General features: G+C 47.1%; 1 protein-coding gene and 1 non-coding gene across 5 annotated transcripts; one reads left to right on the top strand and one right to left on the bottom strand.

Moving 5' to 3' along the window:
- Positions 1–3,367: 3,367 nt before the first annotated feature.
- Positions 3,368–3,494, top strand: LOC136307257 (small nucleolar RNA SNORA54). Its single transcript, XR_010725915.1, has one exon. It is a non-coding gene; the product is annotated as a small nucleolar RNA SNORA54 (small nucleolar RNA).
- Positions 3,495–24,052: 20,558 nt separating this feature from the next.
- Positions 24,053–53,711, bottom strand: PFKFB3 (6-phosphofructo-2-kinase/fructose-2,6-biphosphatase 3). 4 transcript variants are annotated; one of them, XM_066278797.1, is made up of 16 exons: positions 52,356–53,711; positions 42,864–42,989; positions 41,844–41,940; positions 41,123–41,189; positions 40,589–40,663; positions 40,195–40,251; positions 37,429–37,553; positions 36,748–36,955; positions 36,332–36,478; positions 36,040–36,144; positions 34,513–34,642; positions 33,773–33,835; positions 33,587–33,651; positions 31,747–31,920; positions 29,945–29,967; positions 24,053–26,440 (listed from the first exon to the last, which is right to left on the bottom strand). In XM_066278797.1, the coding sequence occupies exons 1-16, from the start codon at positions 52,429–52,431 to the stop codon at positions 26,434–26,436; spliced, it is 1,545 nt and encodes a 514-aa protein (XP_066134894.1). In that variant the 5' UTR covers positions 52,432–53,711; the 3' UTR covers positions 24,053–26,433. The 4 variants fall into 4 exon arrangements, with proteins under 4 accessions (XP_066134894.1, XP_066134893.1, XP_066134895.1 ...); XM_066278796.1 differs by lacking the exon at positions 29,945–29,967 and having other exon boundaries at positions 52,356–53,709; XM_066278798.1 differs by lacking the exons at positions 29,945–29,967; positions 52,356–53,711 and adding an exon at positions 45,461–45,478.
- Between the last annotated feature and the right edge of the window lie 17,750 nt (positions 53,712–71,461).

Below are 71,461 nucleotides of genomic sequence, written 5' to 3'. Positions count from 1 at the left end.
AGATGTGACACTAGACACATCAGGAACTAACTGGGTTAGGAGGGGAGGGGTTCACAGCAAGTTCGAAGGCCTTACAAGGGAAAAGAGCATGACGAGGACAAGGGAACTACAGAAAGTCAATGTGACTGGAGGAGTGTGGTCTCAGGTGAAGCCAGGGAGCTGAGTAAGGATCCAGCACCCAGTGCATGGTGAGCTGTGATAGCAGGGTTTGTCCCAAGAACAATAGGAAACCACTGAAGGGATTTAATCACAGGGATGATGCAATCAAACAGTTACCTCAAACACACTGCTCTAGTTCATGGTAAAATAATGAGTAATATCAGCTATACTGCACTTTTCATATGAAATGGGAAAAAGAATGACTTATTATCTCCTCTAGAAATGACGATATTGACACATAGAGAAGGAGAGCAACTTGTCCAAGCTATAGCATACTAGAGTCTAAAACACAGGACTCTGTCCCATATTCCCAAGTCTCTCAACATCCATTTTCCAAAAAGTAGATTAAAAATTTGTCAGTAATCATTTTAGGTGCCCCTCTTCACTTATGCATTGGACATACTGACTTCTGAAATTGTCTGGGTATAAATGACTCAGTCAGTGACCAGGAAAACTAACCACCTAATGTCTGCGCCTAAGAATGGCTAAGCCTCACTGCCTCTTCCCCCCATGCACAAAACCTATTTCTCCCCCTGTTTCTCCACAATAAGTCACACTCAGCCCCTTAACTACATTGTTTTATCTCTGGCAAAGGCTGTGCCCTGCACTTTCAGCATGACCTCATCACCACAGATGAAACAGACAGTAGAGTCTTGAAAAACAATTTAAAAATGACCCCTGGCTGATTAGCTCGGTTGGTTAGAGGGTTGTCCCGATACACCAAGTTTACGGGTTCAATCCCCAGTCAGGACACAAACAAATATCAACTAATCGATGCACAAATAAATGGAAAAGCAAATTGATGTTTCTTTCTCTCTCACACACACTCTCTCTCTCTTTCCCTCTTCTTTCTTCTCTCTTTAAAATAAATAAATAAATAAATAAATAAATAAATAAATAACTTAAGATGGAAAACACAACAGAGTATACATAGGAATGTCTAGTATATGTGCATATGAAATTCTAGGAGAAACAAATGAGGGGAAATGCAATATTTAAGGAAATAATCTCTGAAAAACTTTCCAAAATGATGAACATCAATTCTCAAACTAAACAAACAAACAAAACCTAAGAACTCTAGCAGGATAAACAAAAAGAAACCCACCCCATGTACAGCATAAAAAACCTCTTAAAGTTAAAGACAAGAGGATCTCGAATATAGAAACAAGGGGAAAAAAGCTTATTACCTTAAAAAGACCTAAAATAAAATGACAGCTGACTTCTCAACAGGAGACAATAGAATAGTGTCCTTAAGGAAAGTACATGTATACAGTGTCAGGAATAAGACAGGAAACAATAGTGCAAATTATACATATATTAAAAATATACTAAGACTATATTATCAACAATATTATGAAAATTTGAATATATAATCATATTACCAGAGAAATAAAAGTTACCAAAGCTGGCATGATAAAGTAGAAAATATGAATAGTGATTTAAATCTGTAATTTGAAACTACAACCCCCCCCCCAAAAAAAAAGCACCTGGTCTGGATAGATGTACTGGGAATTCTACCTAACACTCGAAGAAATAATGCTACTCTTATACAAACTCTTTCCAAGAGGAGAGAAAAGCAATCTCCAACTTTTGGATCATGTTTGAAGCCAGCCTAACTGGAAAGTTTCAGACCCATCTTACTCACTCACACACACACACACACACACAGAGAGAGAAAGAGAGAGAGAGAGAGAGAGAGAGAGAGAGAGAGAGAGAAAGCAAACAAACTAAAGCAAGCATAAACAAAATCCAACAATATATAAAGAATGCCATGCATCCCAGCCAAGTAAGGCTCATTTCAGGAATGCCACGTTGGCCTAACATTCAAAACTCAATCAGTCAGAATTGCATGCAATAAAGACATGTGATAAAGTTCAGCACATATTCATCATTAATATTTTTTAATGTATAGAAGATTAGGAATAGAAGAAAATTCCCTGGGGTTTTTTTTTAAACATCTACAAAAATCATGTTATCGGTAAAAAGTTAAAATCTTTCCTTCTGAGATGAAGAATGAGGCAGGATTGTCTACCATCACTTCTCCTATTTAACATTGTACTGGAGGGCTTAACAACAATAAAACAAGAAAGGTGAATAAAGATACGAGTTGGAAACAAAGAAATAAAACTGTCATAATTCTCTGACCATATAGTTGATTTAAGTAAAAAGAAAAAAGTCCCACCAATAAACTATTGTAGCTAGTTCAATGAATTCAACAAGATCCCAAGGTAAAAAAATAATTTTTTCAAAAGCAATTATTCCTACATAACAGCAATAAATAATTAAAATTTTTAAAAAATTAACCTTTCTGTCAATAACTATTAGATTATGGATGGATGGACAGATAAATTGAAACAAAAGCTAGTCTGATGCAAATCTTTTAGCTCCAAGAGTGTAGATAGAGACATTCTCCATGCAGATCTCTTTGTCCAGAGCTTAACACAACACCATATACAATAAGGCTCAGGTTTTGTGATAACAGGAAAGGTCATTTTTACAGAACTCATCATGGTCCTTCCTGGCTGTACACAGGCCAGGAAAAGGATTACTTTGTCAACCTGGATCTAGAATATCTACCAAAGTGGGTAACTTAATTTACCTACAAATTAAGTGTTTTGCCAGGGCTACCAATCTAGGCTAAAGGCAGAGAGTAGGTTCTCCACCCAGACAGTCTCCTATAGGGAACAGAACTAAGCTAAATGCACATCCAACGGACAGGGATCCAAGCATGAAGAGGAAGCACTTGGCTAACTAAAATCATGTTTTCCAAAGTCAGCCTAAAATGACAACCAGGCATCCGGAATGGAAACCACTGAAGCCACAATTTCTTGTCCAGTATTGAACGTAATTGTAGACTTCAAAGTTTTGTTCATTGCCGGGAAATGTCACAAATCCACCAAGTAGCCACCACACTCCTTTATTTAGCATGGCCCATCTGGTTCTCAGAACTGCAGACCAAGAAGCCCATGGACTACAGAGGCATATGCTCTAGTCACATGGAAGAGGCCTTGTACACTGTTATTTTTTTAATTTCTATAATAAAGTATTATATGCTTGCTCATAAACTCTGAACACGTCTACCTACCCCTCCCCTCCCTTCCTCAATCCCAGTCCCACCTATGGTAACACAATTACCAGTTGGGTCTATTTCCTTCCAGACATTTTCTTTATATGCACACGTGTACTTTTACTTAAAAAAATGGTAACAGAGCACTGTTCGTGACCTGTTCACCTGGCTGTGGCTGATGGGTTCCATTCCAGTGCTACAGCACTTCCATTGACACATGACTGACTGACTGACTGGTGGCTCTCAGTTTCAGGTCTTGGAGACAAGCCCCTGCGGGCCATGGGTGGGAGGGAATGGTATCAAACTATATGTGTATAGTACAATAAGCAATACAATTGCCTTTGTCTTGGTTCCTGACATAAAGTTCCTAAAACCCTTGGAAATTCCTGAGTAGTAGGAGTATCTTATTGTATTCATAAGGAGCCATTTTTGGTCACCCCTGAGTTTATGCTAATGAGGTAACACAGGTGGGGCACCTAGATAGCCTCAGGATGGGGCTGGTCATCAGAAAGAACAAGTGACTAGAGGGTTGAAACTTTCAGCTCCATTCACAAACCTGGGGTGGGGGGTAGAGGTTAAACTCTATAAAAACTCTTGGACAAGGGGATTTGATAAGCTTCTAAGAGGTCAGTAAACATATGGAGGTGTTGGGAGGGTAGTGCACCCAGAGAGGGCGAGGAAGCTCTGTACCCCATCCTCCTTGCCCTATGCATCACTTATATTTGGCTGTTCCTGAGTTATATCCTTTATAATAAACCTGTAAATATAAGTAAAATGCCTTCCCAAGTTCTGTGAGCCATTCTCAAAAATTTTCAAACCTGAAGAAGAGGTCTTGAGAACCCTTGATTTGTAGCCAGCCTCCTAGAGTACAAGTGGCAACCTACGGCTTGTGACTGGCATCTGAAGTGGGGGCAGTGTGATGGGACTGCCCTTTAACTTCTGGGACCTGATGCTAATTTTAGATAGCTAGTGTCAGAATTGAGTTGAATCACTGGATACCCAGCTGGTGTTGAAGAAATGATTGGTAATGGGAAATACCCTAGAAAATACTACTCGGTAACTTGAGGTTTTTTGTTTGTTTGTTTGTTTTTTGATTTTTCTGAAGTTGGAAATGGGGAGGCAGTCAGACAGACTCCCACATGTGCCCGACCGGGATCCATCCAGCATGCCCACCAGGGGGCGATGCTCTGCCCATTTGGGGCGTTGCTCCGTTGCGACCAGGACCATTCTAGCGCCTGAGGCAGAGGCCATGGAGTCATCCTCAGCGCCCGGTCCAATTTTGCTCCAATGGAGCCTTGGCTGTGGGAGGGGAAGAGAGAGACAGTGAGGAAGGAGGAGGGGGGGTGGAGAAGCAGATGGGCACTTCTCCTGTGTGCCCTGGCTGGGAATCGAACCCGGGACTCCTGCACACCAGGCCGACGCTCCTCTACCACTGAGCCAACCGGCCAGGGCTGGTAACTTGAGTTTTTTAAGCTCAATGTTTATCATAAACAATTTCCAAAGGGAAGACATTGCACTCCACTTCACTGATTTTCAACTGGTGAACAGCAAAAATTTTTTAAATGTGCGATATCTAGTTATTTAGTCAGGGGCACTGACCTCTTTTCCCTTAGTTGTCAAATTAAAAAATGACAACAGCCAACACAACAATAGCCATCCAGTGTGAATTAATCAAAATTATACCTTTTTTGTCAAAAACTAGCAAAAAAAATGTATTTCTTGGTGTGCCACAGAATTTTAGTAATTAGTTTATGTGAGCCATGAGGTGAAAGAAATTGAAAATTGTTGCTCTACATCATTCTTTCTCATAGTTGCATAGCAAAGCAGACACTCCAACCACAACCTCTTCAATCCCTTCACCACGCCATTGTGTCATCCCCTACTGACGTGTGCTTCTCTTTAGCTACGGCACCGGCACCTGCACCTGCCCCTCTCTTCTGAGGCCAGAAGTTGGGCTTCTGGAGCCATTGCATGAAAGCACTGAGAACTAGAAGGATCTGCCGGATTATGAAAGCCCAGCTCCTGGCCCCTAGTTGTATAATTTATATTCCAGAGTCTCAAAGGCACCAGGCGAGTGCTGAACTGTTTCTGAAAACCCACCCTGACTTGATTTTCTTCTCTTCTCCACACTTCCTACCCCTCCTTTCTCAGATTCTCCTAGGCGCGCTTCCATAATAAATCACATGCTGGTGATCCCTCGTTGCAGGTGTCGGGGGAAGATGACTTATGACACATATCCTGCGGTATATCATATGCCTTAATCTACCTAACCAGTCTCCTACTAATGGATTTTTATGTTATTTCTGACTTTTCCCATCCCAGACCATGCTGGACACATACTTACACTCTAGTCCTACAACAGAGTCCTTAATCACGCCTCCCAGATATTCTGATGAGTTGCTTTGGTGGTCAAATCTGTTGTTCCCCCCCTCTGGTCATTATAGTTTAAAAATAAGAATATGAACATGACTGCAAGGTTCTCACTACCTTTATTAGTGACCATGAAGATAGAAGGCTGGGTATGCTTGTTTGTTTTTTCTGGAGTTACGATCAAAAAGCTCAGCCCACACAACTTCCAAACTGCCTGCTGTCAGATTCCTAAGTAATCAATGGTTATTATCAAACACCCTTCTTGGAGGCTGGGTCCAGCAGAAGTATTTCATATCAATGACTCAGAAAGAATCCTTTGTCTGAGAAATTACAAGGTCTTACATCTCACTGTCTGACCTCTTCCCAACACCTTGGATGGTCCCTAATTAAAAAGAAAAAAAAGAAGCTGAAATCTTGAGGATTGAGAGACTTCATTTATTGTGAAGTTTTATAGAAATTTCTGAAATGAAAGGGCTTCAGATGGGTTGAATATTTCTTTCAGAAATGAGCAGCTAGGTCCTGGCCTGGTGGCTCAGTGGATAGAGCATCCTCCCTGCGTGCAGAGGTAGTGGGTTCCATCACCGGTCAGGCACATACAAGAAACAATCAATGAGTACACAACTAAATGGAACAAATAACAAGTTGATGCTTCTCTATCTCTCCCCCTCTCCCTTCCTTCCTCCCTCTCCCTTTCTCTCTCATCAATGAAAAAAATTTAAAAAAAAGAAAAAGATCAGCTAGGACATATGGAAATCTATTTGGGACCTTTTTGTTTAGAAAACTCTAAAAATAAGTTAAACTATCATACTCTCTGAGGAATCACTAGAGTAGAGACCACACGATCTCTGCACAAAACCTAATACAGCAATAATTTGGTTTCTTCGTTTTTCCCTCCTCTTGAGTGAGTTTGATTTACCGATGTTTGAAAGACCTCTCTCATCTCTGACTACAAATTTTCACTCACTGAGTGGTTCCAAATGAAATGTCAGGATAACAAATTTCCATCACATTAACTATGTCTGGTAGGAGCTCTACCTCGTTGCTGCAGCTTCTCAGGGCTAGTAGTCAGCCCTCTTACAACTTGCAGGCATCATGTGAAAAACAAAACAGGTAGTAATTAAAATCTCTGAATTGCATGACAGTTTGTCTGAGAAATGGAATAGCAGAAAACACTGCAGACACAATTGCATTATCTCAACCCTCGGACCAGGTAGGAACAGACAAAGCCTTCTCCCTGTGTTATCCAACCTTATCTCTTTTTAAAAACAGGTGGACTCACTTGCTTCTCTCACAATCTCCTACTACCCCATCTCTTACTGTACTGAAAAAACCTTCATTTCATGTCCTCTTATTTGAGGAATACTGGATCAAACCATCCAGAAAGAGAGTGAAATCTTCTCCAGGAAATCATCTCACATCTGATGCTGAGAACAAAAGACAGTATATTCTGAGAGCATAGGCCCTAAAATCTTAGTGATGGAAGTGAACCCAGAGGTTGACAACGATGCAGCAGACAGAATAGCAATTTTTCAGAGTTTAAGTGGCTTATCCCAAATCAGCTCATTAATGGCAAGTCAGACTGCAGCCTGTTAATTCCTGGCCTGGAGCTCTTTCCACTAACATACATTGCTAATGTTATAAGAAACACAAAGGGCACAGATGAGAACAGAAGGAAATTTCAAGGCCTCAAAGATCATCTGCTAACAATTTCTATTATTATTATTATTATTACAGAACATTGTTGTCATATTTTTCCACACAAGTGAAGCCAAAGAGAAGCAGCAGCACTATTTTTATTACAGCAGCATCATGCCTACCCAAGACACCTTTCTGGGCCTAGAACTTGGAGCACTGCCAGCCAGACTGATGTCATTCCACCCCTTTTGCTCGCTTCACAATCTAAAGCACAGTATTCCTGCACAAGGAAATTAAGCACATTACACAAATTACAACAACATGACAAATCATACAATTTCAACAATTTCAAAGGTACATTTCACCAGTCTCTGAGCACTTTGCCAAAAGCGCAAAACGTCCTCGGCCTTCTTTTTAGCCGTTTGAAAGGCTTCCTGGGGAAGGGGGAGGGCCTCCAGCAAAGCCGCCCCCACCCCCATCAGGGTATTTCAAATTGTCCAAAATCCATAAGTCCATCCAACAAAGGAGCCAGTGCCCACTCCGGTCGTAATCCAGACATCAGTCCATGCACATGGGGCGTCAGCCACCCCCTTCATCCCTGCCATCCTGGCAGGTCTTACACTATCCCAAAGATGAGCACGTGGCAATGGCAGTCAGCATTTCCATCTTGGCTCTGGAGAGCTTGATGGCATTCACCCCTATGTCCCAAAATCGCAAACCTACCAGGAGCATAGCAGGTACTCCTTCCAGCTGGGCTCTCACCTTCTGGAGACTGCGGATTGCAACTCCAGCCCGATTCTCCTCATCCTCCAAAGAGGAACTAGAAACATCAGCTGCCGCCACCCTCTGCTCTGCGGGCCTTGCAACCCCAGCCCCAGCCTTAGCCCTGGCCTCCTGCCGCTGCTGACTCTCCACAACATCCTGGGCAAGCTGCAACTCACGAACCCATGATTCCTTCTCCAGCGGCTGGTCCATTTCCAGGTGAATATCACAAACCTGGTCGGCCTCCTCTTGTGCTGGCTTCAGCTCCAGGGCCGGCATCTCTTTCTCCCACATTTCCTCCAGCTCCTTCCACTGCTCGGTTTGCAAGTCCCAGGCAGCCTCTTCCACAGAGCTCTCAGTTTCCTCACACATGGCTGTAAAAGTCAGCCAGCCTATGGTCCCCAAAAGGACAGCCATGGGGAACCATAACAGCAGCCAGTCCTCTACTCCACCACTCAAAGGTGGTTATGGCTCCATACCGAAAGGTATCAAATCCTGTCACAGACTATGCCAGTTGTAAGGGTAGGAGTCGCCATCGTGGCCATTCACATGCTGGTTCCCATTGGATTCAGGCAGATGGTAAAGAAATGGTGGAGTCAGAGGATGGTGGGCCATTCTGTTTATTGGTGTCTCACCAAGACAGGCAAGCCAGAAGAGAAGGGCAAGGGATCAGGGAGGCCCCTGCCATGGTAATAGCAGGAACCGAGAGAGAGCAAGCTCCCGGTCTGCCCCACTTTATAGTGTAGAAATCAAAACCTTTAATCTAATATACAAACAAGGAAGTCTCTGACACAAAGTCACTTATCTGAGGCATAATGGGATTCCTCATGAGAGTGCACCACCCTACATCATGCAATCAGTCAAGGGTGTGGGGAAAAGATCAGTCTTAAAACTAAGCCTTAGGCTATAACACCCTGCCTGCTTACAGCCTGTCCCCCACACCCAATGCAAACTATAAGTGAGCAAACATATAGATCATATTTACAAACTTATTTGACCAACAGTGCAGAAGCAGTGCAGGACCCTCTCCAGGGTCCAGAAGGCTGGAGGGGAGTGCCAGCTGCGTCCAGGCATCAGTCGCCTCTCCAGGTCACCACCTACTGCCCCACCTCGGTGGCCCAGGGTGCCTTTCAGTAATTCCATTTTTTTACTTCTAAGTAGGAAAGAGAACATTTAGATTGATTGGCTTGACTGGATAATAAAAAGGGGATAAAGAAGAAAAACTAACCATCTGAAAGTATATGAATTTAAAAAGCCACTTTTCTTGTCCCAAGTGAAATGTGCTCTTTCTCTTGTCTCGGTGGAGCACCAGCTACCCCTCCGCTTCACCTCCCGCCCTCGAGTCCGGCTGCCGCACCACCTTCCTTCCTCCCCTACGCCAGCGACCCAGCTCACTGGACCCGAGGACAAGGGAGCTCGAACGAGACAACAATTCCCATCACAGAACACACCTCGCCCACCTGGCCGATGGATACTGACACGGTCACTCTTGCCTGGAGCAAATGCAGCTTCTTAGGGGACTGCACCCTGCCACCCACAGCCATTGACCTCAACACAACTTATTTGCAACCTCACCTGGTTGCCAGTTCACCTCAAAGCAATTGCCCAGTGTTGGGCAGATAAAATGTATTATGCTCACTTTGTTAAAGTGGCGCTGCCCACGTGGAGACTTCCCTATTTTGTATATTGGATTAAAGGTTGTGAAGCTACACTATAAAATGGGGCCAGAACGGGAGCTTGCTCTTGGTTCCTGAGATTATCATTAGAGCAGAGGGAGCAGAGCAGAGAGCAGAAAGAGGCCATGTGGCCAGGAGAAGCAGCCAAGATGGCGGAGTGCTGAGTGAGATGCCAGTTTGTGCAGAGTTTGACGCTGGAGAAGGAAGGAGATGGGGAACAGAGGTGAATAAGTCTGGTGAGCTAGAAACCTTTGATTCTAGGAAACTCGGATAAGTCAGTGGCTTTGTGAGCACTGAATGTGAGTGGGTTTTGGAGCCCACTGTGTATTTTTACTTGCCCGCTGGGTGCAAGCTAGGATTAAAGACTATGGCCCACCAGTTTTTGGCTCCATTGTTTCTTTACCGACTGTCCGAATCCAATGTGAACCTGCATGGGCTGGGTGGCTGTGATGGCAGTCGTGGCCACTGTCTTTACACCCAGTTAAATTTCATACCACTTCAGATTTTTTTTCTTTTTTTTTTTTTTTACAGAGACAGAGAGTCAGAGAGAGGGATAAACAGGGACAGACAGGAACGCAGAGAGATGAGAAGCATCAATCATCAGTTTTTCATTGTGACACCTTAGTTGTTCATTGATTGCTTTCTCATATGTGCCTTGACTGTGGGCCTTCAGCAGACCGAGTAACCCCTTGCTTGAGCCAGAGACCTTGGGTCCAAGCTGGTGAGCTTTGCTCAAACCAGATGAGCCTGCGCTCAAGCTGGCGACCTCGGGGTCTGGAACTTGGGTCCTCCGCATCCCAGTCCGACGCTCTATCCACTGCGCTACCGCCTGGTCAGGCCCACTTCAGATTTCTGAAGAGAGAGTAATTTTCTTTTGTCTTTCAGTAGGCAGCCAAGCTTTAATAGAAGATGCATAGAAAGAAACTGAAAACCAACATGTTTTTAATAGAGCAGTTAAGATTTTATTATTTTTAATTATAAGTGTAATAGATGTATTTTTATTGTAAAAGATCTAAATGTAGAAATTTACAGATTAAAACATAAAGGTCCTGCTTTATCATCCTGCCACTTCCCCTCCAAAACCAACTTAACTCTATTAACAGTCCTTCTAGACTTGTAAAGGCCTATAATATGTAGAAATGGCATGTATACATATAAACAGAGACATCTCCTGCTATACAATACAGCCCTGTGCCCGCATAGAGATGTTTGCGTCAATGGCAGACCACATATACGCATGAGATTATAACAGGTAAAAAATTCCTATCACCTGGTGATGTCATAATGTGGTAGCCAGTATAAACTGCAGCACAAGGCATTACTGGCTGTGTTCGGCTCAGTCTAACTATAAGCATGCTATTTGCTAGAAGTGTTTGGGTACTCACCTGGTTCCCAGGGAGTTTCCCATAGACTTCTCCCCTTTTTAAATCAAGGTTACAACTGGGCCCACCCTTGTGGTTCTTATTACATTCCAAAATGCCCTTCAGCAATAGCCATTAAGGAATCTGAAAAAAAAAAAAACCCAAAAAACAGTTTATTACTTACAGGCCCTGTGGCCTATAAGGCAGGCCAGGGGTTATACAACCAGGTTCTGGGCAGGGAGAGAGAGTGTCCATGGACCTGAGGTTCTGCTTTTATTGGGGTCAAGTGGAAGCAGGCTTATTGGATTAATGGGCTCACTCTTTAGTGGTAAATCTAAAACATAAGAGCAGAACCCTGGCCAGTAGCTCAGTTGGTTAGAGCATTGTCCTGATACAACAAGGTTGCAGGTTGAATCCTGGTCAGGCACACACAATAATAAACCAATGAGTGCATAAATAAACGGAACAACAAATCTATGTTTCTCTCTTTCTCTCTAAAATCATTAAAAAACATTCTAAAGTTTTTCTATACTCTTTGTCTCTCTTTTCCTGTTTCATTTAAAAAAAGAAAAATATAAGAGCAGAAACTTAAAGCATCAACATAAAATTTTCTATGCAGTAGATATAAGTTAATGTTCTTGAGGTGATTGATTAAACACATTCACTTGAGGATTAGTTTTTCACGAGTCATGTCTATGATCCCATTCTCAAGCCGGTAACCCCATGCTCAGGCCAGATGAGCCAGCACTCAAGCCAGTGACTTCAGGGTTTTGAACCTGGATCCTCAGCCTCCCAGGCTGACACTCTATCTACTGCGCCTGGTCAGGCACAAAATGTAAATTTAAAACTACAAATTTAATACTTCAAATAAAAGAGAGAGAGAATGGCATTTCCAAGCCAGATAAATTCGTACCTTCTACTTTGACATTGGCCCAGGAAAATGGAAGTGAATATATTTCCAGGGAAATCATATCAATGAAAAAATGAAAGAGAAGGTTGATTTTCCTATCTCAAAAAATTATTCCCACAGGGTTTTTACTCTTTCTGAAGAGTCACTGACTTTTCTCTAATCAAGTGGGACCCAGCAAAACAGCAAAGATAGACGCTTCCTGGCCACCTGGTAACAATGGTTACCTGGTTTAATTTCCCCTCCTCTACTCAGGACAATCTGTGTGATGTAGGGAAAATTATTTGACCTCTCAAGTTATTACCTTTGAGCTAGAGTATTCTCATCTATATTGCTAAAAGATAAACTGAGACATTACAATTTTTAAGACTTTAGGCCCTGGCCTGTTGGCTCAGTGGTAGAGCATCAGCCCAGAGTGTGGATATACCTGATTTGATTCCTGGTCAAGGCACACAGAAGTAACCATCTGCTTCTTCACATCTCTTCCTCCCCCTTCTTTCTCTCTTCCCCTCTCACATCCATGGCTCAATTGGTTCAAGCAAGTTTGCCCAGGTGCTGAGGATGGCTCCTTGGAGCCTCTGCCTCAGGTGCTAAAAATAGCTCGGTTACTGAGCAACATTCCCAGATGGGCAGAGCATCCCTTGGTAGTGGGCTTGCCAGGTGGGGTCAGCCACATGAGGGAGTCTGTCTCTGTCTCCCCTCCTCCTCTCACTTAAAAAAGAAATTAAGACTTTAGGCAAAAAGCAATTCAAATTGGTCAGTAGCATCCAATTTAGCAGATAGAATGGAGTTCCAAGGGGTTGTACAAAATAAAAACCTTTATAGGCAGAAGGAAGTGGGAATAAGGAAGTAATATTGGCAAAAAAGCAGTTGGTTATTGCAGTCACTTTCCTTTAGAAGATGGGTGTGCTCTGTCAGGCAGAAGACCTAACTAGTACTGATCAGGTGATTCATGATTGATAGATGTAAGGTTCTATTTCTGGGAGAGCCACAATCATGACCGAGTCTTGAGTTGGTGACGTGGACTTAAATTAACATTAGTGACTTCACTTTGGGAATGCTGTTTTGTTTCAAAGAATATAAATGGAAAAACATATAACTACCTCACAAAGTTGTGGGGGAAATTCAATGTGTGTTCTAAAAGTAAACACCTAGCCATAGTGGGCATTCAAAAATTACGTACTTTTGTTTATTCTATGGGACTGTTTCTTCATATGTGTCCTGATAAGCAAATCAACTTAAGTTCTTGCTTCTAGTCCTGATTCCCAAAACCCTTTTAACACCCTTGTCCACTGAAGAGGTACAACATTCTGCCATCAAAACTAGAAAGAGTTGAATTAAAAGGGGTCTGGAAGATGAAACATCACAGTAGTGGAATGCGAATAGAAGTCTGGATGGTCAGGGGACAGAAAGATAGATTTTTCTCTTCATAAAGGGAGAGCTGAACTCTTGAACCAACTGGATGTCTTCCTTTGTTTTGCCTTCCCATGGGCTCGCCAAAACCAGCTGGTGGATAGATGTCATTGCCAACTTCCTCCCAATTGTTTTTAAAGACCTACATTTTGAGAGGGCTAATTGTTGCAGTTTTCTTCTTTCTTCCCCAAAAGAAGAGAGCTTTGTTCAGCAATTAAATCAGGCTGTCTGAGACACAAAGCCTTTCCATTTCAAATCAAGGCTTGGCTCCCAAAATAAAAGAACTATTGCCTCTTTTTTTTTTAGCTGACAATATTTTCCTCCTTCAGAGACTGAACTGGTGTTTTCCATATGACGGAAATACTGACTCAACCATGATGCAAGCAGAGCATGAAGATAATTATTTAGATATCTTGGCTCTACTGGAAGTGAATGAATACAAGCAAAGTTTGCCTTTGGTTTATCTATATAATAGCCTAGGCCTCTTTCTTTTTTTCTTTTTTACAGAGACAGAGAGAGAGTCAGAGAGAGGGATAGACAGGGACAGACAGACAGGAACAGAGAGATGAGAAGCGCCAATCATTAGTTTTTCGTTTGCGCGTTGCGACTCTTTAGTTGTTCATTGATTGCTTTCTACATTTGATCTTAGCCAAAAGGCCGAAAAGCGATTGATTGCTTTCTCATATGTGCCTTGACCGTGGGCCTTCAGCAGACAGAGTAACCCCTTGCTTGAGCCAGCGACCTTGGGTCCAAGCTGGTGAGCTTTTGCTCAAACCAGATAAGCCCGTGCTCAAGCTGGCAACCTCGGGGTCTCGAACCTGGGTCCTTCCACATCCCAGTCCAACGCTCTATTTACTGCGCCACCGTCTGGTCAGGCTAGGCCTCTTTCTTCCTTTGGGATTTACGATTTCAGACTCATAAAGAAAGGTAACCCCACCAGCCTCTGGGCGACATGTACTCATCGTTGCCACTCAGGTGTCTTTGGCATTCAGTTTTGCAAAACTGACATACCTTTGTCTGATGTTCTAGAGCAGCGGTCCACAACCTTTTTTGGGCCACCGACCGGTTTAATGTCAGAAAATATTTTCACAGACCGGCCTTTAGGGTGGGACGGATAAATGTATCACGTGACCAAGACAAGCGTCAAGAGTGAGTCTTAGATAGTGTAACAGAGGGAATCTGGTCATTTTTTAAAAATAAAACATCGTTCAGACTTAAATATAAATAAAACAGAAATAATGTAAGTTATTTATTCTTTCTCTGCGGACCAGTACCAAATGGCCCATGGATCAATACCGGTCCGCGGCCCGGGGGTTGGGGACCACTGTTCTAGAGAGCTCCTGAGAACTCTCCTTGTCACTGTCTGCTCTGAGATTAAAAAGATTGTGTTCCATGGTTTATCTGCATGTAAGCTACTTCAGTCCTGTCTTTGGAAAATATTGCCCACCTTTCCTGGTGCAACTCACTTGACAAAGTCACCCTCTAAACAGGAGACTTTACGGACTGTGGATCTAGCAGCGTAGACAGCCAGCACCAAAAGCAACCCCAGAGGACACTGGGCCTGCAGGAAAAGGTAGGAGGCTGAGGGATCCTGTGGTGACTTTGAGAAGGGAAGCCAGGGGTCAGAGTTCAGGAGGGAAAGGAAACGCCTTCTTCGCAGTTAGTAGTAGTGACTGCATCTGGCAGCTTAAAGCCTTTTTCTTTTCATTTTTTTTTTTAGGTTTTATTTATTTATTTTTAGACAGAGAGCAGAGAGAGAGAGAAAGGGAAAGAGAAGGGGAGGAGCAGGAAGCATCAACTCCCAAATGTGCCTTGACCAGGCAAGCCCAGGGTTTCAAACCGGCGACCTCAGCATTCCAGGTCGACGCTTTATCCACTGCGCCACCACAGGTCAGGCCTTAAAGCCTTTTTCTTAATGTCACACAGAGCTTCGGAGCATCCTTGGCACTGTAATTCTCACTGAACAAAACAAATCAAAAAACTAGATCAGGAGTCAAGTCAGTTTAGTCCCAGCCACTGTTGTGCCTGAAATCTCCTCTGTGAGCCCCAGTTTTATCTGTAAAGCTATACAGTTGAACGAGGGGACCTGGAAGATAGCAGCTACAGCAGTCTTGGCTTCGAAGACTGAGAATTTCATCTTATGGTTTATTTATGCTTCCCTTCGATAGGAATTAATGTTTTTCTCATCACCTGTAAAATTTCTCCTAGCATTTAGTGCAATCTTGTAGCATAATAGGAACTTCATTATTCCTGAATGAATGAATGAATAAATGAACAAATGAACAAAAGAACGGAAGAACCTGATCTAACCCAGCTCATTTATGTCCCCATAGCACCATCTTGGTGTGTGGTAAGGGCCCCAGTATGTTCTTGTCCTAAACTGCCCTTTTCAGCTTCTCAACCCACCTTAATCTTTTGTGAGCTGTGTATTTAAAAGACAAATAAATCCTTATCCAGGTATGATCTTGCCACAGAACAGGATTTTTGTAGAAGAATGCCCAGATGCTTGACTGGGCTGAGGCGTGTTCTAGGGTCCAACTGACCCAAAGCATCTGCTGAGTGCAGCTTTTCCTGGGCACGGTGCCCAGGCTCTCTGGCCTGACCAGGATTGGATTGTAATTAGTGTCTCTCTAAAAGAGTGAGCAAGCCAGTCACTCTAGAAAGACCATAGTCTCTCCAGAAGTTCCCTTCCACCTGAACCAAACTCCTCTTCCTAGGGTTGGTTCAGCTAAGTTGGAGGACTTCAAGCCTGATCCTCATTAAATGGCTTCACTCAGTCTTCCTCTGTGTAGTGCTTTCTTATCCTCCAAGTGATATGGCGTGGTGCTCTTTATTTGTTATCTGAGGCCCAGAAAGGCCCAGTGAGCTGAGCCAGGGCCATGTTGCCCCCTCCACGGGCTGATGAAACAAAGAGCTAACATGTTTGATTCAAAAGCCCTGAAGTTATAAAATGATGAATAACAACTTCTAACACCTTCTCCCCACTCCAGCTGAGGAATTGCAAAGTGAATTAGAAAGAGAACAAGCCACAGGATGAAATTGTTCCAGCTCCCAGAGGGAGCAGCCCAGGAAAACGGCTGCCTTCAGCTGATGGCTCGGATGTGCAAATGAAGTATCAGTGGCAGCACCCACAGGCCAGCCCGTCCAGGGTGGCCAGGCCTGGCTACCTTTCAGAGGGAGGGACGGTTTCTCTGAAGCTGTCCCCATGGGTGTACTTCCCCTTCCTTTTCCTCTTTCTCTACTCATCATTCTTTACTAACTTCATCCACTGATGCAGTTTGAGATTTAAAAACACAGAAAAAGCCTCACTGGAATAATTGAAATGAACCCCTCTAGGATGGGCAGGAACTGAGCTTTTTAAACAAACAAATACACAAAAACCAGTTTCAGGGCATTAGTGAGAGTACTTTCATCCTGAAGACATCACCCAAACACCCAAGACAAATCTTCCATAATTATGTTTTCACTGTGTCTATTTTTGTCAGAAACACTGACTAGAGTGCTTTTTTTCTAATCCTTGTTAGAGATACTGATGTAAAGTGAGCAAGGAAAAAATGGCCAATTCTGTAGACACTTTTTGAATATATTTTTTATAATAAAAGCTGTTTGAATATTTAAACCTGCTCTACTCAGTCTTTCTATTTAAATATCAATCCCACACAGAAAAGCCCAGAATAATATTTAACTTAATATCGGGACACCTTCAGGCCCAATCAAGATAACACATAATTCATCATCCCAAGAATGAAGGACAGTCCAAAAGATTGACACCAAAATTGAGTCTTAAAAGGTTAGTAGGACTTGGTTGAATATGCAGGGAAAGATTTGTGTCCAGGCAGGGAGAGGAGAATGTGGAGAGGTTCAAGAATAAAGGCACACTCATAAAGCCAGAGGTTCAGAGTCCTGGGCTTGGGGGCTTTGTCTGACATGCTAATGCCTTGCCCCCACCCCTTTCTGAAATGAATAACCATTGAAAGAACTTACGCATGAGACTTATCAGATTTCCATTTTTAAAAAAAAGGTGTTAAGGCCCTGACTGGTTAGTTCAGTGGTTAGAGCTCCTGAAACACCTGGTAAGGGTACATACTGGAAGCGACTGATGAGCTTGCAGCTAAGTGGAAAACAAATGAATATCTCTCTCTCATTCTCTTCTCCTCTTTGTCTCTCTGAACTTTCTAAAATAATTTTTTTTTAAAAAGCCTTTAAATTATAAAAGCAATACCTATAGAAAGTTTCTTTTAAAAAAAGAACGATTAGCCTGACCTGTGGTGGTGCAGTGGATAAAGCGTCGACCTGGCTTGCCTGGTCAAGGCATGTATGGGAGTTGATGCTTCCCAATCCTCCCCTTTTTCTCTTTCTCTCTCTCACCTTTCTAAAATGAATTTTAAAAAATCTTCAAAAAAATATAACAACAAGTGAACCTATCATTTTAAGGAAAATAACTAAAGTATTACTTGGTAATTTCAAGTTTCCATTTAAAAATTAGGATTGCAGAAAACTTGTAGTTGCCACTATAAGACTGATAGCTCTTATTGGAAAACACTTTTAAGTTTTTTCTGATGAGATCCAGGAGAGTATTAATCAATATGATTTTTGTGTGTGTGTGTGTGTGTGTGTGTGTGTGTGTGTGTGTGTGTGTTTTTCTGAAGCTGGAAATGGGGAGAGACAGACTCCCACATGTGTCCGACCGGGATCCACCCGGCACGCCCACCAGGGGGCGATGCTCTGCCCCTCTGGGGCGTCGCTCTGTCGCGACCAGAGCCACTCTAGCGCCTGGGGCAGAGGCCAAGGAGCCACCCCCAGCGCCGGGGCCATCTTTGTTCCAATGGAGCCTCGCTGCGGGAGGGGGGAGAGAGAGACAGAGAGGAAGGAGAGGGGGAAGGATGGAGAAGCAGATGGGCGCTTCTCCTGTGTGCCCTGGCCAGGAATCGAACCCGGGACTTCTGCACACCAGGCCGATGCTCTACCACTGAGCCAACCGGCCAGGGCTCAATATGATTTTTAAATACCATGTTTGAAATGTGTCATAATTGAAAGATCTTCATAACTCAATGAACTAATATTTTCCAAACAACCTATGTTGGATGTTACAAAATGATGCCTGGGTAAAAAATCAATTCGAAGAGTAAGATCGACCAAATGGATTTTAATGTAACAAAGTACAGAAAGTTCATTGATATAGTTTCAGATTTGACACCACAACTAATCTTTAAGAAACTGTAATTTGCCTGACCAGGCAGTTGTGCAGTGGATAGAGCATTGGACTGGGATGCGGAGGACCCAAGTTCCAGACCCCGAGGTCGCCAGCTTGAGCGCGGGCTCATCCGGTTTGAGCAAAGCTCACCAGCTTGGACCCAAGGTCTCTGGCTCAAGCAAGGGGTTACTCGGTCTGCTGAAGGCCCACGGTCAAGGCACATATGAGAAAGCAATCGATGAGCAACTAAGGTGTCGCAACGAAAAACTAATGATTGATGCTTCTCATCTCTCTCCGTTCCTGTCTGTCCCTATCGCTCTCTCTGACTCTCTCTCTGTCTGTAAAAACAAATAAGTAAATAAATAAAAAAATAAAATAAAATGTCCATGTTTAAAAAAAAAGAACCTAATGTTTTCGGTTCTTATTTGGTTTGGGTCGGGGGAGAGAAGTGAAGAAGTTTTGAGATAAAAAATTTGGAAAACTGCTGCACATATTTATATTGCTTCAATTGTTTTAAATTCAAAACAGTCCAACCTTTAACAAAAAGATAAGAGAAATCCCTGGCGTCATTGTGCCTGGGTTAATCATTAAAGGAGCTTTGTTGGGTACCCTGGAGGTGTTTCCACCCTGGGGGTATTGCTGCACTAACTTACATTGCTTCAACTGTAGTAAATGCTTTGGGGGTGGGTGAGGGGGTGGCCTTCCATTAGCAAACCAGAGAGACAATTTATATATTATGCTCATAAGGAAACTTCCCAAGCTGTTTTAGAAAGGGTGAGAGTAGAAGCTGAGGATCTAGAAACCTATTCCTCTAAAACTATCTTTGTGGGTGTATGCAAGGGAAAGTCTTCGTGTACTCCAGGAATAGGGTCTCCCAGAAGATGCTGGCCCCCGGCCTCTTTTGGAAGAAGTAGGAAGAGGAAAACACAAAACCCTAGAGACCGGACATCTGGTGAACAAAGCCTGTTATTCATTTGGATGAAGAGAAATCTCTCCATAGCCTCAGGAACAGAAAAACCTATTTGCTAATAAACATGTGACTCAGTCCTGTTCCTGTGGTTGATGATGCATCCAGCAGGGCCTTGCTTGGCTGTAAGGCTCTCACACTGTGTGACTGGCAGTCTGACAGACCTGGGGCTTTCTCCCAGTTGTGGCTGAGCAGAATCAAGCAGAATTCCTAAGTTTTTCTAGACTCCACATCTGCAAAGTAGAGATCACAGTATCCACCTGGCATTTAAAGCACCTGGCAGACATTATTAGATCAGTAACTATCATTTTGGTGCATCCAGGAACAGTCAAGCATTTATAAGGGTTAGTCCTCATGAAAAGCCTGAAAAGTAATTATGGTATTTCTTTGCTTCTAAGCAGAACTTTTGTCTACATTTAATACATCCAAATTGGATTTCATTTTTTAATTTTAGTGAGAGGAGGGGAGCCAGAGACAGACTTCCTCATGCGCCCCGGCCAGGATCCACCCGGCAAGCCCACTAGGGGTCGATGCTCTGCCCATCTGGGGCCCTTGCCCCATTGCAACTGGAGCCATTTTTTAGTGCCTGATGCGGAGGCCATGGAGCCATCCTCAGTGCCCGGGGCCAACTTGCTCCAATCAAGCTATGGCTACAGGAGGAGAGGAGAGAGAGAGAGAGAGAGGAAGCAAGAGGGGGAGGGGTGGAGAAGATCATAGTTTCTCCTGTGTACCCTGACCAGAAATTGAACCCAGACATCCACACACTGGGCCGACGCTCTATCACTGAATCAACTGGCCAGGGTTTCAAGTTGAATTTTCTAATAAAATATACAGCATGGGTTTCGCCATTTTATGAATGGGGCACAAGTTAAAAAATATAAAGTAACTTGTGTAAGTCCACATATTTGGGATGTGGGGAGATCACACACCAAGGTGGTGCCTACCCTCTTCTCAGCCTCTGGATACTACTACACAGTCAGGACCTTTGGTAAAGAACCTAGTCCTACCCAGGCCATGAGTGCCTCCTCTGCCCCTCTGTTCAGCAAACATTGTCAGAATATCCAGTGAGACTACTTTGGTTCAGTTAAACTGAGTTATCCGAGGCAGAGTTCCTCTGATGTCTACAGCTTAAGTTTAGGCCTCAAAGAACAAAATGGACAACTTGTATTGAGCATTTATGGTCAATGCAATGTTGTAAAATATTTTATACATGGAAGACACTTCTCCACTGTGCCCACCTCCATCCCCACCACCACTAAGTTTCTTTCTAACAGTCCGCCAGCCCAGCTTGACCCTAATCTTCACTTTATCTTATGCATGAATCTCATGTGGCTAATAATCCCTGTGTGTGAAAAGGAAATGAAGTTTCTGCCACTGCCACCCACACTATTAAGTATATTCCGACTCCTCTGAGTGAGTGAGCAAAGGGTCCTCTTTAGTCCTAAGTAGCCAAAGTACCATGTTTGAGGTGCTTTTGTTGTCTTTACAGGGTTCTTTCAGTATTGTTTTAGAAGTATGTCAGAACCTGTAGGTTGAAACCAATGTCTTTAGACTACCTAGACCATCAGTACACTGACTGGGAAGACCTGCTCACACAGGAAAACTAGATCCTAACCCACTCAAGTTGTGTTGAAAAAGGGAGCTCAAAATGAAGTTTATAAAACAAACACTAGAACTTAACGCCAACAAACTTCAGTTGTTTCGTCTTTATTCTTTAAAACATGGAAAAAGTTTGTGGTAAGGATTAAATAAGAGACTTTGTCCAGGTATCTAGAAGAATCTCCATGTTTTTTCTTCCTGCTTTGGATGTGTTTCCAATGCATGTTTTAGGATAATATGGGGGGGGGGGTCAAATTTGTTGCAAATATTTCTTAGCATGTTTTTTCCTTTTGCTTATGGTTTATGATGACCTTGAACTTAAAATATTTACATTGTGAAATCTGAGTATTTATTTTGTAGTTTTTAATTGCTTTTAAGCTTGGCCTCTCTCCCTCAAAAAATTAGGTATTCACCAATGTTTTTTCCTTATTAATAGTTTAATTTTTGGCCCTGGCCGGTTGGCTCAGTGGTAGAGCGTCGGCCTGGCGTGCAGGAGTCCCGGGTTCGATTCCCGGCCAGGGCACACAGGAGAAGCGCCCATCTGCTTCTCCACCCCTCCCCCTCTCCTTCCTCTCTGTCTCTCTCTTCCCCTCCCGTAGCCAAGGCTCCATTGGAGCAAAGTTTGCCCAGGCGCTGAGGATGGCTCTGTGGCCTCTGCCTCAGGTGCTAGAATGGCTCTGATTGCAGCAGAGCGACTCCCCAAGGTGGGAAGAGCATCGCCCCCTAGTGGGCATGCCGGTGGATCCCGGTCGGGTGCATGCAGGAGTCTGTCTGACTGTCTCCCCATTTCCAGCTTCGGAAAAATACAAAAAAAAAAAATAGTTTAATTTTTTTTTTTTTTAACACATAGGTCAAGATAGATGGTGCAATGATATAATCTCATTAGCTTTTCCTTTCCAAATAGTTTACCAATTCTTTTTTTTTTTTTTTTTTTTTACAGAGACAGAGAGAGAGATTCAGAGAGTGGGATAGACAGACAGGAACGGAGAGATGAGAAGCATCAATCATTAGTTTTTTGTTGCGCGTTGCAACACCTTAGTTGTTCATTGATTGCTTTCTCATATGTGCCTTGACCGCGGGCCTTCAGCAGACCGAGTAACCCCTTGCTGGAACCAGCGACCTTGGGCTCAAGCTAGTGAGCTTTTTGCTCAAACCAGATGAGCCCACACTCAAGCTGGTGACCTCGGGGTCTCGAACCTGGGTCTTCCGCATCCCAATCCAACGCTCTATCCACTGCGCCACCACCTCGTCAGGCAGTTTACCAATTCTTGCAGTGGTAGTTTATTAAAAAATTCCGAATTAAAATATTCTTAACCGTGTTGGTGAGAAAAGTGGAAAGTGAGTGAGCCCAGGGCAAAGTGAGATGGGAATCAGTCTGGCTAGAGGCTGCAGAGCACATGGGGTGAGAAAGGCAGGCACAGCCAAGCCCCGCTGTTTGTGTAAGAACGGCTGCTGTTAAAAAGGGTGAGGAAGAAAAGGTATGGAATGAAGGGAATAAAAATTGATGGGCATACTGTATACTGTAGTGGTAGATACATATCAGTATGCATTTGTCAAAACCCATACAACCATACAACACAGGGTAAACCCTAGTGTAAACTGTGGATTCTAACGAACAATCATGTATCAATATTGGCTCATCAATTGTAACAAATGCACCGCACTAACAAAACATGTTAATAATAGGGAAGACTTTGGCCCTGGCCGGTTGGCTCAGTGGTAGAGCGTCGGCCTAGCGTGCGAAGGACCCGGGTTCGATTCCCGGCCAGGGCACACAGGAGAAGCGCCCATTTGCTTCTCCACCCCTCCGTGGCGCCTTCCTCTCTGTCTCTCTCTTCCCCTCCCACAGCCAAGGCTCCATTGGAGCAAAGATGGCCTGGGCGCTGGGGATGGCTCCTTGGCCTCTGCCTCAGGTGCTAGAGTGGCTCTGGTTGCAACATGGCGACGCCCAGGATGGGCAGAGCATCGCCCCCTGGTGGGCAGAGCGTCGCCCCTGGTGGGCGTGCCGGGTGGATCCCGGTTGGGCGCATGCGGGAGTCTGTCTGACTGTCTCTCCCTGTTTCCAGCTTCAGAAAAATGCAAAAAAATAAATAAATAAAATAATAGGGAAGACTTTGTGCAGGGACAGAGGAGGGCATGTGGAAGCTCTTTATACCAGCTGTTCTTTCCTGGAAACGTAAAACTGCTGTAAAAAATGAAGTCTGTTACAAAACATTTTAAGAAGTTGATACAGCTTATTTCCCAAATGCTGGCAGTAGGTGATCAGTATCTGCATGTCCTATTTAAAGCAAGGGGGTAGAAAGGTAGGTCAAGAGCCAAGGGGTAGACCTGGCCAGGTAGCTCGGTTGGTCAGAGCATCGTCCTGATACACCAAGGTTGCATGTTCAATCCCCAGTCAGGGCACATACAAGAATCAACCAATGAATACATAAATAAGTGGAACGACAAATCAATGTTTCTGTCTCCCTCCCTTCTGTTCTAAAATCAATCATCATCATCATCATCATCATCATCATCATAATATAATAATAAAGAACCTAAACTTGGTGCGCTGACCACAATGTCAATTAGAGATTCTTCTTTCCCCCAAGAAGGACCAGAGGTGCACTTCAGTGTATTTCAACCAAGTATTTTATTTTTCTGGCAACTGCAAAATATACAAATTTCTGAAAGGCAGCCTCTGAAAGCTGGCACAGCTTCATCCCAGGTAATTTAATTCAGACAAATATACAGGACGCAGAGGAGTCGTAAGTCACACATAAAAGGCCCCAACCCAACTGATGAACGATAAACCCAAACCTAAAAGCTTTCTCTTTTCAGGCTTCCATATACACATTAAATAAATAAATAGCACATTTGCTATCAAAATAATAAAAAAATAAATTTCAAGTATTACAAACAAAATCATCATTGGTGTGGTTCGAACAGTTTTTCTATCCCCCTAAATGAAGAATTTCATCCGTGGTCACAGGACAGAAAAAGGAGATGGGGGGTATACCTACCCAAAAACAAATATGCAAAGGTAAAAAAATTGGTCCCAGATATTTTTGGGGGGTGGGGGGTGAGAAGCAATGCAGCAGACGCTCCGTGGCTACAGCTCCCACACGCCCTCCATTCAACGCTGCCTCGGCTCAGACCAGCTTGCAGCACCTCAGCAGGATTCTGCACCATCCAGGTTCTATCCATGTGTCCTGCTTACGTGTATCTCCCCGCCAGGGCCTTACAGACTGTGCTCTGGGGTAGGCAACGCCTCCTTTGTGTCTGGACTGACTTCAGGCTGTCAGAGGCGAGGGGCACACACTCAACTCAGCTGTGAGAGTCAAACACCAGAATGAGCTCTGACAGGAAGAGAAGTCCGGAAAGTGGGACACAATCGAGTCATTCTCAAGAACAGAACAGCAGGCCCCTCCATCTAAAAACAAGACCAACCTACAAACACACACTCATGTCAACTAGACTCAAGGGGGCGGAAACGGGGAAGTAACCCAAGTCTGCAGTTGCACAGGCTGTGCGTACAGACATCCTCTCAGGCAGACTGACAAGTACAGGGGACAGAGGTTGAATGATTTGGTGTGAAAACATCCAACTTGACTGTATGGTATCTGAAGCATGTCCCATTTCCCATGTAATCCCAACAAGAGAAATGTACATTCTCTAAAAGCTCGTCTCAAACAAAACAAAAATAAAAATAGCTGTTCTCTCCACTCCCAGCTCTAGCTGTCCAAGCCTGCACCCCCCCCTCCCAGCTGTCTGGTGGGCTGACAGCGGTGAGGGTGTCAGGCTTAAAAGCAGAAGGCAGGAAAGGAAAGTGACCTTTGGCACCAGCTTTTAGAAAGATCCTTAAAAAGTCATTTGGACAAACAGTGAGTCTCCAAATCCTTTTTTCTGGGCCTCAGGCACACCCTTCCCCTTCCAGTACTTGGAGACAACAAGGAGAAACCAGCAGGTAGAAACTACAGGTATTCAGTCACAGATCCCCAAACCCCTGCTCTGACCCCCCCCCCCCCGAATGCCAGATGAGGCAAGAGAGGACATTCCCCCAAGGGACCCAACACCATGCCTCGCATAAAGCAGAAGCTTGAGGAAAACATGCAGAACTGAGATGAATCCTGCCAGGAGCCCACGAACAGCCTCTTGGAGCAAGTGGCCTACAGTGAGCCTGGCTTGGGTCACTGTCCTGGCCTGGGAAACATGGGAGGTGGCGAACGTCCTGAAGGAAGGAGGCCAGATTCTTACTCATCTCGTGCTGTCTTCCAGCGTCTGTCTTGCACTGATGTGAGCACTTGCCCCCAGCTGGCTTGCCAGGGTCCCTCTGAGCTCCCCAATCTCATGGGCATGCCTGGCTCTCCACATTCTTTTAGAGCTCCAGCCACTAAGGACCAAAACCCAAACGTCTAAGATCCTGAAGAGAAGGTGTGACTTTCATGTTCTGCCAGAAGAAAGGCAAAGGCAAGCAGCCCCAGAGAAGCCGTGTCTCAGGTGCCACTGATCCAAGCCCAAGAGTAGAGGAACCACGTAGCTCCTCGGGAGGGCGAGGCCCCGGGGCTACGGCCTCCTGCTGACTTAGCTATACCATCCTTCAGTACCGGGTGAGGCTGAGCACTGGCCTGGGAAGGGTGTGGACATGCGGAGGCCACTGCTTAGCCGACAAGCAAGTCCAGCTCAGGGGTTTGTCTTCACCTCCAGACTGGCTCTCCCAGACGGCCCCATCCCAGCATGCATCCTGTCTTCACAAGCAAATGTCCCAGGCCAAGGTGCATGAATGAGCCTTATGAACGTTTTCAACATCCTGAACCTTCAGCAACTGAAATCTAGGACCTTTTCATTTCAGAATTCCAGGACCAATGTCATCTCCCTAGCTAGGAATATTCCAGGCCAAGATCACAGAAATGAAACAAAACAGCCCAGAGGCGCCTGATGTCCCCTCCTCAGGGCCTTCTCTCACTTCCTCCATTTCTCTTTGTCCTCATCAAGCCTACTGGTGAGTCAGTGAGGTCACGCAGCCCTAAACAGTGGGCAGAGCCAGCTGTGGCCACAGCTGGACACAGAAGCAGCAGCTGGATGCAGAAGCATGGATTCTGCGATCGCACAGAAAAGGCATGCTGTGGTCTTGGCTGCACCAATGCTGCTGGGGGCATGGGTTTGCTTTTACCAGCAGACCCCTCTTCTGTGCCACCCCGCCCCACTGCAGGAGAAGTCCTTGGGATCGCCGGCCTCAGGCGGAGAGAGGAGCCCTACCTACGCTGCCGGAGTGGAGATGGAGTGGAACCGATGGGCCTGCTTCAGTGCGTCCGCGAGGAGTCGCTGCTGCTCTGGGAGCCTTTCATGTTCTGTTTTCAGGAGAAAAAAGGGATGGGAAAGGGAAATGATTATTTCTGTTGACTAGGTTTTTAAAGCAAAAAGACTAAAGCCATGCAATTGAGACTTCACTCTCCCTCCCCTCTGGACAAAAGCAGGGCCCTGGAAGACCATCATTAGCCAAACTGGTGGTAGCTGCCCCAGGAACAGGTGGAGGTTAAAGCCAGAGTCGTACGGGAGAAGGGTCTTGTAGCAGAGACCTGACACCTGTCTGCAGGAGACAGGAAGCAGGGTAGGGACAGCAGGTAGCTCTGTAGGTTAGAGCTGTTCTGGGGAGCAACGGAGCCAGCACCTAAGGGACCCTCAGCTCACAGCCCTTGAAAGCCCTGGGGCTGCCCTGTCTGGACACGGGTCAGCCTTGCTGGCCACACCAGGCAGCGGATGTGCTGGGGGCCGTCTAAAGAAGCCTAAGAACTCTCCTCCCAACTCGGCTCACGCAGGGCCACACGCCTTGGCCCTTGGGGTCCAGGTTCTAGGAACACAGGCTCAGCATCTGGAAACACAGGTGCTAAAGCTGGCTGTGTGTGGGCATTGTCACTAAAGCTCTCTTCCTATTCTAATAAAAGTAATCCAAGCCAGAAACCTCACCCATAAGAAGCTGGCCAGAATAAAAAACCCCTTAAAAATATTTTTCAATCAGCTGAGGACAGATGAAATAGCTGCCACTGCACAGCAGCAGTCTCATTATCTAACCTCCTTAATTTACCTGCAAAAAGGGGAAACAGTTTTTAAAAAGTATTCTCTCCTTTCTTGAGTGTCTACACCAAGACTGTCTTAAAGGAGCAGAGGAGACAGCAGAACCCAGGCAAACAGATATGCAAGGATCACCTCAGCCCACTCCTCTCCCATGCAGAACCCAGGGCCTTGGTGCAGAAATCCCTGCAGAAGAGGACCCCAGGCTGGTGGTATTGAAGCCCAGATCTGAGCCTGCTCTCAGCCGGACTCAGGAGCCCGGGCAACCCGACCCTCCAGCCACGAGTGCATCAAAGAGCCTCTAAGAATGGGGGGAGTCTGCTGGGGAAGGCCCTACAATCTCGCAAGCAGAGAGGACCCAGCCAATGTGGGTGGGAGAGCGAGGTGCTGCCATGCCCTCTGCCCCACTGGCTCCAACCCACCCTCACACATCAAACCCAAGGCTCCGAGGACCCACAAATGATGGCAATGGAACAATGACACTGGGGGCTGCAGGCACAGGCTATGTCAAACCATTCACTCATGGTGGCCCTGGCTCAGGACACATGGAGGGAAAAAAGGAAGCAAGAGAGGGGACCTCAAGACAATGGCGCTGATCTGAAAATTCACAAGTTCTCTGGCACAGGGTGTATGAGTCACATATCTGACAATGGCCAGTCTTCACACAGTCCAAGACGCCCTGCCAGGCAGATGCCATGACTCAGAGAGATATGGAGGGGACAAAGAGAGGCATGCACCGAGCCATTTACCTTTCCAATGTTAGTAAGGAGAACACTTTGAGAAAATGTGACAGACAGTTCGTCTTTCAAGCATAATGGGGGTAAAGGAAGAAACATGTTGGAAAAGAAAAACAAAACATCCTTAGTACTATTTTGTTTTTACCATGCATTTGAAATCTCAAAAGCAAGGCTTTGTGGTGAGTGGCTGGCCCCAAGCACTGAAGGAGCCCCCAGGAAAGGGCTGCTGGGCACCACACGAGGCTGGGCTGTCATGCCTGCTTTACCAGGAAACCACACTCACTGACAGTCTCAAGCCACAACGCTTAAGATCCCAGGGGATGCTCTAAGTGCTACATTATCAAAACATCTCATGACATTCCTTCCTCCATTTTATAGGTGAGGACGCTGGAGTCCCAGAGTTGCACTGCCTCGCCCAGCGCTCCTGAGAGACAGGGGAGTAGAGCCAAGATCCCAACCTCTCAGTGTAACTCTAATATACGTCTTGGGGTCAGCAGCCCCAGACAAGGGCTCGTACTCCAGTCTGGGCTGAACGCTGAGACCCAGAGTGGGATGCAGGTTGAAGGGTCCAGAGAACTAGATGGAGTTTAGCCAAAGGGGCATTAGCCTGAGAGATGGGCAAGTTCAACCTTAGTAGGTGGGAGAAGTGTCTGAACGGCCCGCTCGCAGCAGAAAGATTTCTTTCCAGGCAACATCAGGCCACAGGTCAAGGAACAGGAGATGCACAGATTATAGGGCTGCTACATGCCCACAGCGTCAACACAGCTCAGCCATGGGAAGCGGCTGCATGAGAGCGGCTGCACGAGCTGACAAGGAAATCAGACAGCTCCAGGGACTGCCTCACAGGCTGCAGGCGCACCAGGCCAGGGGCAGGCTGTTCCTGGAAGCCGTCTTCGAGAAGACAGCCAGCCCTCAGGACTGGAGCCCTGGGTAAGTCCTGGTTCTGCTAATGACTGGCTGGGTGACCATGCGCCAGCGACTTCACCTGGGCCTCATCTGGTAAACAGGGATAGTAACTTCTCTGCAGACATCCTGGGTTTATTTTAAAGATCAAAGACACGAGATATGCACAAGCACATGTTCCATGAGCAGCAGAGCATGATGAAATATATATAGTTCACTACAGGTGCTGCCACCTAATCTAAGCATGATGCCAAACAAGTCCTGTTTTCCCAGAACAAACCAAGCTTTTAAGCTTATTAGGCTGAACTCCTCAAGCTCTCTCTGCTTCTTTGTGATTTAGTCAAGGTACCCCAATCAGCAAAGGGGAACATAGGCAGGTGTGATCTGAGGGGTGGGGAGGGAGAAACTTCATGGTGGCCACTACTAAAACTGCAAGATAAAAGCCTCGGTTCCCTCTGTAGTTGGGGACCACAGAAGCAATGGAAACACTAGGTGACACTTAACCAAGCTTTCTGCAAAGAGCTCTGGTTGTAGGAAAGGGGAAACCAAGTAGGTCTAATTCGAAAGCTGCTCCCAGACCTGAAGAAGACTATTAAGGTTGATCAGGTTTCCATATAGGACAACCTGATCCCAAACAATGGGTTCCAAAACAAACCTCTCCAGAGTGTGGGGATCCTGGAGCCCTGGGGGTACAGTGTGTGTCAGAGGAGGGGGTGTGGGGTGTCCCTGGGAGGCAGCAGGGTCTATTTGTTTTGCAGACTAGGCTCTGGGTAAGTTCCTCTCAAAATGAAAGCACTCCCCTAGGAGAGACACAGAAACAAAAAGACAATGGTAGCAGGCACAAGATCTGACCACCAAAGTCTGGCCTCAGAGGGACGCACGAGATTTAGTGCTAACCCAAGACTCCAGAGGGAGTGAGGAGGGGCCAGCTGCAGCCACTGCAGCAGCAGGACTCACACACAGAAAGCAGCTGAGCCGTAATTACTTCTTGGTCCTTAGCTAAAAACTCACGAACCCCCTTCTCCCTCTGCCAGATTTCAAAAAACCATCATTATCCTCGACATTTTAACAAGCAAGAGGCCACACTGGCAAGCAAGGAGAAAGACGTGCTAGCAGTAAAATTATTCAGAGAAAAATACTTACAAACAGGCTTTCCCTAGCAAAGGCTGCAGAGAGAAAAGGTTGAGAGAAAGGTCAGTAGAGGAACAGGGTACAAGGCCAGAGTCGAGAGAAATCAGGACTTCCTCTAGTGGGACTCTCCCAGTCCGGCCCAGCTCCCAGACTCCCCGAGGATTCGGCTTGCAACCCTGAAGGACAGTCCTGTCAGAGTTGGGGGATCCAGCTGAGACCTCTGTGAGCTGGGACAGTGTGGCCCCACATCACACCGCACCAGGCCCCCCAGTGTTGGTGACAGGGGCCTCTAAACTTCCAACCACGACCCCACAGTTTACACCAAAACAGTGTCACAGACACACCACGTAGAACTTCAGTTCTCAGTTTTCATAAAAAACACCTCTAATTTTAGACCTGAAAGAAGGATAAATTCACTGTCTCCAAGTACGACCCACTCATTTTAAATGAGTGGGGAGGGAGGTAACCTGACAGTAAACTCCTACAGTGAGTGCCCCGCAGACACCACTGTGCTCAGCGCTCAGCACTCACTCCCTCCTTCGACCTGCTTTGGTAGTAGGTGCTGCCTCCGGATTCCAGATGAGGAAGCTGAGGCCCGGAGAGGTTCAGCGACCGCCCTGAGGCTGCACAGTACTGGCCCCTGTATCACATTTCCAGACACAGGATTTAAATGAGCTCCAGGCAAAATGCAGGGAGTCTGTAGGCCTCTCTGCATTGGCAACAAATCCAATTCAAAATGTACTCCTGCCTTATCAGTAAGAGACCAGGCCTGCTGAGTGGAGGTGGGGGAGACCCCTGGGAAGAACCCAAATTTGTGTCCAGAGATTTCTATCTCACAGATTCTTAGCTGTTGTTGAAGAAAATGGTTTTCTTTTTTTTTTTTTTTTAAATATTTTATTTATTGATTTTTTTTTTTTTTTTTTTTTTTTTTTTTTTTTTTTTTTTTAGAGAGAGAGGAGTGAGAGAGAGAGACAGAGAGAGAGAGAGAAGGGGGAGGAGCAGGAAGCATCAACTCCCATATGTGCCTTGACCAGGCAAGCCCAAGGTTTCGAACCGGCGACCTCAGTGTTCCAGGTCGACGCTTTATCCCACTGCGCCACCACAGGTCAGGCCGAAAATGGTTTTCTAAAAACAAATTTTAGGTCCAACAGCGAAGATCTCCCAGTGTTTGAACTTCATAGTGAATAAAGTAAGTGAAACCTAGTTGTTGTTTTTCTTTTTGGTGTTTTGACTGCCTGCTGAAGTATCTGTTCCATGTGAGAAAGTGGCTGTGTGCAGGCCCCACAGCCGAGTCACACTGCCTGGGTTCTCACTGGGCCACATGGACTCAGGTGAGGACACTCCACGGGCCCCCTTGGACTACAGCTTTCCCACAATGGCGAGCCGTGGCAAGAAAGCAAGGAAAAATACTCAGCCATGGGTATGGGGCAGCTAAGACATCCTCAGGCCACACAGAAGCCAGCAGCACTGAGCTGCACGGAGGCTCCTGAAGTCGGGGCACTGCCTTCCACTCTGTTTTAGAATAACCTATCCATGAATGGGCAGGGCCACGCACCACCGTTACTGCTCTGCTCGGTTCTCCCAGTGAAGACTGCTCGGCTCAGAAGGCAGTGTGCACACTCACAACCACGGTCTGGAAGGCACTGACCGTGGGCCTCCGAGGGGTCACACACTTCAGAGGCTGTCCCCTGTTCTCTCTTCCCACCACCCACATGCAGGCCTGGTCTGAGGCCATGGCCACGGCCACACGGGTGGTCTCCTCCCCACCCAGACAGAAGACGCGACTGCAAGGAAGGAAAACGGGGGTAACGCACTTGTCCGGGCAGCTGCGTGGGCACCTCCGGGGGCAGGCAGTTGGGCAGGGCAGCGGAGGTAGAGGCCACATGCTCCTCAAAGCTGTTGATGCGAGGCTTTTTGGTGGGCTCGGGGCTGGCTAGTGGGGTGACACTATTGCGTCTCATGAGTGGGTTAGGTCCCTTCTTTGCGTCCTAAGCGAGACAAAGACAAAGGAGAGAAGGCGACAGTTACAAGGAGAGGGGAAGTAAATAAGCCCCAAAAATCAAAACCAAACAAAACACATGTCTTTGCTTCTGGATTTTACTGCTACAAGAAGGCTGAACCAGGTGAATGGCCCTGGGACAAGGGGATTGCTGTTCTGTCTTGCATCTCCCAGTCAGCAAGATCAATGGGTAATCTCCTCCCAAGCCCCTTTTCTGGATCATTCCAAGACATCCACCCAGATAAACACAGCATTCACAAAGCAGATGAGGGAAGAACAGCAAGACGGGTTCTGCACAGTCATACAATTGCAGCAGTAATGAGGTGGGAGAAAAGAACCGTGCTGCCTGCCTTCAAAGAGGGGAGTGAGGGGAGAGGCCTCGGCATGAGGCTTGGGTAACCGCTGAGGGCTCAAGACAGGAGGGCAGGGAGGAGGAGGTGTCTGCAGAACAGACATGTATAGCTCTTGTGTCCCATAGCTATACGCTGGCTCAGGACAGGAAAGGCGGGTTTCAAGGCTAGCCAGGAGACTGAAGACAGAGAAGACCTCAGGGAGGTAGAAACGGCAAGCCAGGGCCAAACACTAGCATTCCAATCAAGTGACAATATGTTTGGAGTCATCCCCACAGCCTATCATTCTCGCTCGTGACCCAGGAGCCTGAGATGGGGTCTGTGTCCACCAAGAAGCTGCCCCAGTTCTAGACCGTACTGTGTTCAGGGACCAACAGAGTCCCAATCAGCAGGGCCCCACTGCTTGGGGGTCAGGCTGGGGGGCTGCTCCTCACAAACTTAGAGGCAGCGCAGCATCTGCCACCCACACACGTTCAGGAGGGGCATCGCAGAGCCAAGGGACACCGTCCTCCTGCATGTCAGTCAACCAGCCAAGCAACTGCCGGGAGAAGCCAGGACTTTAATGCCAGAATCTTCTGGCCACGCTCCCTGGGAATAGGAAAGTCCCCTGCTCAAAGAGGAACGCCACACCCGGTGTACAGGAAAGTGTCGGACTGATGCTGGCAAAGCCCTGCATTTCAACAGCTGGTACAAAGTAAATTCCACCTTCCCTCCGCAACACATGCCTGGACGGAAACTGGGTCTGCCCTTGGGCAACCCTGCCAGGCTGGCCCCCAAATCTCAGACCTTCCCACAGGGAAATCGTCTGTAATTTGCAAATGATGTTTCTAAAGTCTCACTCCTTTCTCACTGTTACCATTTTTTGGTAATTGTGTACCTGAGTGCATAGAGATGACTGAGCATATCTGCTGGTCCCGTTTTAACCAGTAAATCAGGAACTCATTAGCTGTGCCTCCCCCTCCGCCCCCAGGAAAAGGCAACAGTATTTGTGCTATGGTTACATTTAAGAGCATAATATGTTGCCCTTGTTAATCCTCATTTCTTGGGTCAAGTAGAAATGGAGAAAGAATGCACAGAAAGAGAAAAAAGATGCCAAGAAGTAACAAGAAAGACAGCACACAGATGCTGAGCACAGGGAGGGGACAAAGTCACCCAGGCCTCCAGTACCCACACACTACCTCGGTGAGAACCCGCTGAAAGACAGATGTCACTGTTTCCAAGCAACACAATACTGGGGACTTCCCGAGAGCCCACTTGCACTGGGGCTGTCACGTGGGATGGGGGCAGGATGGGGATGCCACTCACCTCTGACCTCTCCCGGTGTGTGTTCACTGACTCCACATTCAGGTAGATGGATTCTACACGGCAACCTGGCAGGAGAGAGAGCAGCTTCTGGTAAAGGGGATTAGCTGCTTACAGCCCCAGATATGCAGGAGCCACCATCCCAGGGACGCACGTCTCACTGGGCCTGGGCTGCATCACCATACTCACCATAAGCAACTGGTGTCAGTTTCAGGACCGTGTGAAGGGGGCATTTCAGGTAAGGCATCTCCTCTGAAAAATAGAGAAAGGGCCCCGTGATTAGATATAAGAATTGAGGATGAACATTCCCACGTCCTCAGTGAGCAGTCCACCAGGTTGGACCCTCAGAGACCTGGCCAGGCACTCCTCTCACACGTCCTCACTCAAGGCAGACGGCCCTAGAAAAGACACCTGGCCCTAAGAACAAAATCAAAACGAACCCTACACCTGCTCTGAAAGAATGAGTTAAAGTGAAAAATAAAAGTCATTCACCAAACAACTTGGGTGTGTGAGGACTCAGCTGGACCTTGAGCAGACTCAGACTTAAATATTAAGTTAAGAGTTTTGGGGGCTGTCTGTTCCATAGATGAGCTGGTCCCTCTCCTAAACCCCTGAGAAGCAAGTGGACAAAGGTCTTGTAGGAGGCTGTTTCATGAAGCTGTTGGCCCACTGTGCCTCAGTTTGTGCTGGGTCAGGAGGAGCTTCCCTAGGGTCTGGCAAGGAAGGGCTGGGTGTGCGGGCCCTCAGCAGGTCGAGGGCCTTCCTCGTCCTCAGCAGCACACAACAACCTGTGTGTGAGCTGGGGAAGGAGGATGAGTTCAGGAGCCACCCCAAACTCAGAGGCTGGTTTCCCTCCCTCCTTTCAGGGACCGCAACCAGCTCCAATCCCCTCCCCCAAGCCCCTGGGAAGCTTTGGGGAATGGCAGCACCTGCACTCTTATCCAGAAAGTAGGCCAAAAGGCAACGCAAGACGGCCTGGTGGCAGATGACCAGCACGTTCTCCTGCCGCTCCAGCTCCATGATCACCGGCTCCAGGCGTTGGACCAGGTCCTGGTAGGACTGCCAGACAGAGGTACAGACACCGTGTTGGAGCAGCACACGCAGGAAGCTAAGAGCTTTGGGCCTCGGCCACCCCTTATCATGAGCTAGAGAACAGTCAAGCAATCACCTGACCATCAAAACGCAGGGGTGTTTAAGTGCTGCAGCCCTTATAGGCCCTGGGGAACCCACTCAAATGGCTTCCTGGAAAAGGCACATCGTCCACGTGTTGGTAAGGACGTGGAGAAGTCACCCTGAGAGGACACAGACCTGGCCTCCCCCTCCCATTCCCTTTCCTAGCCCTCTGCACAGAAATGAGGAAGAAGTCCTAGCATGCCGGAATGTGGGTGAACCTCAAAAACACTACACCTAGTGGCCAAGGCCAGGCACAGAAGTTCACATACTGCGATTCCTTTCATATAAAGTGTCCAGAACATGAAACTCCACAGAAAGGAGATTTGTGGGTGCCAGGACCTGGACGTGGGAGAATCAAACAGCTAATCGGCTTGAGGTTTCTTTGTGGAGTGACGGAACGGTCTAGAATTAGTGGTGATGGTTACACAGTATTGTGAATATACTAAAAACCACTGGATTGTGTACCATCAAGTGGTTAAAAGAGTGAATTTTATATAAATTTAATGCCAATAAACAAAAAAGAAGAGGCAGGCCTATGACTTTTGAGACCACCAAGGCTCCCATTTACACCAGTCTCTCTCTGTCTCCTTTCTTCTCTTACTAACCAAGTCCCAGGGAACGAGGGCCCGGATGAGACAAAAGGAAGGACAACACCTGGGGCTCTGGGAGAACTGGGCGATGACAGGCCACAGACAGGAAGGACTCCCGCCAGGTGGCACCACGCAGTGGACCCCCAGAGCTTCTCCTGCATCCCACACTCTCTGCCCAGGGCTCCAAGCAGCTGCTCGCTCAGCGGAACAGAGAGACATGGCCTTTGGGGAACCAGTGTCAAGTCAGTCACCACAAGTGACTTGAGATGACGAGTCTGCCAACTCGCTTGCAGTCAAGAGGAGAACACTTACGTTGAGTGAATAATCACCCACGACTGTTGTTCTTTCCACACTTACGTATGTCATTTGAGAAACACTTATCTCACTGTTGCTCACAAGAAAGTACAGTTGCACTTCTCTTGGAGTTGTACACAAGGCTAAGTTTAGAAAGACCCGATTCAAAGGCATGAGTGTAGGAACAAGCTCTGGGACAGGACATGGCTCACTGTGCACACCTGGTGACTAGGAAAGTCCGCAGGGTGCCCAGCAGCCCTCTCTTGGCCTCGCCTGACAGTCCGGCCTCTGAAGGACCCTCGTGAGCCCCTCCAAGCACAGCTCCCAGAAGCTGTACCCAACCCCTGTTCGCTGAATGGACAGGGGCCCAGGTGGAGGGGAGCGGAGCCACACACGCACCTCCCCGGTGGGGTACCGGTAGTAGTACTTGTCCTGCTCGCGCAGAGTGTACTCCTCGGGGTAGGTGTCCTTGATCTCCTCGTAGGTCATCTCCTCACAGACCCCCTGGAGAAAACGCCCAAGGTCACTTGAGGGAACACGCCCCAAGGGCTGCCTCTACTTGGTCAACATGCGGCACAACGGGTCTGAGAGAGCGCTCGCGACTGCCAGCACATCCGGTCACATCTGGGAAGAAGAGGCTTCCTCGCCCGCTAACTCCCACCGCCATGGCCACGCCAGACACGCAACTCACAGCATCGATTTCGTTGAGCGCCTTCCACTGCTCGTAGGGAAGCTGGAGGGCTTCTGCCGTCTGGATGGCGCGCTTCAGCTGGCTGGTCCATACTCTGAGGTCCTTCAGGTTCTGCTCCTCCACAAACTTGCTCAGGGCGTTGGCAAACTGAGAGGGCAGGGGACAAGAGGAACACACGCTGGACTCCAGGCTCCTGTGGCTCCCCGAGAAGCAGTGCAGGGCGCATTCCCACTCCACACCGGGGAGGGTCGCTCCTTAGTCACTGGAGTGGTGAGGAGGAACCTGAGGGCACCGGAGGACCCGCCCCCGGCCCCCTCCTCAGCCCCAGAGACTCACTTCCTGTCCACACACAGACAGGCACAGCGACGCACACATCCACACACAATCCACCCTTTAGCCCCCTGTGCCTCTCCTACCTTCCTGCCCCTGCTGGACAGGCCTGAGTCCCCTCCGATCTTGCCCTGGAGGTTATGCTCGCTCTCGCCGTGCCGGCACAGGTAGATGGTGCGGGGCTGCACGTGGATGTTCATTAGGTAGTACACAATTCGGCTCTGAATGTGGTCCTGAACTCTGTTCACCAAGAACCGCCGGCCCACGTCGATCACCTTAATCAGGGACAGGTCCCTGCACAGGAAGGGGAATAGCTGATCACAAGTACCCTCCCCCAGCGTCACAGCCTGAGTCAAATCACCCAGCCAGGGCCAACAGCAGGCATCAGCCCCAACAGAACCACATCCGGCTGCACGCTCCTTGAGGGTACAGCCGAAACGTATCTGACCGAAGAGTCAGAGTGTGAGCGTGGAAGGAGCGCAGCCGAGTGTGTGTGGGAGAGGCTGGCTGGCCTCTCAGAAGAGGGGGAGAGAAAGAAAGGCAGTACCGCGGGGGCCACAGCAAGACTGGGCTCAGATCTCACTGTCCACACTTCTACATAGTGTCTGAAAGAGTTACACTGAATGGGTAATCAAGGATTTTTTAACAAAGATATTTTAAAAGAGAGTTTCTGAAAATATGTCAGAGTAAATGCATCTGGGAATGTCAAGAAAACATTAAAAGCCCTAAGGTAGGAGATTCAGAGATGATCACTTCTTAGAAATTACCTGTCACATTTATCCGGGTCAAGGGGCTGATAGCTGGCTTCGTAGCAACTAATTCTCTTCATGAAGTCGTCCATAGCCTCTGCTGAGTTGCAGTCTTTGTAATCTGGGCTGGAGATTTTCACTTCCTGTAACACCACAAAGAAGCAGCTGATGAACCGTGCTGGAGGCTTTTGGCTTAGCTGAAACAGGATTTGGGGCTGGCAAATGGGGAAAGCACAGACAGACTCAGAATGATGATGACCTGACCCAGCGTTTAAGAGAAAAAAGAAATACGCTGGTGTTGAGTCATAACCCGACGATTACATGGAGAGGGCACCACCACAGACAAAGGATCGCAGCCTGAACAGACAGAGGCAGGAGACCCACCACGGCTCTAATGAGTGCCTCCGAATGGACCATGATTTAGGATCACTCCAGTAGCTGTGTCACTCACACATATCCCAGACCCCTATTCAACTAAGTTCCATGTAAGCATCCGTGACATTACCCACACCAACAGCAGGCTGTCAGTTAGCAAAGCTGCACCCAGCAGGTGCTGGCGATGGCCAGCTCGGTGTGCCAGGTAGGATTCCTGCCTCATCACCCACAGACAGGGCAGCATGCACACTAACTGGTCCGTGGGTGACAGCTTTCTACCTGGACCCCGTGCCCAGCCCCTTCCAAGGTCTGTCTTATGAAAAGGAGACGGAGGAGAACCGACTCTCGGGCCTGCCACCCCCTCTAAATGAACATACAGGTCTCTGAGCAACCTGGCCAACTTTAGAGAAACTGCGTCTTTTAATGCCTGTGTTTTTTCTTTCTTCCTCAACAACTACACAGCCATGAAGGAGAGGCAGCTACTGTTTAAAAGTCCAAGCTGGCCTGACCAGATAGTGGTTCAGTGAATAGAGCATCACCCTGGGATGCTGAGGACCCAGGTTTGAAAACTGAAGTTAACAGCTTGAGCACGGATTCATCCAACCTGGGCACTGACTCGCCAGCTTTAGCACGTGGACACTGGCTTGAGCATGGAATCATAGACAAGACCCCATGGTCACTGGCTTCAGCACAAAGGCCACAGTCTTGAAGCCACAGGTCACTGGCTTGAAGCCTAAGGTCGCTGGCTTGAAGCCTAAGGTCGCTGGCTTGAGCAAGGAGTTGCTGGCTTGGCTTATAGAGCCCCGTAGTCAAGGCAGATATGAGAAAGCAATCAATAAACAACAAAAGTGCAAAAACGAAGAACTGATGCTTCTTAGCTCCCTCCCTTCCTGCGTGTCTGTCCCTGTCTGTGCCAACATCACCTCCCACTCACTAAAAAAATTAAAAATATCCAAGTTCATTGGGGAATTGATAGTTCATGGTGCGGGCTTCGTTCAGTCTAGGAAGATAAAAGAGGTCTAGGGCTTGATGGTGGTGGCGGCCACACAACCATGGGACTGTGTTGAAGGCCATGGAACAAACACTTAAAAACAAGTCCTTTCTCTCTAGCACAGCCACATAAAGAGCACAGTGCACAGACCTTAGCTGCAAAGTCACCTGGAGACTTCAACAGGGACAGAGGTATCTGAGTACAGAAGGTCAGGGAAAGTGATTCCGGCCACACACCCGGTGACTGCTCCCGGGGAAAGTGACTTTGCAGCTGCTGTCCTTTACAACCAAGTGAAACTAAGAGAACTGAACCAATGAAATACAGCAACAACCTTTGTTTAGATTGCAGCAACTTCTGTTTCCTCGTCCTTTCAGCCTCTTCCTCTGAAAGCAATCTGGACAGATTGTCCACAATTTGAACAGCCCTTCCTGTAATATGAACTCATTTCTTAGAAATGCTTGTAAATATTCCCATTGCCTTGGAGAAAAGGCCCAATACCAGAAGCTAACAAGCACTCAGCATCCTTTTAAAGATGCACATTCATGGCCCTGGCCGGGTAGATCAGTCGGTTACAGCGTCATCTGAATATCCCAAGGTGGCGGGTTCGATCCCCAGTCAGGACTCACATAAGAATCAACCAATGAATGCATAAACTGGCGGAAAAACAAATTGATGTTTCCATCTCTCTCTCTCTCTCTCTCTCTCTCTCTCTCTCTCTCTTCTTCCTTCTCTAAAATAAAAGGATGCACACTTACATGTAGTAATACTAGTGTTCCCTGTAGAAACAACAGATCTGCTTCTCTTATACATTCTGATGTATTTAAGCTAAATAGAACATTATCTACAACATGAGATGGTGACTTGAATAATTAGTCAAGTTAAGCTGCTCATTACCCTCAATTTATCTGCAAAATCTTCCTTTGGCACAGTTTGACCACCCCCCTGTTCACAAACTTGGGAGTTCTGCCTTTAGTCTACCGAGTCCAATGGCCACTATCAACACACGACCAATCCTACCTGCTAGGGCCCTTAACAGTAAAAGAGCCTGCATCCTTCTTTCTCATCTGGATTATGAGTGGCCCTTGTCCCAAGGAACCCCAACACCACCCAACCACCAAGGTACTGCCACCCACAGAAACTGTTCCCACACCCTGCCTTACCTCCCATGTCCTACAAACAATACTTCCTGCTAAGTGTCTGAAAGGCCCAGGACAAAGCCAGCCAGGTCACAGAACATGCTTCTAAGTTAGATCCCACTCTGCTCTTCTGACCTCCCCAGGTCCATCTCTCAGGCAGAATCAACAAGCTGAGACAGAGAGCTTGTGCTCCGTCTAGCTATTTCTCTGGGCCTGACCTGGTCCCTGGTTCCCTACTTTGCTCAGACTGTACCACTACAGCAGGGCTCCATGTCATCTTACCATAATATTGGAGGCCACAACCGTAGGGTCATCACAAACTGACTCGATGAAAAACACCTAGGAATAAGAGAGACAGAAACTTGAAGAAACAATGTGGTAACACAAAGGGCCAACTTTGGTAACACTGAGATGTTATCAGCATATTTGAGGAGGAATGGCACCATGGATCCTCAAAACATAAAAGAAAAGAACCACTCACTCAATCCTAAGTCCTTCCCCAAAGGAGATGCCTCCCAGTCCCCATTCCAGACCCTGAGAGCGAGCACCAGGAAGTAGCTATCCATATGTAGCAAAACAAGGGCAGTGGGAGCATAAGGACCAGTAAAAATCAGCTGATTCCTGAGGGTCTTCCTTTCCCTGAGCTCTCCAGGGCACAACAGAAAGTTTGGCTCACCTTGAAATCATTTTCTTTGGCAAAATGAAGTATCATGTGTCTCCTCTCCCTAGTAGTATTGGTGGCATCAAAAACCTGACAAGGAGAAAAGAGGCGAGTGAAGAAAACCCATGTTTGCATTTAGCAGGATTCACAAAATGGCCTGTGCTCCTAGGTAGATGACGGGAAAGTGGTCCCAGGAGAGGCTGCTCCCTGCTCTCTCTACCACCTCCACGACTTGGGGAGGAAAGGGTAGGGAGAGGAACAGGCCTAACAGCAAGTGAACAAGAGGAACAAGCATATGGAAGGGTGGGGCCGAGTATACACAGAACAGAGGTGGCTGTGCCCCCAGGCTGCCCACTGACCACCTCCCTGGGTCCCTGTGCTACTCTAGCCACCCGCTTCCCTCGACTCTCAAGAGAGAAGCACTTGTCCCTATTTGAGGTGTCCCCACCATGGCTCTCGGTACTGCCTGGGCCAGGATTTCTATTTACTCCTCAGAGCACCATCCCTCTACAGAACAGGAGACAGAGCCAGCACACTCCCCAGACTTACTGAAATTTGGCCCCCTTCCTCTGTCAGATAACTTTTGACATCTCTCAAGGCAGCGAGGGCACACTGCCTGGAACACAGAGAAAGAGAACACACATCAGACCCAGACCAACAGAGTGCTGACCAGCGACTCTACTGCTGCCCTGCTCAGGCCGGCCAGGGCTGCCAGGCCCAGCGCCCGCAGGCCCACAGGCATCCCATGCAAGTCCGCAGGGGCTGCAGTTACCCTCTGGACCAGGTGCTCATGCTGGCTGCACACTGATCTCTCCCTGGGAGCTTTTAAGAAACCAAAGCTCAGCTGTTGCCCAAAGATTCTCACTACCCTGCCCTGGGGCAGGCCTGGCATCAGCAGCTTTCAAGCTTCCAGGTGATTCTAAATTGTAGCCAGTGTTGAGCACCATTATACTTGGGTTTCATGACCATCTGGAGTTTTAAAAAAAATCCTTTTCAGTGTAAAGAGCTAATTTTCCATGAAAACAATTGTGTTCATTCTTAATGAAACATTGCTGATGATCCATTTCCCATCAGCTGGATGAGACCAACCCAGCAGATAAAAGCAGAAGACTCAGAGAGGCCAGGAAACTTCTTATTACACACGGAGGCGGGGCTAGAGCTGATGGCCACCTGCAGAGAGCCAGACTGCAGGCCACTTCCTCTCTCTTATAGAACCTGGTTTTCTAAAGCAAACAAAACCCCAAGCCTCCTGTGGCAGCCAGGACCTTACTTTCGGACTCTCATGGCCTCCTTATTGTCAGGGCGAAAGAAGTTGTAGGAGCTGTACTGCTTCACGGCCTCCCGGCGGTACTCCCCAACATTGAACACTGTGGGCGGAAGATACAGGGCACTTAGCTGGCCCCCAGGAAGAAGGGGTCACTCACAGCGGGGAGCACTCTCTTAGGCCAACACACACACACACACACACACACACACGAACTTAAATAAGATCTTGGTAAAACTTGGAACCCAGAAAGTGAACCTCCTCGTCCAGTGCACGTTGACCTAGAAAGCAGCCCTGCTTCCCCCGGACCAAACATGGCTCCGGGCAGCCTGCTCTCCTGCAGGCTTCTCCTAGGCTCCATCTCCAGTCCAGCCTCCCTGCGACTGTGGGAACAGGTGGCAGTCACACAGCTAGCGAAAAGAGGGCCAATGATTTCTGCCGATGCTGCCTCAGGAGAGTGGGGTCGCACCCCACGGTCAGGTCCTAACCAGCCATTCTTCTGCTACGCAGCAGCCCGGGCCCACGGGAAACACTGACTATTTGGGGGGCACTTAGTGTATGAGACACTGTGCTGGGCCCAGCAGGGGACAGCAGATGTAAAAATTAGTCTCTGTCCTTAACACATTTCCCATATAGCTGAGAAGAGCAGGCTAAGATTAATCAAACACAGTAACAGCAGGGAGCATTTTATGACAGTCAGTGGAGGAATGTCACAACGAAGAGATGGGAATTTAAAGGAAAAGGATCAGCATAGACTTGGTGGCCAGAGAAGGCTTCTTGAAGAAGGGGACAGGGCTGAGCTAGGCAGGACTCAGGGCAGTGGGAATAACACAGCGGCCAGTGAGAAAAGATCCTAATTTTACAAAGAAAGGGTGTACAGACAGTGTGGTGGGTGACACAGCCAAATAGGGTGCCGCCACCCCACTATAGGGACTGACCAGGCCAACAGTAGACTGGGGGCGGGGCCGGTGGGAGAGCACGACCTCAGCAGGCAGTGTGACTATCAGCCTTGTGACACGGCCTCACCTTTCGTGGGGACGCCAATCCAGTTGAGGTAGCGAGTCAGCTTCTTGGAGATGTAGGTCTTACCGCGGGCTGGGAGGCCCACCATGACAATCACTGTTGGGGAGTTGGTCAACTTGGGCCCACAGGCTGAGAAGACAACAAAGAAAGGTGCCATGGATGAGCAGCGCTCAGGCACGGACAAAGTCCTGTGCCCCACAACAAACTTTTAAAAGCACAGAAAGTCCTATTTCACTCCCACCTTAAAACCCTGGGCATTATACAAACCAGTGGGACTATCGCCCCCTGGTGGCCAGAGCCCTTCAGTCACACCTCACAGTTCCATCTTGTTTTCCAGGGATGAATGACAAGGACCTCACACCCTGGACTGACATCATAGGGCCCTAAAGCCTGTTGGGAACCCCGTTACTAACTCCAAAGCGAAATGCACTCCTGGGTGTGTAAAGAAGGGACTCCCCCAACACCAAGTAGGACGAGGCCAACAGTAGAAGAGGCACTTACAAAAGATTATGTAAATTAAGGTGGCAGTTAGGAAAGGTACACTGAAATACAGAGAGAGGCCAATCATCAATTTCTCAACCTCCACACAGTAGGTCTCGGTGACTTTCCTAAAAATTCTTTCTAAGGAAGACAGTTTCAAAAACTAAAGTTTATCAAATGAGCATGACCTGGTGGTGGCGCAGTGGATTGAGCGTCAGACTGGGACGCAGAGGACCCAGGTTTGAAACCCCGAGGTCGCCAGCTTGAGCGTGGACTCATCTGGTTTGAGCAAGGCTCACCAACTGGAGCTCAAGGTCACAGGCTTGAGCAAGGGGTCACACAGTCTGCTGTAGCCCCCAGGTCATGTCACATATGAGAAATCAATCAACGAACAACTAAGGAGCCGCACAAAGAGTTGATGCTTTTCATCTCTCCTTTCCTGTCTGTCTGTCCCTATCCATCCCTCTCTCTGTCAAACACACACACACACACACACACACACACACAAATGAAAGTTTATCAAATGAAGTAGGTCACAGACCTAGAATGCTGCCCTGCCCCCATACAGCCGACAGATAAATTCCTCTGGCCCTGAGACTCTCCGTCCCTCTCTGCCCAGTTCTGACCGAGGCCAGTGACCTACCTGCTCAGGAAATGGCAGAGCACTGAGCCCCTCATGCTCCGTATCACTAGCCCCAGGCAGAGCCCCGTGAGACCCAGAAGGCCTTGCTCTGTGACTCTCCCCCTGGCTTCACCGCTTAACCACTGTCCCATGTTCCACAGAATCTCAGCAACAGAACCACCAGGGAAAAAGGTTTTTCACTGTGAACAGTCTAAAGGGCCCTGTTCTAGACATTTAACCATTTAAAACACAGTGTTTCCTTGGATGGCACCTTGCCCCTGAGGCTCTCAGGCAACTCCAGCATCCTGGTGATGAGTGCACATGAGCCAGGGCTGCCCACTGGGAGCCAGAGACTGGCCATCTGCCAGCTCCCCTCTGGCTGCACTGCCCAGAGCTCAGTGAGTGCCACATCAGCCCAGCTCTCCTCATCAGCCATGCTGCACTGCTCCCCAGGCATTGGCCAGAAGAGTACAGGCAAAGCTATTCAGGTTGCACCCCATCTAGGCAGCCTTCCGATTCTGACAGGGGCGTGCTCTCTCACTTTCTATCATCCGCGAGTGCAAGATGGGGAGGGAGAGAAAGCCACTAGGCTACAGACAGGCACAAGCTTGAAGGAAGACGCCTCCTCTTAGGCTGGATGTGCCCCCACACAGTCCCTTCCTCGGCCTGCTGGCCAAACTGAGGACAGCTTTACAAACGCCCACCATGCTATGCTAGGACCTGCCCTCTCGGCCTCTACGCTAAGGCCAAGGAGGAAGCAAACACAATATACAGGAGCTGTTCCTTTCATGGTTTCAGACCATTGGTGACCTCCATGCAGAGAGGGGAGGAGCAGAAAGAAAGGTCTTTAGGAGGCCGGGGCACATTAAGCGACCACAAAGTTCGGGGTAGGATTCCTCAGATCACAGAGGCCAGGAACAATCAAGTAAATAGAAAACAGAGGCATTTCTCTGCTCCACATGAGCACACAGTGGAGCAAAGAAGAGCCAATGGGATTTCATGAGTCCCAAGGGGCAGCAGAAAAAGCTGATGGGCTCCTTGACAACCAGCAGGGACATAAGACACACCCTACTGTATGCATTGTGGCAGCTGAAGGTGACACACAAGAGAAGTGTTCTCAGTCCTGCCCCAAAACAATCTCTACTAATCCTTCCCCTAAGCCATTGGTTTTCCCCTGGTCTTATCTGATGTCCCCACCAATCTACTGCTCCTGAGACCATCCAAACATGCACAGAGACAGCAGGACACACACACACACACACACACACACACACACAACTCTGAGCTGTGCACTTTTGTTGGACTCATGCCAAGGAAGTGGAGACAGAGATGGATTTATCAAATCGGGGATTAGTTCTATCCACTAATCATACGCACAAATCTCCAAACCTCCTGTCAGTAGATGTTTTCACAGGAAAAAAACACAAAGATGCAACAGAGTATATACCTTAAATCGAAAAATCAGGTTGAATCTCAAACCCAAACAAACCGTCAGTACCTTATTTGCCAGAGCAGAAACCAGTCCTCCTTTCCTTTGGCTTCGTGCCTAAGACTCAAATGAACTGCTGGGGGAGTGCCCAAGGTGCCTGTGGTCCCTGGGCCCAGGCACGCCCGGTCTCCAACAGGGTCCGGAAACCACACAACCTTCTGACTAAACCTTTGAGCCTTAGTCTCTCTCACCCTTCCCTTTTCTGTTCTAAAGCCGCAGCACATGTCAAGTGCCTTCATTGTCCTATAGTCACCTGCCCTGCCTCAGTTCCTCACAGACCCTCATTTTCTTCTCTGCAGACTTTTCTTTAACCTACGGGAAAGAGAGCCCTTCCCACCTCTCATACCACCTTCCCTGGGGCTCGGCCTTTTCTTCTCCCCCAACAGCACAGGGATTAGGGACCCCAAGCAGTGAGTTTTAACACAGGATTTTCCAAAAAGGACTAGTGTGTTTCATTTTATACAAATTAACGTTTTAATGTCTTTTTGACAAAATGTTTTTAACTTACATGTTTTAGACATCAACTTAGATAGCAACGTAAATGTGTATGTGTGGACGTGTAGCTGTTCACTATGGTAAAGGGGTAAAGAAACAAGAACTTAAGACCACTGGGTTAACAGACTATGCACACCTTGATCAAAACTAGAATGGGTGCTCTGGCTAAAAGTGTCATCCGTGGTTAAGGCCATCCCTTGAGTAAGTTCAAAGAGATTCACCAAGTTCTGCGAGTTCACCCTCACTGCTCTAGTGTCATTACACTCACTCAAGGTCACATGTGCTGGTACCCTGTAAGCACAAAACAAATGTGGACACCATTCCTGTGCTGAGAAGCATCTGGTCTGGGGTGAGGAACAGATGACACACAAGCAAAAAAAGCACAAGGTCCTTCAGAGTGCAATGGGACAGGCAGTGACCATAGGGGTGGACCTCAATGGGTAGCCAGCGTCAGCGTCTCTGAGCAGCAACTGAATGGACCTGATTATACACAGCCAGCGCACCATTTTCTTAGTATATTATGCACACTAGTTGCATGTGCTAGCTCCCTACACACAAGTAGACACAGGAAGCATATGATAACCAGGAGGCCAGTAGAGAGTGCCAGGAACAACACATATGGTGACCTGAGTACCAATCCTGAAAAATAACCAGCCAGAAGGACAGAGGCTGCAATTCCACTCCAGCCCTACCACCCAGGTTAAGCTGATAACTTGTCTGATACCATATAACACACTGACACAAGCAGTCACTCAACAACTGTCCTCATCCACCAGACTGACATCCACAACAACGCATGCTCAGAAAATAAAACCGTTGGAAGACACTTTGCTGCTGTTCCCATCTCTCCTACAAGCTTTCTTCTGCCCAGAAACACTCCAAAATGCTAACCTCAAAAAACTCAAAAAGATGCCAAGTCATTCTTTTCTACAAGGGGGTAAGTTATTGCTTCAATGACAAGTCCCAGGGGAACAATGGAAGAGGCTGTTTGAGATAGACACATGCAGATAGGGTCAGTCCTCAGCACTGCCTGATAGAATTCTGATCGTCACATGTCTACAGTATCCAGTGAAACCTACTCCCGCCAGGCAACGGCACATCAAACTCTGTACAGAAAGACCTGCTGTCACCCTGCAGTTACACTATCACCTATGAAGCGTTCTCTGGGAAACTGGCTGCACACACGTGGCCCTGGGAGAATAAAACAAACATTTAACCATCGTCTACCAGACATAAACCCTCTCTTGAGATCACATCAGCCCAAAGAATCTGCTTAGTTGACATTAAGAACCAACTTCTAAGTGAGCTTGCCCAGGGGGTGTGCCTGAGGCTTTGAGTGGTGGTGAGAACCCAGCTAGGACAACCTTCTTTTTCAAAAGCTCTTCTGTATTATTTGGAGAAGACCATACTCATTCATTACCCTGCATGCCATTTTAATGCATGCCTAACTTATTTGTCCAAGGAATGGCTCTCCCAACAGGACACGGTCTCTGCCAGTGACACTGAGGGAACAAGGCATTTTAGTGAGTCATTTGACAAACTTGGGAGCAAACAATAGAATAGCACAGTGGCTGAGAGGGCAGGGCCCGGGGTCAAACACACAGGGTTCAAAGCCAGTTCCCACCACTTTCTTGGACCTTCCTTCCACGAGTTACAATTCAGGGGTCCCCAAACTTTTTACACAGGGGGCCAGTTCACTGTCCCTCAGACCATTGGAGGGCCGGACTATAAAAAAAAACTATGAACAAATCCCTATGCACACTGCACATATCTTATTTTAAAGTAAAAAAACAAAACGGGAACAAATATAACATTTAAAATAAAGAACAAGTAAATTTAAATCAACAAATTGACCAGTATTTCAATGGGAACTATGCTCCTCTCACTGACCACCAATGAAAGAGGTGCCCCTTCCGGAAGTGCGGTGGGGGCTGGATAAATGGCCTCAGGGGGCCGCATGTGGCCCGCGGGCCGTAGTTTGGGGACCCCTGAGTTACATGATCTCTCACTGTTTCATTTTCTTTCTCTGTGAAACTGAGGGATGCTTCATAGTTTCTTGGGAAGATTATCTACAATGTAATGCATGTGAAATGCTTTCTACAGCGGCTTACATCAGCATCAGCCTGTATGGCTTTTCACCTTCCAGACAAGGAAATTAAGACCCACAACTGAGGAGAGGGCCCACTGCACAAGTACTAAGTAAGGGACAGGGTTGGAGCTCACCTTAGTCTCTCTCACCTGAAATCCGTTAAGTGCTCTTTCCTAAATCAGTGGTTCTCTACCACTGACTGAACCCAAGGAGCTGTTTAAAAATAGGATGCCTGAGCCTCTCCTGCGGCAATTCTAACTTGGTTTGGAGTACCACTGTGGATTTTTCCCTCCAAAATTATTCTAATGTGCACCCAGGGCCGAGTATGGATTGTAGTAGCCACCCATGGATAGGTAGAGATTTCTCTTAAATGCCCCTCATCTTCCTTCCTGAAGTTAGAATACCATCAGTGGCTTTTAATGGAAAGCCTTTCATTGAAAGACACTATGTAACTGACCTTATGACAAAACTGAAGTTCTGAGTGGGTAAAGAAGTAGGGACTTGCACATAAAGGCTCTTCAATTGAACTGATGATAAAGAGAAGACAGGCAGCCCTTGCCAGTCAGTAACTGAAATCCTTGTCAATGAAGCTGGTTCACCAATTCAGTAAGTCCCAATAGTGGTTTGTATTTGAAGGAAGCTGCAGGTTTCATAAGAAGCATTTACCACAGTGTGGGCATACTAACAGGGCATCCAATGGGTGTTCTTCAGAGGCAGAAATATCATCAAACTAACCTGGGGACTTCTGTTGTGTTATTGTTCTTTGCACATGAATGGTAATGCTCCCTATGCCCTTAGAGATATCTGCTGTACACCCCCCAATAAGGACACTCCTTAGAAAGATGGCAACAGGTTTAGGAGGAAGAAACTCGATCCAGTGTTCCAAATACTGTTAAAAAAGGGGTAGGAGGTAATCAGGAAAGATGCCTAGAAAAAAGGCACTATTTTCTTTATTCCGACGAGAGACAGACATGGCTATATAACCAAAATTGACACCGCTCCTTGAAATAAGGGCATGTAATAACTATTTGGGCTGCAGATATTTTTATAAGGAAGTCTACACCTCAGAACCACACTCAGAATTCCAGAAGTAGGTGGGGACAGGGAATTAATCCATCAGCTTTAGCATTCCCCGCCCCCCAGGCTCTGAATGGTCCTGACAGGGATTTTCAGGCAGATTTCTCCTCTGCGTGTGAGACGTGCAGATTGACAAAGTCTAATGGATGGGTCTCTGATTCCTGGAGGAAGAAAGCATCACTGTACACTTGTCTCTCCAGAATCACACGACTGAGCAAATGCAGCCAATCTCAGTGCCCTCTGCGTGGAACCTGAGGGTCATTCTTCCCAGACCTCAGCCCACCACCATGAACATCAAGAGACTACTAAATGTATGTGTGTGTGTGTGTGTGTGTGCACACATGCATACAAATGCATGCATTTACACACATATATATAGAACAAATCTATATTCACAGTTTATAAAGTGCTCTACAAATATGTTTTTTGTGGGTTTTTTAAAATTTTTATTTTTTTGACAGAGAGTCAGTGAGAGGGACAGACAAGGACAGATAGGGAGGGAGAGAGATGAGAATCATCAATTATTCATTGCATCACCTTATTTGTTTGATTGCTTTCTCATATGTGTCTGGACTGGGGGGGAAGGGTACATCAGAGCGAGTGACCCCAACTCAAGCCAGCAACCTTGGGCTCAAGCTCGCGACCATGGGGTTATGTCTCTGATCTCATGCTCAATCCAGTGACCCCGTGCTCACACTGGTGCTCAAGGTGGTGACCTTGGGGTTTCGAATATGGGTCCTCCGCATCTCTGTGTGATGCTCTATCTACTGTGCCACTGTCTGGTCAGACCACAAATATGTTTTATTCCAAGTCACAAAGGGCAATATTGTTTCCACATCTTGCCATGGCTAAAAAGCTCCCTCGGGATTTGAGGGACTGCATTCCTCACCACAAATAGGTTTTATAGAAATACAGTACAAGTAGACTGTGGCTAGCCCAGTTCAAAAGCCAGTTAAGAATACATCTGAAACACCCTGGCCTCCAGCTACCTTGCAAAGAAACCTAGTTCTTCTTAAGGATTCTGAGGCCCCCAAAATCCTCAGGTCCAGCAGAAGTGACAAGCTGGTGGAGAAACTGCCCCCAGTATCAGGAGTGCCTTGCCAGGGCCATCACTAGTATGGCCTAAGACAGGGGTCGGGAACCTTTTTGGCTGAGAGCCATAAACGGCACATATTTTAAAATGTAATTCCATGAGAGCCATACAATGACTTGTGTATGTTCCGCATTATCCAATAAAAATTTGGTGTTGTCCCGGAGGACAGCTCTGATTGGCTCCAGCCATCCACAACCATGAACATGAGTGGATGGAAATGGATTGTAATACATGAGAATGTTTTATATTTTTAACATTATTTTTTTTATTAAAGATTTGTCGGCCCTGGCCGGTTGGCTCAGTGGTACAGCATCGGCCTGGCGTGCAGAAGTCCCGGGTTCGATTCCTGGCCAGGGCACACAGGAGAAGCGCCCATCTGCTTCTCCACCCCTTCCCCTCTCCTTCCTCTCAGTCTCTCTCTTCCCCTCCCGCAGGGAGGCTCCATTGGAGCAAAGATGGCCCGGGCGCTGGGGATGGCTCCTTGGCCTCTGCCCCAGGCGCTAGAGTGGCTCTGGTTGGAAAGAGCAACGCCCCGGAGGGGCACAGCATCGCCCCTTGGTGGGCAGAGCATCGCCCCCTGGTGGGCAGAGCGTCGCCCCCTGGTGGGCGTGCCAGGTGGATCCCGGTAGGCGCATGCGGGAGTCTGTCTGACTGTCTCTCCCCGTTTCCAGCTTCAGAAAAATACAAAAATACAAAAAAAAAAAAAAGATTTGTCTGTGAGCCAGATGCAGCCATCAAAAGAGCCACATCTGGCTCGCGAGCCATAGGTTCCCAACCCCTGGCCTAGGAGCACCACAGCCAGTTCCCCCACCTCCTAGGACAGGTGGGAGGAGGGGGCAGTGATTCAGCCCTGGACAAAGTCCAAGGGTAAGCTGTGTGAGTTGTCAACGTGGCCTTGATGACCATTCTCTGAAAAACGTGTGGCAGCAAAAAAGGCCAACAGGCTATACCTCCTGCTCAACCACCATTGATGCCTAGAAGGTATTCCTAGGGTTTGCACCTGGGATCTGTTTCACCTCTCCGGCAATCTAAGCTGGCCTGGAACAAAACACCACTCACTGACTTCTATCCTATTACACCTAAAGCGCTTCTAGGCAGGTTACCTGGAGGATCAGAGTTGCCTTCAAACCTTAGAACCACCCTTTTAAGAAGTGACTCTCCACAGCTAGAGACAGAACGTAAGCTATAGCCTTCCAAAATATTTACGGCCTACGACAGAAGGGGCAGGTTGGTGAATTGCCAGCAAATTCTGAGCTCGGTGCACCGTCTGTGCGCGCGTGCAAAACGCTGCCAACCGTGCAGTCACGGATCCATGGGCCTTCCCCAAAACCAGGGCAACGGTTTGGTTCCAGGGCCAGCTCTATTGTGGCCCCCCAGCACAGGGGCTGGAGGTGAGAACCGAGAGAGGAGATAGAAATATACAGGGAAAGAGGGAGAGAGATAAAAGAAAGAAATATAAAGAGGAGAAAATTACAAATCTAGCATATAATAAAGAGGAGACACACAGGAGGTAAAAATACAGAGATGCGGCAAAGATGGACAGAAAAGGGGACTGAGAAAAGGTGGTGAATATAGAGAGGAGTTCGGAGAAGCGATAGAAATAAGAGATAGAGAGAAACGGACAGAGAGAAGGAAGGTAGAGATAGATGGAGAGATACAAGGTGACGCTGCGCTTAGGAGCGGCCGCGTCCCTTGGAGGGACTCAGCCCAGCGGGCGCCCAGGACGATGGCCGAGGCCGGAATACGCGGGCATCCCTTCTCAAGCGTCCCGAAGCTCTCTGCAGTGCCCTGCGCTGGCGCCGAAGCCCGGGCACACTCGCCGTTTCCGGGTCCGTCTGAGCTCCGCGATACGAACCTAGCGCAGCACAGCTGTGCTGCCGCCGGGCCACAGCGCGGCCGACGTGGGCCAGGGAGGTGCGGCGCCGGCGCAGGAGTCTATGCCGTCCCCGCCCCGCCCCGCCCGCCCTGCGCCGGGAAGGAGCGGAAGGCGCCGGGTGCCTGTGAACCCAGACCGCCGTGGAGGGAGGCCCCGGCTCTACACGAGCGCACGGAGAGGAGTCGGCACAAAAGCGCTCGCCACACAATGGCTTCCCTCTCTGCTCGGCACGCCGCTCCCCTGCAGCCCGGCCCCGGCGCACATCTGCACTCACATCTAGGCAGCGAGGGACGGTGGTCCACCGGGATCCAGATCTTCTGCACCCGGCTTTGAGTCAGTTCCAGGGGCATCTTCACGGCCTAGCCTCGGTGGCTCTCCCTTTGCGAAGAATTCAGACTTAGGAAAGAGAGCGGCGTGTCGACCCCCCAAACAAAGGCAAAGATGGGGTTTGTGCGCTGGAGCGCTGTCCCGGGCTCTCTGCCTAGCGCTGCTCTTTGGAAACGTGCTTTGTGCTAAATGACGAACGCTCGCCCCGGGGGTGAGGCTCCACAAGCGCTTCGAAACAGGCAGGGTCCTGAGGCTGCACGCGCAACTTCCGCAGGGCCGGGTTTCTGGTCCACTCGGGAACTCTCCGGGATGCTTGGACACCAGTGACAGCCGCCGACCCCATGCGCCAGCTGGAGTCCTCTCTAGCTCTGTTGGGATGCCCGGTGCTCCGCCTGGGCTTTTAAGTCCGCCTGGCAGCGACGCAGACGTAAGCCTTTGGGCGGGGACACATTCTTCGGGTTCCAGCCCTGTTCCTCCGCCTTCACGTGGGGAGCGGGCGGTGAGGGGCCGTGAGCAAGCCGGGAGGCCGACTACTGGTGCCCCCTTCAGGCCAGCGTCGGTAGTGGTACCTGCTTCTGCAGATAACGCCTTAGACCCAGCCTTGGCGGAAGGTCCTGTGCTCCGTGAGCCTCCTCCTATCATCCCCTAAAGACCACCCGCACGGCTTCCCAGAATAATCACCTCAACTGCCCTGGGAGGGAAGGAGTGGCGCCGTCCAGTGGCCCACGGACCCGCGCAGCCAAATCACCTGGGATGCTGGTTAAAATGCATTCTACTGATGGCCTCTCTGGGAGTGGGACCCCAATACTCTGCATTCTTAACACAATGTGCGTCAGTCAGGCACAGTCAAGTTGAAGACTCGGGCTTAGCGTTAAAGGTGGGAGAGAGGGAAGCCTGAGGGAGGATGCTGAGAGCGCCTGTGGGGCAGAGCTTTCCTAGTCTTCTTGTCAGAGCTACCCAATACTTGTGAGTTTACACACCACGAACCCCCGCCACCCGTGGGAAGAGGGCTCCCCTGGTTTTTTCTTCCTCTCCCATTTTCCTGAAACCCTTAGAATCCTTGGCTTGTCCTGCACGCTCCTCTCCCAACACCCAGTCGCAAGATCTAGAAGCCGGCCTTTCTTGAGGGGGCAGGAAGGCCCCTGAGGCAGGACCCATATAGACCCAAGTATTTTGGTTTTCCCAGTCACCATTTACGGTATTTTCAATCTGCCTTTATCTCTCCTAGTAGAAGCGAAAATAAAACTAGATCTTATTGAGACCTGCAATTGATTACCGGACTATAAACCCCAGAATAACTGTTGGGAGAGGGCGGCACCTTCATTATGCAAAACCCTAAAATAAAATTCATGACATTTATCAGGCACAATTCAACTGCATCTCTTCCTCGCCAGTATGTGTGTGTGTGTGTGTGTGTGTGTGTGTGTGTGTGTGTGTGTGCTTTCTGTGTGTTGTGTACTTTCTGCCTGCCCGGTGCTCGCAGTTTTGCACCAGCCCACAACGTGCGACAATCGTGCAGTCAGGCCACTGGCTGCCTGTGAAGATCTGGGGTGCTTTTAGCATGTCCTGCCGGATGGCATTACATGAATGTGCGCCATGCATCAGCACGGAAACACTGCACCGCCTTGCATAGGTGCATACCTCACGCTGCGCTGTGATTGCAAGAAAGTAGGCGGCGCTCCCTGGAACCCACCCTGCAGTGGAATAGTCTGAACAGAGGCTGCCACACGTAGCTCACGTCCCGCATGGCTCCGCTGAGAGGGAGCCGGCTCCCCTGCAGCCAAGCACAGCTGCGGCCAGCACAACTGCTCCTGCCCCGCCCCACTGGGGCTTCCCCTTTGCTCTGCACTCCAACCCGCCCAGGGGACTGGAGCATTGAATGACTCCCACCAGGCTGGGGCCCTCGATCTCCCCGCCTTCTCCTCTTAACGCCCAGCCCTCCCCGGAGTCCCTGCTGTCCCTCTAATAGCTTTGCTGACTGTCGGGTTTGGGCACTTGGCAACTGTTGAGAAACCTAAGTGCATTGCATTGGACAGGTGTTTCTGCAATGGGAGCAAATGCCAGACATGACACCCTATAACACCTCAAAAGAGTCCACTCTACCCTTGAAGTAGAATGCTCTGATCCAGAAAGAAAAGCATTTGCGAGCCAGAGCCTGAGCCTCCGGGAATAGTTGCTGCCCAGGTTTCCCTGGAGTCACGAAGGGGCTGTGTGTGTGACAGCGGCAGCACCCCTAGCTACCTGCACACTTGCCTCCCCGGGAAGACCCAGTGTACCTGCATGCCTGCTCCTTTACCACTGGATTGTTCTACATACACTTATGAACAGGGCAAAGGGACGAGGCTGCATTCTTCCAGCCTTTAAGTTTGAAAACAGATGTAGTGTGTTTCAGCTTAGGGGGCGAGAGGTCTAAAACTTCGGAAGCACATCTTGAACCTGACCTAATATCGTGTCTATCCAGGATCCAGCTCTGACGACGAAGCAGGAGGCATAATTCAGAGATACCAGCTTAAACATTCGCATTCGCCACAAAGAGCCTGTGCTTTCCCTGCCTCTGTGTCAGTAACCCCTTAGGCGACCATTGCTGCTGAGCCAAGACTGAGGTCTTCCTCATCACTTCCTACACCTGAGGAGGAGCAGGCAAACGGAAGTTCACTTAATCCCCCTCCCACCTAATGGCAAACAAACGGAATGTGTGGGGGGCAGGGATGAATTGACATTTTAAAATAACTATAAGAATAAAGAGGACAGCAAGAATTGGTGTTTCATGTGCAGCCCCCAAGTAAATTAGGGTAGGCCCTATGGGAGATAAAATTACTTCACTGCAAAACCGTTTCCTTTGTAAACCGGACAGCACCTGAATGTCCGGGTTCAGAGTTTATGGTTTACTGTGTAACTCTTTGCCTAATTCTGCTAATGGCTTTATCTTCACCCAACTGCTTAAGGCTTTTTATCAACTTTCTGCTTCCCAACAGAAAGTGAGTGATCAGACACTCACTCCTTCAGAAAAGGCTACAGAGAGTGTAAAATTTTCTCTAATACAAAGATATTTTAAAAGAAAGGACAGCCCCAAGTAGTACCAGGGGAGGCTGTGACCCATGGCACTATTAAGGCTAGGTAATCCAGTCATGTTTTAAGTGAGTAAAGGGAAATTTAGAGATGAGAGGAGTTCCAGGAACTAGGTCAAAGGCCAAGAAACACAGCCAGTTAGGAACTTTTCCCCCTTACTCCACACAGCACGTTTCCCCAAAGGACTCATGATGAACACAGCCTAACCCTAGGGGGTGCTCAGTGGGGTCCTGAGGGGGGAGACCACACTGATTCAGCACAACTCACCCAGAATGGTTGAGCTGTTTGGCAGGAAAGCACAGAGAGAGAGAGCTTCTTGTGCAGTGAGCAGTGCCTCGTGGAGGCGCTTACAGAGGAGAATTCTTTACCTAGGTCTAGAGGCACAGAACGGATGGTGGAAGTGGTTTTTCTCCTGGACCTCTCTCTGCCCAGTTTCCTCTGTTGACCAATTCCTAACCCTTACCCCTGCTCCCTGATGCTGCCATAATAACAACAGAAAGCAGCCCATTAACAGGATTCTGTGCCAGCTAGCCAGATTGAAACAGTTAAACCATGCTAGTACCCACCTCCCCAGGGACAGAATAGAAGGAACAAGCTGTGACAGGCTGTGAGCAATCAGAGTTGCTAATTAGACACAAAGCGTCATGATTTGCTCTCATGAACCATCCTAAGTCAAAGAGAGTGCAGTGAGACACCAAATAAAAGGCCAAAATAAACCCTCACCTCACCACCCATCCAAAGACAGGGGAGAGCAACTTTTTAAAAAATGTCTCTTGGCCCCGGCTGGCTAGCTCAGCAGTAGAGCATCGGATGGTAGAGTGTCGGCCTGGCATGTGGAAGTCCCGAGCTCAATTCCCGGTCAGGGCACACAGGAGAAGTGCCCATTTGCTTCTCCACCCCTCCCCCTCTCCTTCCTCTCTACCTCTTGTCCCCTCCCACAGCCAAGGCTACATTGGGGCAAAGTTGGCCCCAGGGGCTGATGATGGCTCCAACCCCTCTGCCTCAGGCGCTAGAATAGCTCTGGTTGCAACAAGGCAATGCCCCAGATGGGCAGAGCATCGCCCCCTGGTGGGCATGCCCTGTGGATCCCAGTTGGGCACATGCAGGAGTCTGTCTCTGCCTCCCCACTTCTCACTTCAGAAAAAATACACACAAAAAAATTGAGGTTTATCTGTTATACATGAACACAGCACAGACACAGACATCCACACAATGTCACAAGGGCAGGTTGAAAACCTGATTCAAAACCTGCACAATGAGCTCTATAGCAGCTTTGTTCATAATCGCCAAAATGTGAAAGCAACCAAGATGCCCTTCAGTAGGTGAAAGGATAAACTGTGGTCCATTTAGACAATGAAGTAGTATTCAGTGCTAAAAAGAAATGAGCCATCAAGTCATGGGAAGACATGGAGGAACCTTAAATGCATATTACTAAGTGAAAGAACCCAATATGAAAAGGTTTCATACTGTATGATTCCAACCCTCAGACACTTTGGAAAAGGCAAAACTATGGGGACAGTATAAAGATCAGTGATCACCAGGGATTAGAGAGGAAGGAGGGGTGAATGAGTGGAACATAGAGGATTTTTAGGGCAGTGAAGCTACTCTGTATGGTCCTATAATGGTGGATAGATGTCATTATGCATTTGTCCAAATCCACAGAATGCATAACACCAAGAGTCACCCTAATGTGAACTATACCTCTGGGTGATGATGATGTTCTAGTGTAGGTTCATCCTTAAAAATGGGGGAAGGCGTTGTGGGGAGGGGGGCAAAGGGGATGTTGAGGGGAACACAGGGGAGGGGGACACTAGAACCTATGTAAACACAATACATTGAAATAAAAGAATTTTTTAAAAAAGAAATAAAGCACTGCAAAAAAAAAGATGTATTCTTAAAAATAATGATGTTGATTTTGGGGGTGGCTGTGCATTGACCAGACAGGGGTCTCAGTTTTGCTATGAACCAAAAACTGCTCTAAAAAATAAAGCCTTAATTACAAAATCATTATTTTTCTACAAATGTCATATACACTTTTCTCCATTCAAGTAGACTTACATGATATATCATGGGAGAGTGAGGACTGTTTCTTTGGGGCCACAGTATGGCTCCAGATTAACAGACACAAACTGTGCAACTGAAGTCCCACTGAACCACCCAGCAAGTTTCCACTTCCCTCTGCCCAGTCCACGCTTCTCCACTTCCTGCATGTCTTTCCTTTTCTTAGGGCATGCCCTGAGCATGGTCCTAAAACTGCCTGTTGGTGTTTCATATCCAGCATCACAGCTGCCTACTGCTTTCAAAGTATTTACACTTCATGTCAAACCCTTCACCCAATATCAAGACATATAATATTTGTCTTTAAAAGTATTATTGAATGACTTCAAAATATTTGTGCTTTAAAAAAACAACAGATATTCTGTAGCCTAGTTAACAGTATTGTACCGATGTCAGTTTCCTGGTTTTGATATTTTACTCCAGTCAAATAATATTACCTTTAAAGGAAGCTAGATGATGGGTTCATGGGACTCTATGTTCTATTTTGTAACTTCTTGTATTGCAAAATAAAAGTTTTTTAAAATAATTAATATCAGCGATAGCTTAGTTTACTCAAATCCTGAAAAAAAATGCATAGATTGTGTAAATCCAGCCATCGAGGGAGAAGGGAACTGTCAGAATGGTGGTCAAAATTTGCAGGTGTTTCTTACACCTTTACTTCTTGCAAATGACACATATAAAAAGAATTTGCACAAATCTAGCACCTGTGAAAAAATGAAATCAAGTTCAAGTTAGTTTTTAATTGAGGGGGGATGATTTTATTTCTGAGGTTTATATAGATCTTTGGGAGAATATTGATGGGTGTCTTGTCCTTGTCACCAATTTGCATATTTTAAACAAAACGAGGAAGAAAAAATCATTCAGAGTTGCATTGAGGACTCCAAGAGGTCAAAGCTGAGCCTTTTCCTCTGATGTTCCAGGCACAATGATGAATAACTGCTAGAGAAGCTCTCTGGTCATCTTCTTCTGGTAGCTAGCATTTATTAGATGCTCACAAGGCTAGCTGTGTGTCAGACACCACTAGGAGGTTGCAAGACACACTGGAATCTTAATCATCTTGGGCCCAGTCAAGGAAGAGAAGTGGGTGATCGAATAGCTGTCATCATGGTGTTCTGTGCTGAGCTTCACACTGAGTTTGACAAAGAAATAGCTTGTAGGCTCAAGAGCATATATTTTAAGCACAGATGGGGGAGTCCCTGGCTGGGTAGCTCAGTTGGTTAGAACATCATCCCATTATGCCAAGATTGCAGGTTTGATCCCCAGTCAGGTCACATACAAGAATCAACAAATGGCCCTAGCCAATTGGCTCAGTGGTAGAGCATCGGCCTGGTGTGTGGATGGGTTCGATTCCAGGTCAGGGCACACAGGAGAAGCGACCACTTGCTTTTCCATCTCCCCCCCTTCTCTCTCTCACTCTATCTCTCTCCCACTCCCATAGCCATGGCTCGAATGGTTCCAGCAAAGTTGGTTCCAGGTGCTGAGGATGGCTCCATGGCCTCACCTCAGGTGCTAAAATAGCTCGATTGCTGAGCACAGAACAGTGGCCCCAGATGGGCAGAACATCTCCAAGTAAGGGGCTTGCTGCGTGAATCCTGGTCGAGCACATGTCAGAGTCTGTCTCTCTGCCTTCCCACCTCTCACTTAATAATAATAATAGTAATAAAAGGCTGATTCAATTTCATCTCATAAAACTTAGTTCTTTTTAAATTGGCTCTACTGTAATAGGTGACTGTGCCTTTTCTGCATCATAAGGGAGAAAGTTCTCCAGGTATGACTGCTGAAACGTAAAGGTCTGTGAATCTTTGAGAAGCTAGCTCTTTGTTTTGTATAAGTAGGGCTTTTCATTGCAGAGTCATTTCAAAGTGTTTAGTTCTTAATCTTTGTACTAGTTTCTTAAGATTGGTTTTATTCCCACATTTTAACCAAATACTGAGTAATTTATAGATTGTCATTGAAACCATTGAATGAACACTTTTGATTTGGGCATTGGTGTTGGGAGGAACACTGAGCATTCTAGTTGGAAAGTAACTTAATTGCAAGAAACTTGAAGGGATACCAGGCTGGTTGAATATCTTGTGTTATTTCTTGCAGAGGCCGATATAATGGTGGGCGCACCAGGCGTGTACCCTGGGCCCTACATCTGAAAGGCCCTGCAAAATCCCAACCTTACACTTTTTTCTAATGATACCATGTTTGGTTTTATATGTGCAATTTTAACATTAATAGTATATAATATTTTTAATTTACTTAAAATTATGGTTAACATGTATTTTTATTTTTCCTGTCTCTCTTTTTTTAAGAGGCCCAATATTTTCTTCAGTGCCCAAGGCCTCAACCGACCTTAATCCACCTCTGATTCCTTGGCTTATTAGCTATATGGTCCGAGGCAACTAAGTTAATATTTCTGTGTCTCAGCTTCATTAGCTCTAAAGAAAAAAGGTAGGAGTGTGTAGGTAAGAGAGAGAAAGAGAGAAAGAGACATATAAAAAGACACTATGAAATTCAAAACTGAATTCATAATTCTGACGATGACCACATCTTACTTGACTTATAGCCCCTGGTACACCGGCTCACAGTGAATACTTGTTGAACGTACAAAGAAATGAGAGACCTTGACCTTTAGTTCCATGTGTTCTCTTCAAGTCAGCAGAGATAAAGAACAATTAGATGGATATGAAATTCTCGGTTGATCTGTCCCCATTTACGGGCAGACTTTTCTTACTGTCCCAATATGGATTTATCCCGAGCCTGCATGTGGCATATTCTTGCCTTACCTAACATTTCTATTCTCTATCATAGTTCCTTACTTTTATTCTAATATGTGTACATTACCCCAACCTGGTCTTTTTTTTTAATAAATGTTTTTTAAGTGATTTTAGCAAAAGAGTACAAAAGAGAGAGAGACAGGAACATCAATCTGTTTCTGTATGTGCCCTAACTGGAGAGTGAAATGACAACCTCAGTGCTTTGGGACAATGCTCCAACCAACTGACCTATCCAGCCAAGGCTGGTCTTTTTCTTTCTCTCATTCCTTTTTAATTTTATTTATTGATTTGAGAGAGAGTGGATGGGAAAGAGAGAGAGAGAAACATCAATTTATTGTTCCACTTAGTCATTCACTGGTTGATTCTTTTTCTATTATTATTATTATTATTAAGTGAAAGGTGGAGAGGCAGAGACAGACAGACTCCCTCATGTACTCTGACTGGGATCCCCCCGACAAGCCCCCTACCAGGTGAGGCTCATGCTCTACTGCTGAACCAACCAGCCAGGGCCTGAATCAGCCTTTGAAATAGAAAAAAAAAAGATGTGGAGGAGCTCTTGGATTTTTTGTGTACTTGAAAGGTTGTAAGATGTCCTCATTTATTAGTAAAGGGAAAGAAGAAAAAGAAGAAATACTCCTGCATCTCCAGTATCATTCAAATTGTTAGATAAATCTCAACTTTGTATTGTTAATAACGCATTCTCACAAAACGCAGGCCTCCCCAGGTTTTCCATACCCTGCCATGTCCTTGAGCCCCGGGGCGGTGCAGTCCGTAGGAGCCACACTCCTAGCTGAAGACTTCCTAGGAGAGAGGAGGCAGGTGAAACTAATGTCAATGAGCAGTAGAACGGATGATCTGCCAAATCAGGAGGGGACCTTCTTCCCCTTCACTGCTGTGTCTACCCTGAGTGTGGGTTTGACCACTACACCAGAGTGGCTTTGCCCAAGATAAAATGGGGACAGTGCCTACCTATAAAACAGGGGTTTCCTGTGAAAACCACATAGCACAGAACCTGGCATGTAGTATGCTCACTATTTGGTAGCCAGGAGCTCTATGCAAATCAAGACTTCAGATTTCTATAGAACTACTTACTGTCTCTCCCTGAACTCAAACCAGGTAGTGGCATCTAAGCTAGAAAACAGAAGTTTTCCCTGATTCCTGCTTCTCTCCCACTCCATCCAACTCTGAAATCAATTACGTACTTGGGAGTCTTCACTTCTTCCTGTATTAGTCAGGGTTCTCCAGGGAAACATATGTGTATGTATATACGCTAAGAGGAGACTTATTATAATTGGCTCATGCAGTTACGGAGCTCAAGTGGTCCCACATCTGCTGTCGGCACCTGGAGAACCAAGAAAGTGGCGGTGTGTTGCAATCTGAGTCTGAAGGCCTGAGATGTAGGGGCTGCTGGTCTAAGTCCTGATCTGAGTCTGAGACCCAGAAGCTCTGATGCCCAAGGACAGGAGGAGATGGATGTCTCAGTGTAATGCTGGTAGTCGAGGCCAGGCTGGTTCACACTGAATTTGAGCGGGCAGTAGAGGAACTGCGGAGCCTGCAATTGTTGGGTTATTCTCATTTATTAAAGGCTCCCAGAGATGGGTGAGCAAATAAGCAAAGAAAAAACGTTTTACACAGGTAAGGACAAGGGGTCAGGAAAACTGCTCGTCATGGTGGCCTCTGAGGGAGTCAGGGAACCTCACCTCCCGGTGGCGGGAAAGCGATCTGGGAGGCGAGGGAAAGCACTCATAGCTTTTCTGGAGACACACACGTGGCTTTCTGCCACATGCTCACACACTAATTGTGCAAAGTGCTTGTGGCAGGAAAACCCGCGAGCCAAGTGCAGCAGGGAAACCAGTGAGCAAGCCTAACCACAACTGTTTTCCCCACACTCAGCTTAACCAGAGACAGCATACTCACTGCCTGTTTGTTCTATTCAGGCCTTCAATGGATAGGATCATGACCACCACCTTGGGGAAAACCATCTGCTTTTTCTTAGTCCACCGAATCAAGTGCTAATCTCTTTCAGAAATATCCTCACAGACACACCCTGAAATAATGTTTTACTGGCCAACATTTGGCCCAGTCAGGTTAACTCAAAAAATTTACCACCACATTTTCTAATAGCCACTCTCCAGTTTTCCTTCACAGCAGAACTTCAGTTTTTAGCTATCCATCTGAATGATATTTCTAGACTTGCAGGTTAGACATGGCTGAGTGGGTAAGGTAGGGTTAGAGAAGAAGGTTCATTCTATTGTTATCCTTCTGACGCACTACCTACCGCGCTAATAAAGCACCTTCATTTTATTCTTAGTGCTACTAGCCAGACAGACATTTCTTACACTGAGCCAAATGTATCTTCCTGTAATCAACCCTGCCTGTGTCCTCTTCCAGCCCTCAAGCATTTGTAAACAGCTAGCAAGTTCCCATTAAAACATGCACCGCTCAGGCTAAGAAGCCCACTCCTGTACTTTAAAACAGCGTAAACAGCACAGAGCAAAGCCAACCAAAAGAGTGAATCTGCTTCATGATGTTAGGAGACTCGAGTTCTAGAGAGAAGTTTAGGCTGAGTGATCATTAAGCCTATGGTAAATATCGAAATGAGGCAGATACTCCAAATGACTAGCAGAAAGCAATTCTAATGAACTTATGGATAATGTAGGTTTAGATTTTCAACTACTGAGAACTAGTCATATCTGAACTCCAAAGCTTGTTCACTGTGGTAGGGAACATGGACAAAATAGTACAGTGTGTAGAAGGGGCTTTGGGTTGGGAGCTAGGAGCTTGGACCCTACAACTGATCTTGTCTATACCAAGTAGAAGAACTTCCCTTTCTAGATCTTAGTTGCCTCATCAGCTGGTAAACCATCTAGATGTTCTGTAAGCATTATGTCTACTTCTACAATGATTCTATTGTCCTCAGTAAAATATTAGTATAAACTTGACAGTAATTACTAAACTAGAAGCGACTCAAAACAGCACTGCTTTTCATCTTTGTATCACCAGAACCTACTATAATGTCAGGCACATAGGAAGTGTTCAATATATATTTGTTTGATGAAGAATGATTATATCTGCAATGAACCAGCATGGCTCACATCATGAGAGGGAAGTCCATACTGCTTCAGGGACCACAGGGTTCAGAGGGGACAGATAGTCACTCATTGTTATGATCAATTGGTTCATATGAAAAATGAGGATAATAGCTGCCCTGCCTACCTCAGAAGGTGATAATAAGGACCAAATAATAATTATTATTTTTTAAGTGAGAGGAGGGGAGATAGAGAAACAGACTCCTACATAAGCCCTGACCCTGATCCACCCGGCAACGCCACCTGGGGCTGCTGCTTGAGTACCGAGCTATCCTCAGTGCTTGTGGCTGACATGCTCAGACCACCTGAGCTATCCTCAGCACCCGGGCCATGCTCAAACCCATTGAGCCACTGAATGTGGGCGGAAAAGAGAGAGACAAGGGGAAGAGGAGCATATGGTCACTTCTGTTGTGTGCCCTGACTGGGATGTCTATACACTGGGCCAACGCTCTATCCCCTGAGCCACCAGCCAGGGCCATAACGACTAACTTTGATATGAATAGAAGTACCTTTGGAAACACTTTGAAGCAATCAACAAATATATGAAAATTAGCATTTTGAAATGATCCGGGCCTTCCCCAAGTTGGGTAATTGAGATGTCCGAACACACATTCTCTCATCTTGACTGTTTTGGGATCTGGTCTCTATCCCTTCATTTCCTCAACAGATGGATGACCTCACCCCACTACACACACAGGGCGAAACTACTGAGGTGCCTGCCCCAGGACCTTGGTGAAAAAAGAAACTGACAACCGAACCACTATCTGCTGAGTGCAGGAAGTGCCCCACGGTGCTGCGCTGACAGAGCCCAGGGTTGAGAAAGTGGGGAACGGGCACTATGTTGCAAAGCCTGCTTACACAGTGTGGTGCATGCAAGGCTGTGGAGTGGTGCAACTCCGGGGTTGACACATCAAAACTGGCATTCTTTTCCTTCTCTGTTCCCCCTCATTCTTCTTTCTTCTCCCATGGGAAAACAGTCTAGAATAGTGCCCAATCATGGAAAAATATTTGTTTTAGTTCAGGTTTTAGAAAGCATTGCTAACTAGATATGGAAAAACCTACCACAGCTCGGCTGTATTCATGCATAACATTCAAATTAGTGGGTGTTTTGTCATCACCAGTGTTAAGACCACACTGTGGTTCTATGTTCAGTTCTGGGTGACACCTTTTAAGGGAATGCTAACAAACTCATATTCCTCACAAGAAAGAAAATCTGGATGCTCAAACCTTGTGGAAGCCATGCTCTGTGAGGAATAGCTAAAGAACTAGATGTGAGATGAGAACAAGATTATTAGATAAAATTATAACCACTTACAAATACAGACAAAAATGACTTGTGTTGTGTTGTTCCCATGAGCAGAAACCAAATTGCTTGCTAGAAGACACAGGGAGGTAACTTTTCTAACTTTACTGTCCCGCAACAAACAACGCTGAGATAGAAAAATAGCAACTGCCTCCCCCATTAGAATTCCCAGCAACAGCTACATGTGCAGTGGTCAAAAACTTTGTAAAGGTTCCCACAACAGCTGGCAATCAAACTAGTGGTCTCTGGCTAGCCCTGAAGATGGGGGACCTTGGGATTCTGTGGGGGCCTGATTGCCAGTCCCAACTCACCAACCTGATGACCCAGCTTACCAACTTTATGACTTTGAGCAGGACACTTCTCTACACATCAAGTCTGGAATGATCTCTGATCTCAACGGTCCTTTTCTGCTGTAAAGTTGTAAAGTCTAGATCTGAAAATTAAGTGAATCTGGATATAAAGCTGCTGGTCTTGTATTTAGTCACACATTTAATGAACTTGGGTAGACAAGGGGCTTGGAGCCATGAATTGGGTGAGACATTCCTTTGTGAAGCCCCTTAAAGTGCAACCTGCTTTCATTGCAATGTGAACTGTGCTACAGTTTCTTTCCATTCATATCTTGGGACACTTGGAGATTATTATGATACCTCTCAGTCAAATCAAAACTCCAGACCAGAAGTTTGACATCTATCCCAGTACTCCCTATCTAGGGATCATTGAAACCTCAGGGGGTCACAAAAGTGTGATCTGAAGCTTCACCTTCCAAAAGAAATAGTTTTGTTTCAATATTTAATGTTTTAATCAGTGTAGGGAAAACAGCTGTGTTAGGTTTGCTCACCTGCACTTTGCATGATTAGTGCGTGAGCCACGTGTGCAAAGCCTGAGTAAGGCTACGGCTCTTTCACTGAGGGCGGATTTGGCGGATGGCTTGCCCACCACTGTGAGGGGCTGTTTTGCTGTTCATTCACCTGCTGCTGTGAGATGTGGTTTTCCCCTGCCTGTTTGCTTGTTTGCCGTTATAAGAATCTATAAAACGGGAATGGGCCAACGCTTTCCAGAACCACAACTCCTCTACCACCTACCTGAATCCAATGTAAATCTGCCTGGCCTCAGACACAGCATTACATTAGGTGTAGTGGGCAGGATTTGGGTAAGATCGGTACTGTTGGATGGGGGGATAGAGGAGTGTATATTGTTCTTGAGTATGTGGTTCCCTGTGGCTACCCTGTTGGGGGCAGTGGGCTGGGTGTTTATTACAGCCCTGCAAGAAGAAACTGAACGCTCTGTGTGAGAGTCCACCCATGTTTGAGAACTCCAGTTTGCCCTAGAAGCAGAACACTGGCACAAGTAGGTGTTAGAGACACAGCTGCAGGTTCAAGAGCTCCGGTTTCAGTTTCAGGCCAAGACTGGCAGCTACAGAGCCAAAGTGGTCGCTGAAGAAGGAGGAGAAGGTTTGGGTTGAAACTGTTGTCAGCAGACTCAGAACCTAGCCAGTGGTCACCAAAAGATAAAAGTCAGAAGACAAAAGTACGTACCTCAGGGGCAGGCACAAGCCCCTCCACAAGTAGTAGAGCACCCTGTGATCTGGCCCTCCATCCACACAGAGTTGGTGGAGTTAGGGGTGAAATTCAGGCACAAACCCACTGAGTCCCTGGCACCTTGGTTGTTGCAGTTATGGGACAGAGTGGATGGCATCACGCTCTCTGGAACAGAGATAGAGAAATTAGCCACCATTACCATGCACTCCTCCTTAAGCCATCATCTTCAGAACTGCCAGGACAACTCAGGAAACCATACCCTATTAGAATGGGTGATGGCTGCCATTCATACCATCTGGCGGAATAATGGAGACTTGCTGGGGGCAATGAGTCAGTGGCAGTCATATACTGAGCTGCAGCAGGTCCTCCAGGAACTAGCTATGAAGAATGCTGCTTTCAACCTGAGGTCCTATGGGCCAGATGAGAAAGTATTTACAGCAGGGATGAGGGATATTATTTTCTGTAATGTCCTATCAGCCATTTTTGGGTCACTAATGTTACCTTGAGCCCCTATGTGGGGCAGCCCATCAATACTGTTACACAGATGGTGGACAATTTGGGGGAGATGGGGCAGCACGGTGTCATAGGCTATGTGGGCTGCTGCCTGTGCTGCCCCCCCAAACTAACAGAAGAAACAAGCCTGTAAATTTATACTAACATAGATGTGGGTATACTTGATTGTGGCTGGGGCAGATAAAAATAAATTAGGTAGCAGGTCTCATAGAGTCCTGTTAGAGCTTTGGCAGCAGCTTAAGCCAGAACAGAGCTTCCAGTTGCTGAGAAGGCAGGAGAAGCCGCCAGCCCCATCAGTGGACAAGAAAATGGCTGGCATTCAGGTTTCATAGTTGCAAGATTATATGATAAAGACAGCTGAGAGAGGGGGGGATCCTCAAGACCCATTATTCCAGTTTGAATAGGGGGAAGGCCAAAGGACCTGTCTAATGGGGACAAGTGGGGGCAAGTGGCCCCATGTCAAGTTGGCAATCCACTGGTCTCGTTGTAATAATGTTCAGCAGGTGTTGGCCTTAGAATATAATAGGTGCTTTTTTGCTGTTGCTGCATGTGTAGGTTCCGGGTTCGATTCCTATTCAGGGCACACAGGAGAAGCAAACATCTGCTTCTCTACCCCTCCCTTTCCTTTCTCTCTCTTCCCCCCTCCTGCAGCCATGGCTTGAATGGTTCAAGCGAGTTGGCCCGGGTGCTGAGGATGGCTCCATGGCTTTGCGTCAGGTGCTAATATAGCTTAGTTGCTGAGCAACAGAATAGCGCCCCCAGATGGGCAGAGCATTGCCTGGTAGGGGGCTTGCTTAGAGGATTCCAGTCCGGGGCATGTGGGGTCTGTTTCTTTGCCTCCCCACCTGTCACTTAATTATATATATATATATAAAATTTAGCATTAAGGCAATTAAAAATTACCATTTTCAAAACATGAAACCTAAATGTCAAAAAGTGCCAACAATAACTTTTTTTCTATTTTTTCTTTTTCTAAGTGAGAGGTCAAGGTATAAGGGATTCTAATCCAGATGTGTTAGATCACAAAATTCAGATTAACCATGCTACTCACCATTATTCCCCAATGGCCTCATAAAATAAAACCATTTTTAAGGATCATACATATGAATCTAGTTAAAAGGGACAAGAAAAGAGGAAGACTGGCACATCTAGAGTAGAGAAGTTCTGCTAGGGAACCTCGTGAAGGAGGGGCCACTGGGGAGCCCCCATGTCACCCAGAAGAAGAGGCCATCTGGGAGCCCCCTCACCCCAGTCCCCTGATGTTTAACTTCCCAGCCAGTGAGTCTGAGGTCAGCACCCTTCACTTCTCCTTCTCACCTATTTTCAGGTCCTGAAATGTCTGCCTGGTGGATGAAGGAGGCTGTCACTTCTCAGTTTGACCTCCAATGCAAATTTTGGTTAAATATCACTTTACCCAAACGATAAGATACAGTAAACAGCCCTGGCCGGTTGGCTCGGTGGTAGAGCGTGGGCCTGGCATGCGGAAGTCCGGGGTTCAATTCCCGGCCAGTGCACACAGGAGAGGCGCCCATCTGCTTCTCTACCCCTCCTCCTCTCCTTCCTCTCTGTCTCTCTCTTCCCCTCCCGCAGCCAAGGCTCCATTGGAGCAAAGTTGGCCCCGGGCGCTGGGGATGGCTCCATGGCCTCTGCCCCAGGCGCTAGAGTGGCTCTGGTCGCGACAGAGCGATGCCCCGGAGGGGCAGAGCATCGCCCCCTGGTGGGCGTGCAGGGTGGATCCCGGTCCAGTGCATGCAGAGTCTGTCTGACTGCCTCCCCCTTTCCAGCTTCAGAAAAATACAAAAAAAAAAAAAAAAAGATACAGTAAACATGTAACTAGCCAATTAACAACTAATAAGTATAAAAGAGGGTATTTTCTGAGTCCTTCTTTTTTGGGGGGATGAGGTGGTAATTGTGCCAGAAAACTCAGGAGTCCCTCATTGGATGTTGGAGGAAGGGCACCAAAAGAAGAAATTCCTGGGTCCCAGCAGCTTAGCTTTGGGTCAGCCAGGGAGAGAGCAAGGCTGCACCTAGATGGGGGAATTCTATCCCTTCCTGCAATGTGTCCAGGTGTATTGACATCACACTAAAAGGAGCTTTCTTCTAAAAGATTCCATAACTGACAGGTCCCTGTGTGTTGTCTCAGAGATGAAGTACCTTTGTTGGAAGAATACATGGACCAGTTCTAGCCCTTTCTATATGAAATAGAGAACAGAACGCCTTGGCCCCTATCACATCATGAACTAACTCTGGGAGTACAATTTGGAGGGTTTTGTCTACAATGATGACTCCAAATTGGCTATCACACATGTATTATGTAGTAAACAGAGACCATAGGTTCCCAACAGTGTGCACCCCAGAACTTGGACCCAGGTCAGACATATTGACCACTGGGCGCTAATCGGCAGTATAAAGTAGATGCATTGAGTCACTTGCAAAAACAGCCCATCAGGGGATGCTCTGTAAATGGGTTACAGGTTAACCCAGCTGTTGTTTCCAAAAACAATCAGGGCCAAATGAGGGTGTATGGGAGAAACTGGAAGGCATCTGGGCAGATACAAGATTCACCAGGATGCCAGCTGGCACATAATCTGTTCAGCTAAGAATTTGTTCCACCAGACTCCTCATGTAAAGCAAAAACCTGGCCTCCTGGTTATTTAAAATAGATTTTTTATATTTTATAATAGATTTCAATAAGTTGAGATCCCAGGTTGGTATGTGAGGTTATCTAGAGGGAGGAAAAAGAGTCAACACACAAATATGAGTATTTAACCGAAACCATAATATAGGTTACTGGTTTCCAAAATCAGTGACAAACAAGAATTATCAGAAAACTTTTAGAAAATTCAGTTGCAACTTGATCAGGTGGGAGTTAAGGACACCAACTCCCATGCAGTTAAAACTGCATGTATAACTTTTGATTCCTCAAAAACTTAACTACTGCCTTAGCGAGTAGCTCAGTTGGTTAGAACATTGTCCCCATATGCCAAGATTGCAGGTTCGATCCCCACTCAGGAAGCATACAAGAATCAACCAATGAATACGTAAATAAATGGAACCAAGAAAACGATGTTTTCCTCTCTCCCTTCCTTGCTATCTCTAAAATCAATTTTAAAAAATTTTAAATTTACTAATAATAGCCTACTGTCCACTAGAATCCTTACTAATAACATACAGTGAATTAAATCATATATTGTGCAATGTTCCCCCCCATGTATAAGACGCACCTTTTTCCGAAAAATTTGGGGTCCAAAAACTGGGTGCGTCTTATACAGTGGTTGTAGATTTTTTATTTGCATTTCCCGCTTTTTTGCACAGATGAGGAGTTGTATGAATTTTATGATGAATAAAACTTGAGTTCAATAACTTTATGTAATACACTTTTTTTCAAATTTTGGGCTCCAAAATTAAGATGCATCTTATACATGGGAGAGTCTTAGATATGGGGAAATACAGTATGTTGTATATGTTATGTACAGTATTTTTTCAATAAATTAAACTAGAGAGAATAAAATGTTAAGAAAATCATAAAGAAAAAATATATTTATTGTATTTTTGGACCTATAATTGGACCCATATAGTTCTAATCCATGTTGTTCAAGCGCCAACTGTACCCAATGTGTATACCCCATCCTAGAGCAATGAAATCAGAACTGCTGGGTGGGGCTTAGGTTTTGCAATTTTTTTTAAGCTTCCCAAGCGATTCCAGTGTTTAGCCAATAAGGATTCCAACTGATTTTCACCACACCTAGCCACAGGGCTAGCCACAAGCTGGGCCTATGGGAATACATAAATATTATATATATGGCGCCTGACTACAAATATTTTATATCTTGTTGAGGAAACAAGATATATTCATGGGAAACTATTAATAAACCAAATTGTTGTGGAATCTGGAGGGGTTTGGAAAGATCTTTGAACAAAAAAAATCAAGAGTCTAGAATAAGTGAGCCCCTTGGAATTGGTGTTTCTGTTGCACCTGCAGCCTTTTTTCTGGCTGGCAGCAACAAACCATTTGGCAGCCTTGAAACATTTTTTTGTTTGTTTTGTTTTGTTTTTGAGAAGGAAGAACTGGGTTGACCTTCTGAAGGAAGGCTGGATAAACTTTTAGTATATTAAACTACTAGGTAGTTTCCAGAAAACATTCCCTCTGCCTGCTACTATAGGATGAAAAAGTCCCCTGAAACCTTGTTTACCCCACCCAGTCCCTGCACCTATCAGAGACTGCAAGTCCCAGGTGAGAGCAGCAGGTGTGACGTGTAAGAACTAAGTCACCTGGGGATAAGTTTCGATGCCTGTGTGCCTACCTGTGTACATTCACGGCTCTGGTGTTCCAGACACTGCAGGGCTCAGCCATGTCCACTTTCTCCGCTGCCATCTTCCACAGCCATGTCCACTTTCTGAGCCTGAGAACAAGATGGTCCATGGGGACAAACAGCCACTCTGGCTGACCCTGCTGTGGAGCAAGCGGGGGCCGTGGGGCACTGGTGAAGAACTGCACTGTCTGGCAGAGACTAAGCCCTCTGCCCTCCTGGCCCTGGCCCCTGGCCTGGACAACAAACTTCACCCACACTTGGGCCTCATTCAGCTGAGACAGTGAAAGTATGAGGCGGTCTCAGCTCCCTCCTCCACTGGCTCACACTGGCCCTGCAACCAAGGCTCCATATACAACCTGGTCTGGCAGAACCTAAAGGAGGCCCAAGGGCATGCTGCATGTCCAT

The sequence above is a fragment of the Saccopteryx bilineata genome, chromosome 5, assembly GCF_036850765.1.
Source record: "Saccopteryx bilineata isolate mSacBil1 chromosome 5, mSacBil1_pri_phased_curated, whole genome shotgun sequence".
NCBI lineage: Eukaryota > Metazoa > Chordata > Mammalia > Chiroptera > Emballonuridae > Saccopteryx > Saccopteryx bilineata.
The sequence above is the reverse complement of the archived record's forward strand: the minus strand, read 5'-3'. Positions and strand labels throughout refer to the sequence as shown.

What these genes read in the sequence shown, in the direction of transcription:
- PFKFB3 (XM_066278796.1), bottom strand. Translation starts at nt 52,431, where the DNA reads ATGCCCCTGGAACTGACTCAAAGCCGGGTGCAGAAGATCTGGATCCCG. An exon ending in CGCTCAACGAAATCGATGCT is followed by an intron (nt 36,145 to 36,331) that starts GTGAGTTGCGTG and finishes CGTTTTCTCCAG; the next exon opens with GGGGTCTGTGAGGAGATGAC. An exon ending in CCACGCAGCTGCCCGGACAA is followed by an intron (nt 26,441 to 31,746) that starts GTGCGTTACCCC and finishes TCCTGAAAACAG; the next exon opens with AACATGAAAGGCTCCCAGAG.